The sequence below is a fragment of the Grammomys surdaster genome, unplaced genomic scaffold (genome assembly GCF_004785775.1).
Source record: "Grammomys surdaster isolate TR1022 unplaced genomic scaffold, NIH_TR_1.0 125561, whole genome shotgun sequence".
Lineage (NCBI taxonomy): Eukaryota > Metazoa > Chordata > Mammalia > Rodentia > Muridae > Grammomys > Grammomys surdaster.
Window position 1 is genome coordinate 941986 of NW_021620408.1, and position 71628 is coordinate 1013613.

The 71628-nt window shown below is 47.5% G+C and overlaps 2 protein-coding genes across 2 annotated transcripts in view; both read right to left on the minus strand.

Annotated features, from left to right (window-relative positions):
• Positions 1-24691: 24691 nt before the first annotated feature.
• On the minus strand, positions 24692-51896 carry Lbp (lipopolysaccharide binding protein). The gene is made up of 15 exons (XM_028786579.1): positions 51623-51896; positions 49164-49278; positions 48231-48359; positions 44833-44988; positions 44239-44302; positions 40319-40382; positions 37479-37570; positions 36787-36963; positions 35134-35193; positions 32410-32577; positions 31333-31400; positions 30879-30921; positions 29575-29638; positions 28729-28805; positions 24692-25087 (listed from the first exon to the last, which is right to left on the minus strand). Exons 1-15 carry the CDS (start codon positions 51744-51746, stop codon positions 25043-25045), a joined length of 1446 nt encoding a protein of 481 aa, XP_028642412.1. The 5' UTR covers positions 51747-51896; the 3' UTR covers positions 24692-25042.
• Positions 51897-70854: 18958 nt separating this feature from the next.
• LOC114638201 (bactericidal permeability-increasing protein-like) overlaps positions 70855-71628 on the minus strand; it is a 25185-nt gene continuing 24411 nt past the window's right edge. Inside the window, exon 15 of the mRNA XM_028786588.1 lies at positions 70855-71167. Within this exon, the coding sequence (XP_028642421.1) occupies positions 71129-71167 (39 nt within the window). The 3' untranslated portion in view covers positions 70855-71128. The remainder of the gene's footprint in view (positions 71168-71628) is intronic.

Consider the following 71628-nt stretch of genomic DNA (forward strand, 5'->3'; position numbering starts at 1 on the left):
GATCAAAATGTCAGTTTTGGACTTTGAAACAGGGCCATGCAACAAAATAGCAAGGTAGGATTCTTTAGGCCTGTCTATTGTTCATAATACTAATGAACACACTGGGTGATCTGTCCCAGGCAATTTTCAGATATGTGAGAGAGAAGCTTCTGTCCACTCTTCAAGTCTTTTTTTTTTTTTTTTGGTTTTTCGAGACAGGGTTTCTCTGTGTAGCCTTGGCTGTCCTGGAACTCACTCTGCAGACCAGGCTGGCCTCGAACTCAGAAATCTGCCTGCCTCTGCCTCCCAAGTGCTGGGATTGAAGGCATGCGCCACCACTACCCAGCCACTCTTCAAGTCTTAGCTGGGACTAGGAAGAACATGGACATAACTATGGGCCACAAAAAAAAGGCATGCTGCTTTTCTGACCTTGAAGGACAGGAAGTAGAACAGAGAACTATGGCAGGAGGCTAAGGAAGGTGTCTCCACTGGGGAACAGAAAGCAGAAGGCCGTGAAGGCTCAGTTTCCCTTGTCGGGACTCTGGCTCGAATGGTGCAGGTTACAGGCTGCAGGTATGTGGCTGAAGTAGGAAATCACAGACTGCTTGTCACTTAACACTTGTAAGAAGCCACCTTTTGGTGGCCCCCACCTCAACCTGTAGAATAGCCAGGACAACTGGATACTGAGTGGTGGGGCAGAGGTAAGAGTATCAGTTAGCTAGAGATGCCATAGCAAAACATTATATGCTGGTGGCTTGGGTGATGGAATTAATTTTCTCACAGCTTTGGAGCTGACAAGGTCAAGGTGCCAGCTGCTTCAGTGGCTCGTGGGTGTTTTCTACATGGTTTGTGAAAGGCCTCCTGGTTGTATCTTCATGTGATGGCGCAAGAATGGCCTCCCAGGAGCCTTTGTAACAAGGACATCTATTCTACCAGTTTGCCTCATGGAGCCTTGACTTCCCTCTCTAATCCTCCTATCCCCACAGTCTCATTGGAGGTTAAGATTAAACACACAGACTGGAAAGATGGTGACAGTATTCAATCCACAGCAAGAGGGGACCTGCAAGATTGTAAGCAGGCCCAGGAGCTGAAGAGCCAAAAGTGTCTACAGCAGAGCTGGCCAAAAGAAGCCACGGTATCAGATCTGCCTTCTGCATAGGATCTGGCACTGGCCATGGTGATCGGTTGGCACTTGACAAAGATTTATCAAAAGAATCAGTGTGTGTCATGGGTTGGGGTGGGGGGTTCCCCACTTCTCCATCCTTTAGAAGCCACCTTTTCGTTGAGTAACTGCTGTAGTGGCTCTCCTCAAAGCTGTTGTTCTTTTCCAGTGAGTGACATTTTGTTCCAAGCATCTTTAGGGTCCTGGGCAGTGAGGGCCTATTCTGGCTGGTTCTTACTTCTGCTTTTACTTTGCATGTGGAGTCCTGGTACAGGGTAGCATCAAGATGTCTTCCTACTTTTTAGGCAAGGCGGCTTGCAAAGGATTCAGCTGAGAGAATACACAGATGGGCCAGAGACCAACAGTCTTCTGTCTTGGGTGAGAGAAGGTGGTGGGTAAATGTATCACACAGTTGGGAGTGGGAAAAAAGGGAATTGAATCAGAGGGAAAGATGGGGCAGGAGGGGTTGTGTTCCTTTACATCAGGCAAGAAAGCAAGCCATGGCTGGAGCAGGTGGTAAATGGGGCCCTATTTACTCCTCTCTCTAGAGGAAAAGTGTTCCAGGCAGAGGAAACAGCACAAAGGCTCTGACAGCAGAAGCTCACACACACCTGGGGCACTTAGACTGAACCTTGAGGATCTCTGAAAAGGGATTGCTGTTTTGTGGAGGAGAAGGGGTGTGAGAAGACAGGAGGCAAAGAATATGGTAGGAAATGAGAGAAGAAAAGGAGCAGGGGGAAAGATGGCTCATGGGCTAGAGAGATGGCTCAACGGTTAAGAGCACTGACTGCTCTTCCAGAGGTCCTGAGTTCAATTCCTAGCAACCACATGGTAGCTCATAACCATCTGTAATGGGTTCTGATGTCCCCTTCTGGTGTGTCTGAAGGCAGTGACAGTATACTCATATACATAAAATAAATAAATCTTTAAAAAAAAAAAGGACCAGGTACGACAGCGTAACCCACCCAGATGTGAACTTGAGTTTGCATCAACTCCTGGATGGCATGTTTAAGCAGGATCACCAGGCTCCAGCCACTTCTGAATCTATGTGTTGGGTGGGGACAAGAGTCCTTCCTTCCAAAGAGTTATTTTATTTTTGGTTATGTGTATGTGTGTATACATCAGTGCAGGTGCCTGCAGAGGCTAGAAGACAAGCGTCAGATCCCCGGAGATGGAGTTATAGAGGGTTGTGAGCCACCTGATATCGGTGCTGGGAACCAAACTTGGGTCCTCTGCAAGAGCAGTAAGTGCTCTTAACCACCTAGCCATATTTCTAGCCCCAAGAGTTCTCATTTCTAATTCAGTTCTCACCGCTGCTCAGGGACCACACTTTAACTGACCTCACTTCACACTAGCCAGGAGATGGCTCTCCTACCTGTGAAGCCGCCTTCATGATGGACAGGCAGCCAGCTTCTTCCAGAAGAGCATGAGTCCAGCTGCCGACTCCGTCTGTTCAGACCATGACAAGATGTCTGTAAATCTCTTAGGAAACATTAGTAAGCTACTTGGATCCAGCCCTTTACTGTCCTGTCAGAGGAAAGGAGTCCATGCTTGGTAATACGGCTTTGGTCCTCTGCCAACGTCTGTGTTTTATCTTCAAGTTGGCAAAAACCTTATCCTATGGTAGCGGGAAGACAGCCCAACCAAGTTCTGTCTACCCCAACAGCACTCAGCTGACCCACCACACGGGGGGAGAGTGAGTGACCTTGTCCCCCTCTGAAACCTTTTTATTTTTGTCATGGGGGACGGGAGAGTGTGTGTTTCTCTCACATTCCTATCCCATAGCACAATCCGCACAGCATTGCCTTGTAACTGAGCATTCTAAATGGAACGGGGCGGTGGGGAGGCAGGAACAAACGTGACATGCTCCACGCTGGGCCTGTCACACAGCTCTAGCCCAGGCCAGAGTGAAGTGTGGGGAAAGAGGAATGTCAGCTGTGGTCACTGTGATTAAGAAGAGAGAGGTCAGGGCTGGAGAGATGGTTCAGCAGTTAAGAGCACTGACTGCTCTTCCAAAGGTCCTGAATTCAATCGAGAGAGAGAGAGAGAAAGAGAGAGAGAGAGAGAGGAAGAGGAGGAGAGAGGAGAGGAGAGAGGGATGGAGAGGAAGGGAGGGAGAGAAGAGAGAGGGAGAGGAGGAGAAAGACAGACAGAGAGAGAGACATTAGGGTCTAGGACAAACTTCATTCTTCTGATGCAACTCTCAACCACAGTCCTGTCCCGCCACCACAACCAAGAGGCTGGTTTGTATTCCTGGTAAGTGCTTAAACAATTTTCTGATAAACCTTAACACGATTAGAACCTCTTTAGGGAAATCAACTACCTAAACACCCAGTGATTATTAGACGCCTTGTCTTATGTTCAGTTTAATAATGGTTATTCAACCGTTCTATTTTCCCGAGAACCTTCTTTGGGCAGCTGTGGATTGGGTTCTGAGCAAACTAGAAATGTAACTTGGACACATGCTCATAATCAATTTATCTGAAAATTAAAAAAAAAAAAGAAGAAGTAAAACTGACATTTTGAGAGGACACATGAATTGTAGCTAAGATTTCAGTTACTGCTGCTTACCAGACATGTATTCACTGCTTGCTATCTCTATAGAACAAACTGAGTTATAGTAGCGATTTTGTTTCTGAGGTGCTCAGAGAGGAGTAACACACCCAAGACCACACAGCCAGTAGCAGAAAACCCCAGACTTGGAATCTAAGCATCCGGGTCCAGAGCTGGATACTGCTGTGGAGTTGCACTTCTGCCTTTGCTAAAAGAGTTACAGCAGGAGACAGAAAGTGGGCTAGTCCCTGACAGAGGGGCTGGTTTGTGCTATGCAACTAACTGTACAGGAGAGAGAAGGTCCCCCCTCAGCAGTGGGCTTGAAGAAAGGACGGGCCGTCCCAGAAGAGAATATAGGGGAAGGCCGTATGGGGACAGTGAACAGAGCATGTCACAAATGGTGACCCATGGGCTTGTGAGGAGACTGCAGATCCAGCTGACAGCCATGCGCGAGGACCCCAGTCCTTCTATAGAACCAACCTCCTGGATGTTTTATTCTCTGGATAGAAGAGCCCGTTCCAATCCCATCCCTCATTGGTAGAGTGACCTTGGGCACCCCCACCCCCCACCCCACTGGACTGAAGGTTTTCTTTCCTGTAAATGAAGGGCAATGACGGCGCTCCCTCCACAGGCCGCCAAGGATTCAAGGACACAGACCTGAAAAAGCAATTCGAACCTGCCTGGCACCTACTAAGGGCTCCAGGAACCGGAAGCTGTTTCTGCTTGAGCGTCAGGACCCAGAATGGCGTTAGAGCGCCGTTTATTTGATTTGTGTGTGTGTGTGGGGGGGGGGGGATTAGCTTGCCATCTTGTCTAATTTCAGACTTTTTGAAAAGTTGTGAAGACTAGTACAAAAAAATTCTTATACAAGGTTTGTACAAAGGGTCACGACAGCCTAGGGAGGGCTGGGCATGTAGCTCAGTGGGTAGAGTACTTGCCTCTTGTGCATAAAGCCCTGGGTTCCACTCGCAGAATCTCATAAACTGGGTGTGGGGGTGCCCACCTGTAATTCCAGTACTCAGGAGTTGGAGGCAGGATGATAAGAAGTTTGAGGCTAGCCTATCTCAAAATAAATATATGTAGAAATACATACCGGTATATATGTACTTGTCCCTGAACTATTTGTAAGTCAAATACACACCACTGGCTTTTTATCCTCCAATAATCCAGCACATCTTCCTGATCAGCAATTCTTTTATCTAGTCACCGTATGATGACTGACACCAGGAAGTTAACACTGTTGCAGTCCTATTATCTACACGGAAGGCCTTATTTAGATTTTTGTGTAGATTGCCTCATGGTATCCTCTATGAGAAAGGCATATGGAACTATTTAAACTCTATTTTTTAAAAAAAATACAAAGCTATTTAAAAAGATAATTAAAAAAAATAAAAAAAATCAGTGCCCAAAACAATCAGCTATTTTTATAGTTCTAATAAGAAAATAATTATGACAACCATGGGCCTTGAGAACCTGATTCATATCTCTCTTAATCTGGTCCGTCCAAGACTACCTGAGCTAATGGTGCCTGAAGCATTGGGGGGCTTTATGAGGGGAGCCCTACTCCCAATTATCAACATTTGCTTGGAACCATTTGAGAACCCTCCATGCCTAGTTTAGAGGGGACTGGGTGTGTGTGTGGGGGCAGTAGGGTGCCTCCCATTCCTAGCTAGAGACTATTCCTTGCATCTTGCGGGACTCCCCTCCTGGTGCTCCCTTTGGGTGCCCCTGGGTTGTAGCACCTTGTGTGTAGGGGCAGAGCCTGAGCTCCACTCCCACCCTTCCATGTTTACGTATTACATAAACAGTGGTGGTGGAGGGGTCTCCTGTTCATTTCCCCCGTCCAGAATCCTATTTTATATATTCTTAGAGCCAGTTTAAGTAATGCGTTTTATTATGAAAGGTCTTTTTTAATGTAAAGAAAACACTAGATGACACAGTGCCTTTGTTTGTCCTGTCTCTTTAACCTCCCTGAGCCACTCTGAGTCCTCAGCCTTTCTCCTTTATCTTGTGACTTGAATATTTATTGTTCAAGGTTGAATCTCAGGTGTTGGGACAAAGCTTCCAACTACGGGGTTGGGTGGTGGGTGGGAGGTGTCACATTTTTCTGCATTTTTTTTTGTTGACGACCTTAAAATAGGGTCCCAGGATGGGAAGAGGTGGGGAACACTGGACCACCTGACTCATTAGCATCCCCCAGAACCTCTGCAAGTAGCCTGGTGAATTCCAGGCTAACCATCAACCAAAACTGACCATTTTCTTCCAGATGAGACATTCCAAGCACCACCAGCAGATGACTCTGCAGCCCATGTTTCTGACAACGCTCCACAGGCTTGGAAAGCAACCCCGTCGGGCTTCTAGGAAAAGTCTGCCTGAAGCTCCCCCCCCCCCCCAGCTCCAAGGCAATCCATTTCCTCCTGTTGCTTCCCTAGAAAGGGAATTTACATCATCCATCTCTTGTCCCTTCAAAGTGACTTCTGTGGGTGCCTTGGGATTTTTGCAAGGCTCAGAACTGACTTGGGGTTCCTAGGCTAGAGCTGATCCACCCCTCAAAATGGGGCTCTTCTCTGGTATTTCATGGGGCAAGCCACCCAGGGACTAGTCCTAGTATACTGGTTAGCATTTACTGGGGACTTGTGGCAAGCCAGAGGCTGTGGCATGTTTCCCAGGCAGTACTAAATGCTGAGACTCATTTGAAGGGCCCCTGAGAAGAAGTAACCTACCCAGGGTCACACAGCCAGTTGCCACTCTGCAGCAGGAAGTTGCTTGAGTGATGAGGACAGTAATGTCCACCTTGCTTGCTGCCTTGTGCTTCAAGAGCTCTGATGAGAGTCTCTCTCTCTCTCTCTCTCTCTCTCACACACACACACACACACACACACACACACACACGCACACAGGGGTGGGGAGAAAAGACAGAGAAGAGCATAGGGATAATATGACGAGTAGCTAGTGAGGAGCAGCTGCTGTTCTGGGGATCTGCCTGTCTTTGACTCCTCAGTCATAGGTGTGCACCTCCATACTGGTCTTGTACAGAGGGTTCTGGGGATCTGAACTTAGGTTCTCTTGTTTGCCCTCTGAGCTATCTCCATCACTGTTACAGTTGAGCTATTGCTGGATCCTGTTATTTTCTCATCAAGGCTGAGAAGCAGGCTTTGCTGGGGGGGGGTGGGCAGTGGCATGCATGTAGGTCACTGGATGTCGAAGAGTCACTGTGGTCTGTGCTGGTGAAACGTGTTAGAACCTCTCTTGAACTTGCCCCTAAATATTATTGCACTGGGAGCTAACAGTAGTTCCAATGGCCGCATTCTCCCTGCAGAATCTCCATGTGTACATGCTAGGACAAGCGGCTGGCTTCTTTTTGCTGCTGGTTGCTGTTCGCTGCAGGACTGCACCATCGTGAGCTGACAGTGCTGAGGCAGGCTGCTGAGTAAGCATACCTGAGCCAAGTGTGCTTGGACTTCTTGGAAAACAAAACAAAAAACTTAAAGGATCTTGTGTTTAGGCTAGCTTTCCACGTTGTATGTCTTCTCTTTTCCTGTTTGGAACATGGTCAGGGAAGCTGCGGCCATTTTCAGGATAGTGGGCAGGCAAGCTAGGAGACTGAGTACCTGGTGTCCCACTGGCCTGGTCCTTTTTTCCTTGGACTGCCTTTCTTCAGACTCCTCCTTGTGAGAGAAAGCAAATTCCCATCTTGACTGTGATGCTCCATTTGATTGCCTCGGTCCCTGCGGTTGAGTATGACTCCCAGTTGATGCGATTATCAGTGGGGGTTGATTGTTCCTGGTTGATTGTCCCCAGAAGCTCTTCAGCCAGTGAACATAAAGCTTCCCACAACATGAAATTGCCTTTTATCATGGATGCACTTTGGCCTCCTTAAGGGGCAGGTAGAAAATAAGAATAAAAAAAAAATAGGTCCCACTAGTTTTTAGCTATTACTTTTTAAACTCCATATAGAAGTCTAACATCCATATAAAAATGCTCCTGTCCTCTTACTCAGGAGGAAGGCTGTAGAACCCAGGACCACCAGCCCAGGCATGGCACCACCCACAATGGGCTAGACCCTCCCCCACCAATCACTAATTAAGACAATGCTCTACAGGCTTCTCTACACCCTAATCTTACAGAGACATTTTCTCAATTGAGGGTCTCTCCTCTCAGATGACTTTAGCTTGTGTCAAGTTGATATAAAACTAGTCAGTATGCACACACGTCTACCCTGACTAAACACTTCATAGCATAAGTATCAAAACATCTCATGCCTTTCCCCAAATATGCACAATTTTGTTTTTAGGTATGGTTTTAAAAAATAAGTTTGAATTGAACAAACCCAAAAAGATCAGAGGATATGGGAACGCCTTTTGTGAGGGCAGGAGAACTTTAGAACTGTGTAGATCAGTTCTGGGGAAATAACCATGCTGGTAAAGGACTTCACATGCAAGCATGAGCTGCTGAGTTTGAGCCCCAGGATCCCTGTAAAGTTCCAGGCACAGAGGTGTGATCTCAGCGCCAGGCAGCTTCCTGGGGCTCCTCGCCTGCCCTAGAATCAGCCTCAGTCCCAGTAAAACAACTCTGTCTTTGAGAAAAATCTAGGGAGACACCTCCTCAGGAGTGACATCTCAGGTTAATGTCTGGCCCTCGTGCACATACATGCACCCATGTACATTTGAACATATGTAAACATGTAAAAATCGGGGGAGGGATGATTCAGCTGGAAAAAGGACTACTATACAAAGCTGACAACTTGTGTTCAATCTCTGGAACACACACAGATAAACACATACACACACACACATGCACACACACGAGCACACACATGTACAAATACAGACACACCAATAATAAAGCAATAATAAAGGTTTTTTTTTTTTATTTGTTTGAGACTTACTATACACACCAGGCTAGCCTCAGTCTCACAGTAATCCACTTCCTCTGGCTTCTAAGCACTGGAATTAAAGGCGAACCAACACACAACTAAGCTTAAACGTGAATGAATGGCAAGAAGCCAGCCTGGAGACCAGATGGGAGATCCTGACTGGGCCATGCCACACAATGCACAGATCTTAGCTGTACAGCGCTAAACATTTTCATAAGGTGGGCACACAGTTATAGCTGCTGGGATATGGAAATGTGATTGATTCTTACCCTGTAAGTTCCCCTCCTTGTCTGCTCAGTCATCGCTCGAAGGGAACTTCGTCCCAACTTCGGACCGCATAGAATGCCTTGCCTGTTTTTGAAAGTTACATAAATGGCAGCACACAGCATGAGGTCTTTTGTGTCTGGCTTTCTCTGAACATTGTATCGGAGAATCCATGCATGCCGTTGCCCTGGGAACACTTATGCCAATCTTGGAGCTCGAGGAGCAGCTGGAGGGAAATGGTGCGTGAGATGGACAGACATTGCTGCCACCAGTGCATGCTGGGAGAGAGCATAGCTAGACAGGGCAATGGGAGCAGGTGTCCATGACCAGGCCACGTAGCTGCTAGCCTATCATATTCACGCTGGAATTGCAACTCTAACACACAGAGCCAACATTCTGTGGCCAGATGGATAGCTAACATTCTCTAGATAGCAGCCATCTTTGGACCCACAAATCTTACAATTTATATCCCCAACAGTCCTTTCACTGACAATCACCCTTATCACACATTGTTTATGTTGTTGTTGTTGGTTTGTTTTTTTTTGGTTTTTTTTTTTTTTTTTGCTTTTTTGTTTTTCGAGACAGGGTTTCTCTGTGTAGCCCGGGCTGTCCTGAAACTCACTCTGTAGACCAGGCTAGCCTCGAACTCAGAAATCCTCCTGCCTCTGCCTCTGCCTCTGCCTCCCAAGTGCTGGGATTAAAGGCGTGCGCCATCACTGCCAGGCATTGTTATTTTATTATTATTATTATTATTATTATTATTATTTTAGTATTTTAAGAGAAGGCTTCACTATGGCCTAGAATTCACTATGTAGAGCAGGCTGGACTTGAACTCATAGAGGTCCACCAACACTGTCTCTGGAGTGCTGGGATTAAATTCATGTACCATAATGCCTGGCTAGTTAATTACTCTTTACGTCTTTAAATGTCCATAGACAGACAGACATCTTTCCTTCTTGCAGGTCTCCATGAATCCACAGTTCTACGACTTACATGACACCCCTGAGCCATTTGAGGGGAGTCTTTTCTACATCCCTCTTGCTCCGACATACTTATTTTACAGCTTTTCTTATCCAGAATCATCGTCCCATTTTTTAAAAACGCTACCTCCTAAATGGAAGAAAGTGAGGCTGGGCCAGCTGCCACTATCCTGTTACCACAAAGGAAGAGGCTGGACGTGGCTGAAGCATCCCCGAGGGCTCAGGGACAAAGGGAAAGAGAGAGCTTCCTGTGAGCTTCTGTCTCTAAGCTGAGCCTGAAGTTTGAGCTCATTTTGGCCTTTTCAGTTCCATGAGCTGCAGGGTCTCTGTCATGCCACAGCTGACTTTGCTGGTTGTCTGGGGCTCAGGGAACAAATCTTGTCAGATCTATTGAGTGAAGAGACCTCAGAGGTCAAAGAGAAGTGGCCGATCTCTAGAGTCCACAGAGATTGAGATCTGGTCCCGATGACAGTTTGTCCATTTGCAAGTCATCATTTTTGGGTCTCACTGGCGGATGGAGAGGTCCCAGGACAGTCAGTCAATGGGCCCAACGCTCTGTGAGAGCTTCCTTGAATGAAACCAGCCAGGAGGGGCTGGCGCATATCTTTGGTCATCGTATGTGTGGCCATCTGCGTCTGTCACTTCTGAGTCTTCTGGAAATGATGACTTCTTTAGGAAGAACCCGCTGTGCAGAATCTGGCTGCCACAGTCGGAAGGTGCCGAGAGACTGGAGCAAGGTGGACAAACCGGAGATTTCATGGGGTACAAACTGTTAGCGACTGCAGACAGGGACATGTCTGGGCAGCAGTGACACATGACGGTCACTGCCTCTAGCCAGGAAAAGAGACTCTATACTTTTTGTCCTTTTCTGTGCCCGTCTTTTTCTCTGCCTTCATGGCTCTGTCCCTATCTGTCTGCCTGTCTACATGTCCACTCTGCTCCCTCTCCAGGTCCCCAATCCCCTCCCTTTCCCTAACAAACCTCCTCATACCAGATCCGTTACATGGCGTAATTACTCAGGCATACCTTGGCATATATATTTTACAGTGTCCACCAAAGTGGATACTTTTATGTGATTCAGACAACGCTTAATAAATATTTTTAAAATATTTTATTTTAATTAATTACTTTTTTTTTTCCAAGGCAGAGTTTCTCTGTGTAACAGCCCTGGCTGTCTTGGATGGAACTTGCTTCCTAGACTAGGCTGGCCTCAAACTCACAGAGATCTGCTGACTCTACCTTCCAAGTGCTAGGATGGAAGGCACGGGCCACCACCGCCTAGCCTTATTTTTTTTTTATTCTTATTTTTTTGTTATTGATTTTAACTTATTTGTCCCCTGTGATTTTATCTGTACTGTAGGCCTCACCTAATCAGTCACCCAGGGTACAGGAGGGAGAGAAGTGAAATGACCAACACCACTCTTGCATAAGTCCAGCTGAATCAACAAGCCCACCCTGGGTCAAGGGTGACCAAGGACTAAGTATGAGCTGTAGTCACAGGTGAGGATGGGAATCTGAGCTGAATAGCCAGCCAGGCCAGTATGCAAGGTAGTGTCATGGCGAGTGACCTGCACACAGAGGCCACACTTTACAGAGACACACAGGAGCATTTACAAGACAGGCTGGGGCTGTGGTGATTTATGGTACATATTGTCAACTTGACAGGATTGAGAATTATCTAGAAAACAAGCCTCTGGGCTTGGCTGTTCTGGGTTATCTAGATTAGGTTAATTACATTGGGAAGACTCACTTTTCCTGTGGGGAGCACCATTTCATAGCCTGAGGTACCAGGCTGAACGGAAAGGAGACAGCAAGCTGAGCGCCAGCGTTCTCTCTGTTTTGATTGCAGATGCAATGTGACCAGCTTCCTCAAGCTCCTGACATCCTGGCTACTAAACCACAATGACTGTACCCTCAAACTGTGAGCCAAAAGAAACCATTCTCTCTGTCCGCTACCTTTATCAGGGTGTTTTGTCACAGCAAGACAAGTGACTAGCACAGTGGCTAGAAAAGTGTGTTCTCATGATAGAAACACCAGATGCCATGTTACTTAACAGTCGGTCAACCAATAATTAAATCAAAAGTAGAAAGGACACAAAGGCCAAACACCCAAAACATTTGACACCCCTTCTTCAGCTCTATGTGAGAACAAATGGAAGTGAAAATTGCAAGTTCAAAATCAAGTGAGAAAAAACCAAAACCACATTGCATCAAAAGTGATGTGATCCAGGGGCTGGAGAGATGGCTCAGGAGTTAAGAGCACTGGCTGCTCTTGCAGAGGACCTGGGTCCTGTTCCCAGCACACACATGGCAGCCTACAATCATCTATAACTCTAATTCCGGGGAACCAGACATCTTCTTTTAGCCTCTGCAGACACCAGGCATGCACATGTGCATAGACATGCATGCTGACAAACACTCATACACATAAAATAAAAATAAATCTCTTTTTTAAACTGATGAGATTCAGCTAAGATGGAATTGAAAGGAAAACTGTCATTGCTGAAAAAGAAGAAAACGGGTGAATGAATGACATATTCAACTCACGAAGACATAAAAAGAGCAACAAAAAAAGATATGGGAAAAGATGGAGTGAAAACAGGCAGAAACGAATGAATCCCGGTCCTTCACTGAAATAAACACGGTTAACTGAAGAGCTGCGTGCCGGGCCACAAGCCTCTAGAGGGCGCCACGAGGCAGCCTAAGGGGACCCAAAAGAATCTACTCGGACGAAGCACAATTACCACGGAGGACAGAAGAAAAAGCACAAGACACTTAATATGCATTTTAATTGCATAAATAATGCATCGGTACATGTTTACTGGAGAAAGAAGTCAAATAAAAAGAATAGAGCGAAATGTCGAGGCCCTCTTCACAGGATCTCCAGGGCTGCCATGGCAGATTGCTACAGGCTGGGTGCCTGGTGACTAGAAGCAGGGATGGAGACCTTGGAAGGCACCCACTCTTCTGAGGCCGCTCTCCTTGGCAGTCCCTCATGCTGTTGTCTCCCTGGGCATAAGCACCCTGGTCTCTGCTCACCTCCATTTCCTCTACTCGAGTTCAGTGAAATTGGACCAGGTACCCTGATTGCCGGATTTTAATTCAGTCACATTCCCAAAGGCTATGTCTCTAATCACAATCCTGTTCAGAGGTGCAGGGTGGAGGTGGGCATAAGGACCAGAGCTTGTACTTGGAAGATCACAGATTAGCTAGTGATACTGTCTTCCACCGGCATCCCCTCAACTTCTAGGATTCTTTCCAGGAGTCACGTGACTGTCCATGTTAGTGGGCCAGCACAGTCAAACCAAGGCTAGCTGGATTCAGCATCATCCCTTCCTATGTCTACCGTAGAGTGGTCAAATCCCACTAGGCAACACTGTTCTTTTAGCTGAGCAAGCATACTTTGATAGAGAACTGGAAAACCAGAGAACTTAAAACAATGCAATGCAGGCTGGAGAGATGGCTCAGCGGTTAAGATCACTAGCTGCTCTTCCAGAGGTCCCGAGTTCAAGTCCCAGCAACCACATGGCAGGTCACAACCATCTCTAACCAGATCTGATGCCCTCTTCTGACACACAGGTGTATATGCAGATAGAGCACCCATCTACATAAAATAAATAAATCGAAAAAGAAACTCAGTGCCAATTTCCTTTAAAAGTAGGGTGATTTAGTGAAAAATAAGCTTAAGAAAACAAATTACAAATTGCAAATATTGACAAGACTGACAGTGACTGGGGACCAACTGGAAACGGCTGGAATTAGCCAATGATCCATCCAAGATGGACGGTGGGTGATGTCAACACTCCTTCTGATGCTCTCAAGTTATTTCAAAGGCCCGTGAGGGATGCCAGGTGAGGCCGTGTTACTGATGAGCAAGCTGAGACCTTGACGACAGCATTTTGACTGGAGGAGGTAAGACTGTTTGTTAGAAGGATTACACAGAGATGTGTTTGTTCTGTTCTGTAAATATGAGTATATGGCGATTGAGCTCTTTAGTATAATGAGCCCTGACTAATGAGAACCAGGGTTCTCTGCTAGGAAAAAAAAAGTTAATGATGATTTAGGGGTGTAGTTTAGAAGAGCACTTGCCTAGCTCTTGTGAGTCCCTGAGTTCAAAAATAGACAAATAAGAAAGAACTAGAGTGAACTCCGTGTAGTGTTGGGTTGGAATCAGGAATGGGGGTAGAAACCATGATTTTTACTAAATAAATATATACACACACACACACATAGAGACGAACACACACACACACACAAGCACAGAGGCAGAAACATGTTTGAATGTCCTTGTTATGTCCACTCAGAAGTCCCACAGGCAGTGACATCCAGCAACACCACAGGCAGTGACGCCCAGCAAGACCACAGGCAATGACACCCAGCAACACCAGGCACATCTCCATATCTTCTGGCTAGACCTTGGCCTCTCAGGTCCAGCCAATAAAAGGTCAAGCCAATAAAAGGAGACAAAGTTGTCTGAGGAGAAGAATAACCTGGGATGTGGCAAGGAACGTGCGGGTGAGCCTGACTCAAATTATGGCGCTCCAGAGCAGGGAAGTGTGCAAAAAGCGAAGGACCAAAACCTCTGGGAGTATGCAGAGGCCATTTCTAGTGGCTAACACTGGGGCCATCTAAGTACTAAAACCAAGGCTGGATTATAACCTTGCTGTACTATCATCGGCACTCTAATCAGATATATGTTTGTGTTCATTGCCTGTCTCCCACCTACTAGAATATACATTTTGCAAAAGTGGGGCATGGAAGGCCACCTGCTCCAAGCATGTGGCACCTCATCAGTACCCACAGGAGCATCTGATCTGCGGTATACATGCAAATGTACGTAGTGACTCAATTCTCTCTTCCATTGACACACTGATCTAGGACACTCACTTTTCTGCTAAAAACAAAAATGGAACTTTCCAGACCATTGAAGACTAAACAGCGATGGCTTGAACCTCTGCCTCAGAGCATGAGGCTCACGTAGGTGGGCAGGGAGAGTCCCAAGAAAACTGAGCAACCTAGAACATTCTCCCAGGAAGTGTGCCTGGCAGACTTGGAGCCATCAGCCCGGCGATACTTTGGATGGTTTTTCTTGCAATGGGATGCTCTCTGTGCAGTCACCCAGGAGGTGGCTTTTGAGAGGACAGCTGACACACACAGCATTATTTTAATTGCAGCTGAAGCCACCTATGCATACAGAAAGGGGGCAAGGACAGCACATCCATATTTTAGGGCAACTGGGAGACGGTGCCACTCATCAGTTGGATTAAATCAACAAGGGATGGAGTGGACACGTGAAGTTTTGAGGAGCATATAACTAAATCTCAACAGACACTGACAGGCAGGGGGCTTGTGTTGCTTGCTGTGCAGTGCTTCTTGGGTTTCAATTCTTCACAGATTTTCACTTCCTTGAGAGAGACATCATAGAACATTTCTCCTAGTATCCCTGATGGTTCTGGTTGTTCTCGCTGATTTGTGCCAATTCAGCAGAGTCCTGGATGTTTCTGCTGGACCATGCTGCCACTGCCGATTTGTGTTTGGTGACATTCTTTGAACTGTTGGCTGGTATCCTGACAAAGGAGATTGGAATTGCCCCCAAAGAACTACTTCTAAACAGGTCAACATTCCCTTGTCCTATTTACCATCTTTTCTCCTCTACTTTTGGACAGTGGGCTAGAAGGAGGGTTCAAAGCACCTAGAACCCTTATTAAAGTAGGTTTTGAAAAATCTAAGCCTACAGGGGATACATTGTCATAGAGCTCTGAAGACCAGAACTTAGAAATCTAGGTGTCCATAGGTCATGCCCCTTTGAAGATGAACACTTCCTGGCTTCTGGGATTCAAGCCTCCACTGTCTCACAGTTGTGCCCAAGTCACCTGTCTGTACGTGCCTCTAAGTGGTCCCAGGATGATTAGATTAGGGTCCATCCTAGTAACTCCATTATAGCTCGGGAACTTCTCTCAAGACCCTCGAAAAAGGGTCACACTCCAAAAATTGGATCACACTCATGGAATGGATCACACGCTGGAGATTCTGGGGATCAAGACCTCAGTATATCTTTGGGGATGGGCATCACAGATAAACTTGTATCTGTAAGTAACTGCAACTCATGAAAGACTGTGGTCAACAGGGGTTTTTTCCCATTTCATCTTCTCTGTGTGTGCGTGTGCATGTGTGTGTTTGAGCCGTGCCTAGTCTTTTCTGAAATGGGACACTGTCAGGGAAACTCATCAATAAGCCAGCAATGATAAAGATCTGGCCACCTTCCAGGCCACTGGTCCCTTTGGTTCAGGGCCACCCTCTGAAAGGTCCTTTCTTATTGCCTTCAGTCTTGGGCTTCAGCCTCTGGGCTTGACATTTCACAGCCTGTAGACCTTCCAGTTATCTCCTCAAGTCCCCAGACAGTTCCGAGCCTCTGGAAAGGGTGAGCACGGAGTGGCTAATCCTTTTATGATGGTGTCTGTGCTCTGAGCAGGAGTGGTCTGTAGGGATAACAGGGGCGGCTGAGCATGTGCAGTGTGCACATTTGAGATCACTTACAGCTGGCAATAAATGGGAGGCTCGTGGCCCAGGGCAGCTCTATACCACAGGAGGATTGGAGCGTTGGGTTAAATGGGGAGACTCAAATCAACAGTACACATGAAGGGCCCAACCAGCCCTGCACTGAGACACAGAAGATACAGAAATGCCTGCTTCCTGCCCTCAAGGCAATTATAATCTATTTAGGATGTAGACATAAACCACGGAAGAAAGAGATGGCAGAGCAGTTAAGCAGCAATTCCCAGTCCTGCACCTCCATTAGCTGTCAAACGAACTGCAGCAGTAATAACAAACATTACTGGAATTGTGAACCAGGAGAGGTTACTTGGTTGTCTGTGGCATGGATAGATGCTGGCTTTCTTCCTAGCGGGGAGGGGAAGAAGGGTTAACAAACATTGCAGTGTGGAGATCTCTGAGCACCTCGGTGTTTGTGAGAGCAATAAACTCCCATTTGCTGAGCATTTACTACACAAGTCAGCAATTCCCATACCTTAATGTACTTGCCTCCAAGTCTCTGTCCATCCTTTTCTATATTCTGTATTAACTAAAGCCAACACTTTTGAATGAGACAAGTCCCAATCTCAGAGCCTAACTGTATCAGAGGTTTACTGGCGCGCACACAGCATGGCTTGGTTCTGGAGACCGGACTTGGGTGATGAAGGAAAGAAGAGAGGGCAGACAGATGGACACATGAACAGAGAGGCTGAGATCGGATGGCCCATGCTGGCTCTGATGGAGCAGCATCAACTATACAAGAATCCAGAATCTCAGAGAATTTATAATGTCCAGCAGGAGAAGGAGGAGTTGGCTAGTCTTGGTGGATAGTCTCTGTAGGAAAGTACTCTCAGGCTGTAAACATCCTGGAAGAGGAAGCTTCCATCATGACTTCTGTATACTCTGCAAACACACAGACCAGAGGAAGGCTTTGCCAATTCTGGTGGGTCTGCCGTACCTATCCTTGTCTATAAACAACACACCCTCTGCTCCCCACAGTTTATTTCTGATGGTATAATGAAGTCCAAATGGTGGTGTGTGTTGCTATAGGTGTCAACATGGGGCTGGCAAGCAGGAGGTAAGAGGGATGAAGGAGGGTCATTGGGGATGGGAGAGGTTTAAGATGGGAGGTGGAGGTCGGGGGGAGAGCAGATCTAGATTACTGGCTTTGACAGTGGGAGGATTGGCCACAGTGAGGCGTGGGCAGCCTGTGAGATATGGGACAGCTGTTCTCTGCCTTCTCCACCCCAAGAAGACAATAAGTTCACAGTATTTTAAGTTAATGAGTTTGTGGCACTTTGTGATAGCAGCAACAGGAGAACAATACATGATTTTCAAAAAGACTTTATTTTTATACACACACACACACACACACACACACACACACACACACACACTTGAAGAGGCCAGAAGAGAGTGTCAGATTCCCCAGTTACAGATAGCTGTGAGCCACTGTGTGGTTGATGGGAACCGATCCTGGACGTCTGGAAGGGCAACAAGTGCTTTTAGCCACAGAGCCATCTCTCCAGCCTCTCTACCATGGTATTTTGCAGCAGAATCGCAATCAAAGCCAGAGTTCACTGATACAGCTACACTTGCCCACCAGCCAGTCTGCTCCAGGAGTCCTCTGTTTCCTCTACTTTCCAAGGCTGGAGTTACCTGACATTTAGGGAACGCCTCCTTCCATGCCAGGGTTTTCTCACTCAGCACCTGAGTGACTCTGTCTTGTTGCCTGTGGTTATAGTTCATTTATGTTCATTGCTATCTGATATACCATTGTGTGAATATTTTATAACGTGTCCGCCCGTTGGTGATGGGTGTTTGGATTGTTTCCAGCATGGGGTTGTTATAAGAAGTGCCTGATGGATTGGTGTGCTTACTTTTCTATCGTAGTGACAAAACACCCAAAACAGACAATTTATGAAAGGAAGCATTTAACTGGGAGCTTGATTACAGTTTTGGAGGGCGAGTCCATGACTGACATGGTGGGGAGCATGGCAGCGGGCAGGCAGGCATGGCGCTGGACTGGTAGCTGAGAGCTTACATGTTAAGACACGAGGCAGATAGAGAAAGCAGTAACTGGGAATGGTGGCTCAGCATGTATTTTAACTCGGGAGGCAGAGGCAGGAAGAACTCTGTGAGTTCAGGGCTAGCCTGGAGTACAAAAGAAGTTCCAGTATAGCCAGGGCTATTACACAGAGAAACCTTGCCTCAAAAAACAAAAGACAAAAAACAAACAAACAAACAAATAAAAAAGACCCAACAAAACAACCACCACCACCACCACAACAAAAAACAACTAAAACCAAACAAAACCCTCCAAAACAAAACAAAAACAAACCTCAAACCAAAGCCAACCAACCAAACTATCAACCAAAAAAAAAAAAAAACCAAAAAAACAAAAAACAAACAAAAAACCATCAAAGTCCACCTCCAGTGACACACCCCAGTGACACACCTCCTCCAACAAGACCATACAAGGCCAAACCTTCTAATCCTTCTCAAACAGTTCCACCAACTATAGACTACACAGCCATGTGAGCCTCCAGGAGCCATTCTCATTTAGACCACCACACAAACCTGTAGGCACGTGGCTTTTGTTGAACATGAGCAGGCATTTCTGTTGAGCGTGCCTTGAGGAGTGGACTTGGGGTCATGGGAGTGTGTACATGTTCAGTCTCAGAAGCTGCATCCAAACTGTCACCTGACACTTGTGCCCATTTCCTCTTTGCTATGGATTGAGTATCTGTGCCCCCAATTCATATGTGTATGGTTTCTTAAAATGGGGCCTTTACACGATAAGTAGGTCAGGAGGATGGAGCCCTCACCATGGAGTTAGTGCTCCTACAAGAAGAGACAGAGAGACTGACTTCCTGTCTCTTTGCTTTCTATCATGTAAGCATGCAATAAAAAGAGAGCCAACTTTCAACCGGGCAGACACCCTCACGGGGCACTGGATCTGTTAGCACCTTAATCTCTCTGCCATCCTTTCCAACTGTGAGGATTATTTGCTTAGTTCTTAAGCCGCCCAGTCTAGTAATTTTTTCGTGCAGCCCCCAATGGCTGGACCAGCTCCCACTAGCAGTGCATGGCTTCCCAGTCACTCCGTTTGTTGGAGCCTTTTCTTAACAGTTATTTTGTGTTGACTCTTAGCAGGCTGCTTTTAGAGCCTTGATTTCCCTAGGAAGCGTACAGGGGGTGGGTGGGTGAGGCGGAGGGTAGCATTGAAAGAAAGCCAGCCTTGAATGGGTCTGGACGATGCAGGTGCTTTAGAGATGAGAGGTGAGCAGGCAAGAGCATCCCTCTGCAGCAGCTCACCCGTGCCTAGGGTTTCTGCTGCAGAGGTGATGCTTATGGCCCCACGAGATCACTCAAGATGAGGCATATCTTCTCCAAGGAAACCAGAGAAGGGAGCCTTGGATTCTTTAGTGGCCCCAGGTGGGAAGTCGTTTTCTTCTGGCTCATAAGGTAGCCATCTGTTCCGCTGTGTTTTACTACCTCCATTCCTCAGAGGGCCAGGAGAGACAGACCCAGGTGGGCATGCTGCAGGGGACAGATGCTCTGGGCTTCTGCAGGAACCCACAATGCTTCCCCCTTCCCAACACACTGACCAGGTGCACCTTCCAAATACAGTGAGCAAAAAGAGATGCCAAAGCCACAGTCAGGGGACAGCTGAACAGCTCAAGGATCTCCCTTCCGCTGGGCTAGAAACTGGGCCTGGAACAGTGTGACAGCTAACTGTGGTTAGCAACTTGACAAGCCTGGAATGAGGGATTGCTTCCTTCAGACTGGCCTGTGATCATATCTATGGGGAATTTCCTTGATTGCTAGTTGATGGAGGAGGGTCCAGCCCAACGTGGGCAGAATCAGTCTGAAACAGTCCAGGCTATGTAACATGGATCGCTGGAAGTCAGTCTGGGAGCAAACCTCTGAGTAGCATTTTCCTGTGGTCTTTGCTTTATACCCCTGCCCTCAGTCCCTGCCTTGTTTCCTCTATAAGCTAAAACAAACCCTTTTATTTGCTTTTGGTTATGGTATTCATCCCAACACCAGAAAGCTAACTAAGACAGACAGCTTTCAGAGTCTTACCTGCTGGCCCCCTTTGGGAGAAGGCAGAGAAGAAGAAGGCCAAGACTTGTCTCAGGGAAATGCACATTGCAGGCAGAGGAGAGACTTTCAGAGTAGAAGATAAAGTAGATGGCTCCTGGGAGGTGGCAGGTGAGAAGACAGTGGAGGGGTCTGGACACAGCTTAGGGGACATGGCTTCTGTTTTGTTTTGTTTTTGGCAGGACCTCATCTAGGCTGGTTTCAAACTCCCTATGTAGCTCAGGGTTATCTAGAACCTCCAACCCCCTACCTCCACCTCTCACGGGCTGGGATTATAGGTATGCATGACCATGCCCAGTTTTATGTGGTGCTGGAGATTAAACTGAAGGCTCATGCATGCTAGATAGGTAGGTGTTCTACCAACGGAGCTCCAGACCTAACCTGTGGCCATTGTTATCTTTGGAAGACTTGTGTTGGAGGAGTTTCTCTGAAGGATTTGTGTTCTCCTTCCAGAGTTCAGATGCTTCTCACTAACACTGAAGAACATATGGGCACACAGAGAGAACTCTGTTTTCAAGGCAGGTGCACCAGCTTGGACCCTAAGTTATAGTCCCTTCTGAAGAGCAATAGAAGCCCTGTTAATGCAAATTCCCTGTTCTGTAGCTCAGCACAGCTCCAGCCAGTCAATTACCAACACCCTCGATGGGAGGAAGGTTGACTGTAGACTTCTCTGGTCTCCATTTCCTCAGGGGACTCTTGGCTTTTGACTTCTTAATACTTGGTTGAAAAAAAGGTTGAAGGCTTAACTTTTTTTTTTAAACATGTAGACCCATGTGTGATGACTCATGTCTGTAACTGTACCACTTTACGAGGCTGAGGCAGGAGGATCAGTGATATTGCTGGGAGCTGTAAACCAGCCTAGGCAAAAGACAAAGGAAAAAGTGAATGTAGCCAGGCAGTGGCACACGCCTTTAATCCCAGTGGTGGCCTTAGTCCTCTATGCTTGCTGAAGGTGAGCTTCTGCCGTGTGATCAAAAGTCCCCATCACAGGTTCCACTGTCAGTGTGCATGGCCCAGTCCAGTCCTCACAGGTTAACAGAAACTCTTATCAGGCAAAATATCATCCCAAGGGCTTAAAAATGACCTCCTAGGGTCCAAGAATTGCTGTGATGGCCTGGGCAGGGGCTTCCCTATACATGGTCAGACTTCTGTATCTAAGAGTTCCACACCCATGGTTTTAACCAATTTATGATTGAGAACACCAATACAGCATGACTATTTGCCAATGGTGTTCGCCTTGTACTAGGTATAAACAGTCTAGAGATGGTTTTAAGAATATAGAATGATGTGTGTAGGCCATATGCAAACACTATGTTATTTCATATATGGAATCTTCACAGCTGCCAAGTTTGGTACCCATGGGGGGGACATTCCTGGAAACCATCCTCCAGGGATACTGAGAGGTGACTATAGGCATCTGCCACTTCTGTGATGGTTGATTCTTAACATCAAGTCACCTGGATTCAGAATCACCTAGGAGATTGATGAGGGTATTTCCACAGAGCACCGACTGAGCTGGGAGACCATCACTGGGTATGGGCAACACCACTCCATGTGCTGGGGGGCCATGATGGGGAAAAAGGGAGAGAACATGAAAATGAACTGAGTATTGTGAGGGTTTTGTTATTTGTTTGTTTTTTGTTGTTTGTTTGTTTGTCAACTTGATACAAGCTGGAGTCATCAGGGAAGAGCAAGCTTCAACTGAGGAACTGTCTCCACCAGATCGGCCTGTGGAGCATTTTCTTGACTGATGACTGATATGGGCTGTCCCATGCCTGGGCAGCTGATGCTGCGGTGGATAGAAACTTATTAGTTCAGCAAGCTATGTGGAGCAAGCCAGTAAGCAGCATTCTTCCCTGGTCTCTGCTTTGGTTCCTGACTCCTAGCTCTTACCTTAGGCTCCTGCCCTGACTTCCCTTTGAGATGGACTGTGATGGGAACATGTAAGCCAAACAAAGCTTCTTCTATTCCTGTTAGTCATGGTAGTTTATCCCAGCAGTAGGGAGCAAACTGAGAACCAGTTTTCTCCTTGATCCTGTGTCTGGGCCCCAAGACATAAACTGCTTAGCTCTGCCATATATAGATAGACTGACAGGTATGACAGTGTCCATGAGCCAAACTGAACATTTCCTCTATTTTAAGCAGTTCTGCTACTTACTTGGTCCTAGTGACAATGAAAGGGACATAGACTTTTATAGTGGGTGACTCTGCTGAGGGCTGTTCTATGGGCTCAGTTTCCTCAGGGGCTTGAAGTGCAGTCACTGTGAAGGCTTGCTCACACCCTTCAGAATAGCCCTCGCTTCTCCCTCTTGCTCTCCACCCACCTCTATACCTCCTGGGAACATCTTTCAAATATATAACGCTCCCTTTGTCCTGGGCTCTGCTTCTGGGAAGCCCAGTGCAGCACAGGTGACAACCATATCTGCCATTTGCAGGACTTGGCTGTGCCCGGGGCACTTATGGGAACTTGACATGAGCCTCAAGGTGTGTTGCCACATTGCCAGGGAATGAACTATTCCCAGCCTCATTTGACAGATGAGGACACAGAGGCTCAGAGATACTTGGCCCAAGGCCCAGGGTAGGCCAGTTGCTATCCAGACTGACTCTTCTTTGAAGACCCAAGGTAGTGCTTTCAGAAGAGAGGGTTAGAGCTGGGACTGTGCTGCCTTGTCCTTTACAGCAAGGGAACACTAAGTCTTTGTTGTGGTTATGAGGACAGGGAGCATGGATAGGCCAACTTTCTATTCTGTAAGGCCACATTTATACATCACATGGTAGAACTAGCTCATATACACTGTTAAGTGTGTGTTTGTTCTGAGTTAGCCCCAGCCCGGGTGGCATTTGGAGGGATGCTCGATTGATTCTAGCAGACGCTAACCAATCTCAGCATCCTTGAGAGTGTCTGAACCCTCTGCTCTCTCTCCATGAAGCCCCTACAGCAGGAGCCGACAAAAAAGGGATTGTGGCTAAGGTCTAGCCTTGGAGACCACAGTTGAGGCTGAACAGCCAAGACTGGCTGAGGCTAGACCTGTGGGGAGGGTGTAGTTAAAAGGTTCAGCCAGAGACATAATTAGGGAGAAGTTGAGGAGATAAGAGAGATGCATGACACTGTGAATCTCTGGCATTCAGATGACCACCTGACCAGAGGGGTGACACTCAGCTCTGAGATGACTGGCTGCCTTTGTTCCCTATCCTACATGACCTGCCAGCAGGATGGTAGTACCTGCCACCTTCTTGGGTCACCAGCCCCCCTGAATAAAGAAAGTACAACTTGAAGACTCAGTTCCTGTGCCTGCTTAATGGTACTACTGGTAGCAGGCAACAGGAACTCCAGAATTCCGGTTATACTTGTACAGATTTGACCTAGTGTTGTGACCATACAGCCCGAGGATATGACTGCTGTCACCATTCTCTTCATAGACAAGTAGTGCAGGGAGGGAGGGACCTGCCCTGGGCCACAGGAAGAAACCTGCATCCCTCCCACTCTTCACGGGGATGGTAAGGAGTAGGGAGGAGGAGAAGCCATGCATCACAAGCCACCAGCTTGTGACAGCACATCCTCCAGTCTCAGAGCCCATCTCTGTCATACACGGAGTAAATGGGTCTATTCCCCATGAGTTATCTGCTAGCCGGCAGCGCTATCCATCTGCTCATTAACACAATTAACAAAAAACAACTCCAGTGAGCCTTCTGACTCCCAGCCTGGGGGCCTGACTACATAACACGGAAATGACTCGTTATTAAGTCTGATCAAAAGCTTATTGTTCGGTAGTTAGAAATCACGGTCTCCTTGAAGGCATGTGGCTCGTGAATAATAGTCCGATGAGCTTTTGACTTGGGTCCAACCAAAACCTTCCTTGGATTCATCTCTTCCTCACTTACACAGGCCTCCAGGAGGACAGCCTTGGGAGGCTGCCATATTGCTTTCGTTCTGAATCTGTTGTCTGCAGCAAGCAACAAGCAAGGAAGAGATACCTGTGGGAACAAGGCTAGGAGCCTAGACAGAACAAGGGCTTTAGTGATAAGCACTAAGTTCATCACTTCCCCAAGTGTTTTGTGTGTGTGTGTGTGTGTGTGTGTGTGTTTATGGAGTCCTTCACTCCCTTGTTGAGACCCTCACAGCAGGGGCCAACAGGAGAGAAAAGGAGGCCAAGGTCTAGCCTTAGAGATTGCATCTCCAGCACAGCATCTAAGACTGACTTGGACCACATAGATGGGGGAGCAAGAAAGAGGTTCGGGTGAGATGATTCTATAAATATTTATTGAGGACCTACTAAGTGCCAGCACTCCACCAGAGATGAAGGTCAGATGGTGAATTCAAAACCGCAGTGCCTGCTCTTAAAGTGATTCCAGATCAGGGGTGGGAGAGGGCCCTTCCTGGAGAGGTCACTGAGGGCAGGGGCCATTCCTGGAGGACAGTCAAGTCCAGGTCAAGGGTGCATCTGGTGAAGAGGACTGTGGACAGGGTCCACCAGAGCCAGGAACAGAAACATCTTTGTATTTTGAGACTCTCCAGAGATGTGCTGCACATCTGGAATTACAAATGGCAGGTCCAGCTGTGGCCTCTGAGACCCATCTTTCTTCTTGTCCTCAGACTCTCATGTACTGGACATTGGCACCCAAGTATAGGAAGTCCTAGGGGAAGAAAAAAACCAGAGTCCTCTAAGCTAGGCTTAGTGATGTACACCTACAGTCCCAGCCCCCCCGGAGACTGAGGCAGGAGGACCACAAATTTGAAGCCAGACCTTTAAAGAGAGAGAGAGGAGAGGAGGATGGAGAAGGGCTGGGGAGGGAAAGACAGACAGATGGACAGAGAATATGAATCATTTACTCCAAAAAGATACCAGTGGTGAAGAACACAAGCTCTAGTAGAAGCAAGAGCAGGAGGGTCAGTGTGCATTTCCCATCCTATGTGTCATTCCCAAGCTGCGGCTTCCTGGCAGGCCCTCATAAATGTCCTTTTTAGCACCTACATTTTGCCTCCTTGGCAGAGGACATGAATCCATTAGTTTCCAGGCCTCACATTCTTTCTGTTCTTAAGTTTCCACTATCTAGAGGGGTGAAACTCTAAGCCAGCTTGGATTCTTTCCACAGTGATGCAGCACTGTCTCTGGTGGTCAAAAGGCCATCGTTAACCTCAAAATTCTAATGAACAGGATAATATATGATAAGTCTTACAATCACTTCCCAGGTGGCAGATGCTGAACCAAAACCTTCCATACTTGGCCCCTGACTTTCATAAAAACTCTAGGAAGTTTGGGCCATATTCTATGTACAGAGGAAAGACCCAGGGGCCAGCTGTGTGAATGGTCACCTAGCCTCATTCTGAGTAGCGATCAGATGGATGTTGGCCACAGGCCACAGCATCTCCAATGGGGTCCATACATCTGCCAGCCCTTTGTCTCACCTTGGACATGCTGCTCAGAAAAAAAACTAAGACTCGGGGTGCAGATGGACCAGAGAATGGGTCATCACGACAGTAATCAGCAGAGTGAAAAAGTAGATAGCAGAGTGAAAAAGAAGTACACTTCTTGCTGTATTGATGGAATCAAACACTGTCCTCCTGTCAAATGGGACTGGATCCAATTATCTATCACTGGGCAGAAGAAGCTAGATACGAGAAGGAGCAGGTCATGCAAGGAGTGATGATATGTGTATATGTATATATATACACACACACACACATATATACATGTGTATGTATACATAAATATACACACACATATATACATATATATAAAGCATTAAAATATTAACACTTATATTAATATATATCTTATATTAACATACTGTATTATATATACATATATAATATACCTATATGTGTATATATAAAGTATTAATATATATAATAAGGAAAAGAAACAAATTTTGATACTAGGAGGACAGTTGTCAGATATGAGGACATTGAAGTGGCTTCCAGGTAGCTGTGTCTCCTGATGGCCAACCTCTGTGGTTAGGTTGCTCTCTCTATGTCAGAACCTGAGGCCTCAAGGCATCCTCCCAGACATACATGATAATAAAGGGTCTACATCACATACTGACCCAAGATGATTCCATTATCATTGCACTGTGGCTTTGCCTCCCAGCTTTGTGGGGATCTTGGGAAGAAAAGCCCTAGAAAGGAGATCTGGTCCACCATGATTTGGGAGGGAGAAAGGTGATCCTATGAATTACACCATCCGTCTCATATTGATGAAAACATTCAAGCCCACAAAGAAGACTCCGCTGGCAGCTGGACACCTTGTGAAAGCCCACTCCAGTCGCTTTGGGATGAATGTACATATGTACACACATATGTATGCATATAGTGTATGTGTGTGTGTGGGGGGGGAAGAGAGGGGGGAGAGGAGGAGAGGGGGAGAGGGGGAGAGGGGGAGAGAGAGAGAGAGAGAGGGAGAGAGAGAGAGAGAGAGAGAGAGAGAGAGAGAGAGAGAGAGAGAGGGGCAGACCCCTCTTGGTGCATGCCTGGAGATCAGAGAACAACTTGTAGGGATAGATAGAAGTCAACTGTCTCCTACCATGAGGGCTCTGGGGAACCAACTCGGGTCATTAGGCCTGGGGCAAATGCCTTCACCCTGACCATGGGTTGGTTGTATGTATGGTTGTATGTATGTATATATGTATGTACACACACACGCACGCACGCACGCACGTGAGACCCCTGACCCATCCCACCCTTGCTAAATAAACTTCTCTTTGAACTGTCTCTGTCTCTTGAATAAATTCAAACAGATCAGAACTGAGAGACCCTGTAACAATCTGAGAGCTAATACTGTACATGTCTGAAACAAGCAAAAAGATAAAAAATAAAAATAAATAAATAAATAAATAAATAAGAAAACCTCAGAGAAAGAAAAAACAAATCAAGCCTAACCCCAGAGTCCTGGAGACAAGTCCAAAGCCCAGCTGTGCTTGTGGGTGGTAATGGCCTTCAGACAATTAAAAAAGGGTGTATAGGGTTATAGCGCTTCTTTAGAACGGTGTGCTCTAAGCTGCATTTGGAATACAGCTCTTCAACTTAAGAATTGAGAGGCAGAGCCGGGCAGTGGTGGCACATGCCTTTAATCCCAGCACTTGGGAGGCAGAGGCAGGTAGATTTCTGAGTTCAAGGCCAGCCTGGTCTACAGAGTGAGTTCCAGGACAGCCAGGGCTACACAGAGAAACCCTATCTTGGAAAAAAAAGAGGCAGACTGAGGCAGTAGCCTAGTGCTAGAGTGTTTCCCAGAGAATGTGAAAGCTAGCACAGCATAAAATTAAACGAACAAACAAACAAACAAACAAACAAACCTAGGGAATCTTTAGAACCTACCAATGGCCTTTAGAACATGACCTGTTGGCAGGGCTGGGATTTTCATAAAGAGCCTTTTAAAGCCCCAGGCTGTGTCAAATTCCTCCTGCCCAATTGTAAGACAGCGTCTGTGTGTCTGCATATGTAATTAATGTATTCATTACGTCTGGCACCTAGGAAGTGACTGTAAGATTTATTATACACTATCATGTTTACTAGAATTTTGAGATCAACCATGACCATTTGACCTTTAAAGACTGTGGTGGATCCCTGTGGAAGCTTGAACTTGGCCCAGTTCCCACCGCATGAACCAATGGAAGCTCAAGAACATTCAGAAGGCAAAGCCCAGGAGTTCACGATTCTGTGTCCTTTGTCAAGGAGAGACAATTTAGATGGTACAAAGGACATTTATGAGGTCGCCAGGGAGCTGCAGCTTGTATGCGTGTGTGTGTGTGTGTGTGTGTGTGTGTGTGTGTGTGTGTGTGTGTATCTGAGTCCAGATACTGAGCTGAGAGGTGTCAGATCCTCTTGAGCTGAAGGTACATCACAGGCAGCTGTGAGCCACCCATCATGAGGCCTGGAAACAGTCTAAGGTCCTCTGAAGGAGCAATACTTGTCCTCAGCCACTGAGCCATCTCCCACCCAACACCAACCCTGCTCCATCCTCATCCCTGCTCCATCCCCATCCCTGCTCCATCCCCATCTCTGCTCCATCCCCATCCCTGCTCCATCCCCATCCCTGCTCCATCCCCATCCCTGCTCCATCCTCATCCCTGCTCCATCCTCATCCCTGCTCCATCTGCATGTCCCTTCTAAAAGACGTTCAGAAGGCTTCCTGGAATGTTTTCATTCCAGGTACAGCCTGTCCTCATTGCAGTCTCAGGGCTGCAGGACTGAATTGGGACCTATGAGTAGTGGCTTCCAGATCTCACAGGCTGCCCAGCCCCCACCCTTCCACCTCCACAGCCCCACCCGACCCACTGACCTTGTGGATCTGGAAGTCGAGGTCATGGAGCCGAATACGCCTTGGCAGTGGGAGGGGGAAGCCCTTGGCCAGCTCATCTGTGGGTTGACAACATCGTTGAGGACATGTTTTGATGGAGTGACAGGGATAGATAGATTTTTTTTTTTTTAACCAAAGGCTCAGTGCTCTACATGTGCTCGATGGACTGTGTTCCCACTCAGTGATTACCTAAGACTGTGAACTAGGTGTTATCGCTATTCCCATTTTACAGATACGGAAATGGAGGCACAAAGTGGCCAAGTAACTTGTCCTAGTTTCCAAAGCCAGAACACGGCAGATTTGAACCCTAAATGGCTGAGAGGGCACCTAAGCAACTACACGTGGTCTGATGGAGGAAGAGGCAGGTACTGAAGAGCATAAGAGTGTAATGTAATGAGGACCAGTGGGCGGCTTTCTGGCCTCTACCACTTGCTTCCTGTTGTAGCCTGATGATCACATCACAAAATGGGGCTTGGGTCTTACATTTTATTTTACTACGGAGTCAGCCAGTTGACCGGAAAATGTATATTCAAGGTGGTTGCCTTGTCTTACTATGACCTAATCTTGGTGGGCACTTCCGAAAGTCTCTCCTTCCCCATGAGGAATTTCCTGTGCATCAAAGACTTGTCTCAACCCCAAGTCCCTGTGGAGGCCCGGGGGGAACATGAGGCTGCTTTCAGTATTCCATCCCACAGTGGCCATCAAAGCTCTGAGACATGATGGCCCACTCAGCTCTCAGGAGACCCTGGTTTCCAACTCTGGTGCCAACGCCTGCTCCCCAGGAGTGGGATCAACTGCAGACCTGGAAAGGCCCAGAGCCATTCTTACCATTGACATCAGGGTAGAGGCTTTTGGAAAGGTAGTAGTTGAGGAATGCCTGGAACAGGTTCACCTGCGGGAGAAGAGAAGTGGGGCTGGTGACCATGCAGCCATTTTGTGCTCCAATGAGGAGTCTACCTCAGCCCACGTGGTAATGGTGGCGTCGACTACAAATCTTTACTCTTCTAATCCCAGCACTCAGGAGGCAGAGGCAGGTAGATCTCTGTGAGTTCAAGGCCAGCCTGGTCTTCAAAGTGAGTTCCAGGACAGCCAAGGCTACATAGTGAGACCTGGTCACAAAACAAAACAAAACAAAACAAAACAAAACAAAACAAAACAAAACAAAACAAAACCAACTACTAACCTTAACCTTAACTTACTTAGCTTAATGAGAGCTAGCTTAAGGATTTTTCCCCCAGAAATATTAAACTACAGGAGACACTGGGGTTTTCTACCAGTGGAAAGCAACTGTCTGTTAATAAACCCAACATGGATGGAATTGGACCTGGGAGATGGTGAGAGGCTGTTGATGCACAGACCTAAGCACCTGGATCCAGCTCTACCTGAAGTGCCCACCCTTAGTTTTTTATGGTGGTAATTGTCTTGTGTGTGTGTGTGTGCATGCAGGTGTGTGTGCATGTTTGTATGGATAAATACAGGTGTATGGGTGCATGTGCACAGGTGTGTGCACGTGTGTATATGTGTGTATGCCTGCATGCATGTGTGTGCCCATGTGTGTCTGCGTGTGTGTGTGTATGTGTGTTTGCATTATGAAAGACACAGTTCCGCTTCAGATGTCACGTCTCAGGAGCCATCCACCTTATTTTCTGAGACAGGGCCTCTTACTGTTGGGGCTCACTGATTAGGCTAGGCTGGCTGACTAGAGGGCTCCAGGGGTCCACTGGATCCCCCCCTAGCACTGGAATTACCATGCTTGGCTTTTTACTTGTGTGTTGGGGATTTGAACTCAGGTCCTCATACAGGGTAAGCACTTTGCCAACTGAGCCACCTCTTAAGCCTCGCCTTTTGTTTTTAGTTAGGAGACCCTGTGAACTTCACCTCTTTGCTCAAGACAATTGGAGGAAGATTTCTTTTCCTTGCAGTTAAAATAATTCTGCCCAATAGCCAATCTTGTATTGGGATATAATTACCCCTCGACCCTGTCTTGCCTTTCTGAGAGGTTCCACGGGGCTCAGGGCAGAGACCCGCTGTCTTTATTCCCGTTTCTACACTAGGCACTATGGCAACTGATTCAGAAACATCATCAATTAACTGGGATCTTAATCATGTTATAACTAAGGACAGTAACTCACATTGAACATGCCGACTTTGGATTCGATCAGTCTCACTTGTGCCCTGTAGTAAAGCAGAATCACAGGGTGAAGTATCCCAGCAGCGGAGGCTAAGTGGGTCCCCAGAGAGGGCAGGAGAAACAGAGATACAACAGTGGGGACTGAGGAAGTCTCAAAGCATTGTCTTTAGCTTTTTGGTAACCCAATACTTCTGAGATCTAAAATTCATAGACTAAGAAAAAGCACTGTTAGCCATTCAGACATTTGAAACTTGTGGGGGCAGGATAGCAAAAAGAACTAAGCCAACCAGAATACATACTACTTATATTTCCTTCTCAAATGGCAAGCCCTCAACATTGAAAGTGGTGTCACATCCCACCCATATCCCAGTCACAGAGTGCAGATGGAGCCTGGCTGGGAGCCCATGCACAGCCCTCCCCCTGCTGAGAAGCCCATCCCTGTAGAGGATACTTACTTGTCTGGATGCAGCATGCCGGTGATCTTGCTGTTGTTGAAAGTTAATGAGGCAAATATATTAGTGACCTGGAAGAGGCAGGAGAAAGAAACAGGCTTTAGTGATGGTGGTCCTGATGCTGGGGATGGGGTGGGGACTGGCAGCCTCCGAAATTTGTCCACTGGACTGCAGTTTCCCACAGCATTCAGTGTGTTGATCAGTGAGTGACTAAACTTGCAAATGATTAGGTTTACTTGAAATCACTGAGGATCAGAGCAGATAAGCTCTGAATGGTGTACCAAGAGAAGACCTGTTGTTTGCAACCTGACTCAGCTCTCAGCGGTCATGGCCGGCTACTCCAGGACCCAGCTCAGCTCTAGTAAGGATAATAGTGAATTCTATTTTATTTAAAAAAACAATTTGACATCATCAATAACACTCTGAAAGGCTGACACACCCTCTCTGAGGAACTGCCCTTCAGAAGTTTGGCCTTGTTGAGTTTGAAGCCTAAAACAAGACAGCAAATTCTTCTTCCAGTGCGCAGAGTCCCTGAAATCTGTGCCCATTAGCCAGGGGCCATTAAGAAAGAAAAACACTTTTAATATTTAATTTAGAAGGACTTTAGTTCAGGGGAATGATTATGTGGGTGAAGGGACCTTAAGAAAGCCACATCATCATTTCTCCGCAGTCCCCCACCACCAAAAAAAGAAAAAAAAGTGTAGGCATGCTACTCAGGACTTAGTGAAGGCAGGAGTCCAGCCAGTATCCTGACAATGTTGCCATTGGCTGATAAAGCTGGACGTCAGAGTGCAAGGGAGCTTGGGAGATGTAGTTTTCAAGGATCAGTTACATTGTAGAGGCAACAGGGCAGATGCTCCCTCCACAGCCCCGATTTAGAGGGAGACATGAGCAGTAAATACCATGATGAGAATTTATAGAGTGCCACAAACTTAAAAATGCAAATGGTAAGGCAGATCAGCTGTAAGAGGAGTCCAGAAAGCCCTCTCTGGAGTTGTAATTTATCGGTTGAGAGCTGAGGCGAGCAGAAGAAAAGCCCTCGTGAAGAAGAACAGCATTTGGGAAGGCTCTGAGCCTTACCACGCCAAGCCGGAAGACAGGTTCCCGAGCAAAGTTGGGCAGGATCACAAAGCCTTCAATCTCCATCTGTGGGGACAAGGATAGATTCCCAGGACTGACATTCAGAAGCGGGGCTGAGACTACTGTTCCACGGAGCTCCAAGTTCATGTCGGGGTACTTTCTGGTTATCTGGGGGTAGAATGTGGAGATCGATCATGTCAGAAGAAGGAAACAGGGCTATAGAGTCCAGAACAGTGCTTCTCAACCTGTGAGTCGCGACCCCCCGAAAAACCTCTACCTCCAAAAATATTTATATTACAATTCATAACAACAGCAACATTACAGTTATGAAGTAGCGACAAAAATAATTTTATGGCTAGGGGTCACTACAACCTGAAGACCTGTATTGCAGGGTTGCAGTGTTAAGAAGGAGATACAGGGGCTGGAGAGATGACTCAGTGGTTAAGGGTAATAGCTGTTCTTCCAGAGGTCCTGAGTTCAATTCCCAGCGACCACATGGTGGCTCACAACCATCATAATGTGATCTGATGTCCTTTTCTGGCACACAGGTATGTATACAGATACAGGATTCATATACATTAAATAAATAAATATTTGAACAACAACAAGAACAACAAGAAGGAGATCCACTGCTCTAGAGAGGAAACATAAAGGGGACACTTTGGGGCTGGTTGTATTTTCTACAAAGTCTGTTGTACCCTGTGCCTTGCTAACATATGGAACATCTCCCATGCAGACACCCCACCTTCATTTTCCCCAGCCAGTAGGGAGGGAGACCCATAGCATCTGTGCTAGTTCTCAGAAACTGAACCTAACCAGATCTCAACACTGCAAGGGGGCTCGGTATTTTATTTAATTATGGTGGCTATGGAATTCAATTTGGGACAAGCCCAGGGAGGGCACAGTTGGTGGAAGACTATACTCCCATAAGCCTTTGGTTCTAAGACTATACTCCCATGAGCCTTTGGTTCCAAGACTATACTCCCATGAGCCTTTGGTTCCAAGACTACACTCCCATGAGCCTTTGGTTTTATAACCACAGACCCCTCTGATACCTCCAGGGGAGTTTGGGGGCTGGAGGAGGTGGGGTGCATGTCTCTGAGAACGCAGCAGGTGGTCCCTTTGCTGGATGACTGCAAGAAGAAGGTAGGGCAGTCCAGAGCTAAGGGATGAGGGAGCCTGAGTGTGACCAAGGATACCTCAGAACTAGCTGGGACATCTCTGTGATTCTGAGGAGGCACAGGGCCTGACAGTGCAGGACATTCAATTCCCTTCTGAAAACTTAATTCGTTTTAAAATTGATTTATTTTATTGTATGTCTACAAGTGTTTTTGCTTGCACATATCTATGCACACCACATGCATGCCTGATGCCCACAGAGGTCAGAAGCGGGCATCCGATCCCCTGGAATGGAGTTGTGGATGATTGTGAACCACCATGTGGGTGCTGGGAATGGAACCCAGTCTTCTGTTTAGAGCAACAAGTGCTCTTCTCTGCTCAGCCATCTCTCCAGCCCAGACTTTTAAATTCTTTCTCATCATTTTAATTCCTCTCTACACAATACTCTAGCCTTCTACAAGGCATGGTTAGGAGAGTTGAGAGAGGAGTGCTATCTGGGGAACCAACTGAAATAACATACACATAGGTCTGATAGTGGCAGAACTAACACTGGTGTCACCAAAGGCTGCAAACAACCCACATATCCTTATCTGGGGACTGTACCTGCACAAGGGCAGGTTGTCTTGCTGTGACCACAAAAAGGGAGGAAGCTACTTATCTTACAGTATAGAAGGTTTTCCACAGACAGGAAGAAGGGAACGTGCAGAGAATGCATGTCTGCACAAAAGAACCAGGAGGTGGGGGATGTACACAGCCTCCTGTAGACACTATAGAAGAGGAGGAGGTGGGGGGGGGATGCAGGGAGCCTTTCCATGCAAAGTGGGTGCCAGGGGCGAGCTGGGGCCGGGAGGCTTTCCCTCTGTCACAGTTTATATCTTTGCAATTGTGAGATACAAGAATTCCTTTTCCATTCAGAAAAATGTCAGTACTGGCCTAAAGTGGTGTACATCAGTAGTTCTAAGCTCCTGGAATGCTGAGACAGAAAGAGCTGCAAGTTCAAGGCCAGCCTGGGCTACATAGAAGACCCTGTATTAGAAAAACTGAGGGCTGCCGGGCAGTGGTGGCGCACACCTTTAATCCCAGCACTTGGGAGGCAGAGGCAGGCGGATTTCTGAGTTCGAGAGTTCGAGGCTAGCCTGGTCTACAGAGTGAGTTCCAGGACAGCCAGGGCTACACAGAGAAACCCTGTCTCGAAAAAAACCAAAAAACCGAAAAAACAAAACAAAACAAAAAAAGAAAAACTGAGGGTTGAACTGTAACTCAGTAGAGAACTTTTGTGGCATATGTGCACCCTGGGTTCCCACCTCCTGCACCTCAAATGTAAGAGCCCCTTAAAGCAAGCTGAGCGTGCCTGCTTTCTAGTAAACCCTCTCTGGTTGATAGGTGATATTAACTAGGTGCCCTTCCCAGCATTCCATGGACTCCTTAACACCAAAACATGAGGAACGTGAGGAAGACTGATAAGGGAAGCGCAGGCCTACGCCCCAAGTCTCTGCAGTTCCCAGGCCTTCCCTGGAGTCTCCTCACCAGCCTCTAACTCTGGGTCAAGACTTTGGCAAACTGGTGAACTCAAGTTGTATCCATAGAGGGCAGAAGGGGCTTTACCTGGGGAGTGAAGGGACGGAAGGCCTTGGTGTTCAGCCGGATGTTGGAGTCAGGTGGTAACTGCAGAAAGAAGCCATGGGACATTTAGGGAGGTTTTCATTAGAGCTCTGAGGAGAATTGTGGAGATGGACGAGTTAGTCACTTCTCGTTGCTGTAACAAAATACCTGACAAAAGCAACTTGAAGAAAGGTTATTTTGGCTCACAGTTTAAAAGTACAGTCCATCAAGGCCAGAACTTGAGGCAGCTGATCACCCTGCGTCCACAGTTAGGAAGCAGAGATTGGTGCTAGTGCTCGGCCCACTCTCCCCATTCAGCCAGGACCTCAGCCTACAGAATGTTGCCGCCCACAAGTGGCTGGGTTCCCACCACAGTTAACCTAATCTGGGAAATCCTGCACAGAGATGTCCAGGGCTTTGTCTTCTTAGTGATTCTAGATCCTGTCAGGTTGATAAGCAGCACGAACCATGACATTGGGGGAAGGTCAAGACTAGCTTCTTCCTATGGGTCTAGTTGCCTTGGCTACCATGAGGCCTCTGTCTTCTAGAACATGTGAATCTACTGGGGATGAGTTGTGAACCTATGGGCATCCTTCAGAGTTCTCCCATTTGAGACAACCTTCCAGCTTATCTGTGTGACTTTGGGCTGCAATTTTTGTGCATAGAGCACCCTGTGAAGTAGGTGGGAGACACAAAAGTGGAATGGGGAGACTCCACTTCTAGAACAACATTGCCCTCTTTGCCAGGGTGATCACTCTGTGTCCCCACCATCTTGACAGACCTCAACTCTTAAGAGGAGCTATTAAAAAACAAAAAACAAAAAACCCAAAAACCTTTTGAACCCTAGAAAACCTAAAAGAGCCAAGGGGATTATAAGGTGTGATTTACTGTGAAAGCCACTCTCCTGTCTGCAAATTCCACTGGCAACTGGTACCTCAAGGTATGTATGAGGAAGACATGTTTCTTTCTTTCATCCCAAATCACTAAATTAGGTACCCTTTTCACTTTGGCTTCAGGAAGTTCCCGGACAGATTTGTGATTTAAAAAAAAATACAAATCTAGTGTCTTCCTAATTGTCATTTACTTTGTTTGTTCTTTATTTCATTTCTCTATTATATGACTTTGCCTCATCCATTAATTTTTAAAATATTAATATTTTAGTATTAATATTTTAAAATATACTATATATACTATATATAATATTATATATATGGGTGTTTTGTTTGTATGTACATTTGCATACTAGAAGAAGGCATTGGATCCCACAGGACTATGGTTATAGATAGTTGTGGGTGTTGGGAATTGAACTCAGGACCTCTGGAAGAGCAGCCAGTGCTCTTAACCACTGAGCCATCCTTCTAGCCCCCATTAAATTATTTTTAATAGACATGCAGGAGCTCAGGACGAGAGAAAAGCACAAGTTAGACTAGTCCTAGACCAGAAGGTCAGAGATGCACAGACAATTCTTTGATAGTTATTTGGGAGAAAGAACTTGGCCTTGAGTATTCTGAAACGAATAGAAATCATGCTAATATATTTTTCTGGTCTTGATATTTGCTTAGCAATAACTCACTATTCTCCTAGTGGAAGTAAAACAGAATGAATGGGAGGATGAGTCGTGCTGTCCCGGGAGAGCAGTGAAGCCCACATTCTCACCATGTCATCTGTGATGGAAAAGTTCAGGTATCCAGCCTGGTGATAAACCCGGCTCGCTATGTTGAAGGCATGATCTGAGATGGCAAAGTAGACCATTTGTTTACTGTCCTCAGGTAGGCTCATGGTTGGAGTCGGGGTAGTAACTGGGGAGCGGTGATTCCGATTAAAAATTTCACCCTGGAGAGAGAAATGGGGGCAGTCAAGACTGTTTAAAGTCTATCCTGTGGCTAGCCATTGAGCTCAGGGGTTTCCTACCTGGTTGATGAGGGGCACGGACTTGGAAATGCCATCCTAAACTGCCTCTCTGATGATGAACTCTTTTGGGCAAATTTGTGTTTCTTTCTGCATAAGGGCCCTGGAAGTGCTTGCTTTATGGAAACAACAGAATGTGTATTGGCCAGACCATCTGCCCCACCCAGTTCAGATACCCTCCCTCATCAGGGTGCACAAGGTGCTGGAGGCAGCATCGGGGAGGGCAAGTGGGAGTTTTGAGGCTGAGTGTGATATAGAGACACTCTGTATGACTTCCACTGCTGGGAGCACTACCCGCTCACTACCTACCACTCCATAACTCTGGGTCCCGTGCACAAGAACCCCTAAAAATGAGGATAGACCTGAAGTTAGGGAACAGGTGACCCAAGAATGGGTACTGGCCTGTGTCCTGTGGCTAACTCCCACTCCTGTACCCTCACCTTAAACAGCACATCCAGCACATGGGCCTTCGCTTGGGGAGCCGCCACCAAACTGTAGTCAATGCCCAGGACATTGTCGATCTCTGCAGTGACTGTGAGTTAGAGTAGGAACAGAGTGAGGGGAGATGTGGGGCTAGGTATGGCCGGTAGCAAGTAAAGAAGAGTGAGTGCTTACTGCTTCTCTAAGGAGCCTCTGCCTGGGGGCTGGAAAGAGGGTTAGAGGATCAGAGTTCAATTCCCAGCACACAGGTCAGGTTGCTCATAACCACCTATAACTCCAGTTCCAGGGGGATCCGACCCCTCTAGCCTTTCAGAGCATCTGAATTCATGTGAACACACACACACAAATACACACATACACTATACATGCATATCATATACACACACATATACACACACACCATACACACACATGCACATACACACACAAATACATACACAAACACACACACACACATACTCACAATTTAAAATAATAATAAAAACAAATCATAGAAAAGACCTTCCACCCACACATCTCAGCTCCCAGGATGTGCCTCTCCAACAACGGGACAAGGTAGAATTCTCCACTCCCATGGTGGATAAGCACTGGTGGCTCAGCCTCAGCCATAAGCAGTTTCCAGAGCTGGTTGGTCGCCGGGCGATGGTGGTGCACGCCTTTAATCCCAGCACTTGGGAGGCAGAGGCAGGCAGATTTCTGAGTTTGAGAGTTCGAGACTAGCCTGGTCTACAGAGTGAGTTCCAGGACAGCCAGGGCTACACAGAGAAACCTTGTCTTGAAAAAAAATAAAGAAAAAAAACAAAAAAACAAAAACAGAGCTGGGTGGTCACAGCCAGCCAGAGGGACACGCACAAAAGACCTTCATGCTAAGCAAAATGACCAGGAAGTCTAGCTCTTCCTCCAGGGACCTGGTGGGAATATCCCTTCCACAGTCCCAGTTGAGCGAATGTTCCATGTACAGTCAGATGTGCCAGCCTCAGCCTCAGTTGAAGGGGTGTTAACAAGTGCCACCCAGGGGCCCAGGAGCCTCACTGTAGAATACTCAGAATCTTTGCCAAGTGCAAACTTCCCATATGTACCCTGGAACTTGGACTGGAAACATCACTCCTCAGATGTACTGTTGAATGTGGACAAGGAGCAAAAGCAAGGCACTCCCTGCTACCTTGTGCCCACTGCAAACAAAACAAAACAAAACAAAAACAAAACAAAAAAAACCTTTTGTCTATGGTAGTTTGAGTAAGAACGGCCCCATAGGATTATGTATTGGAATGCTTAGCCACAGGGGAGTGGCATTATTTGAAAGGATTAGAAGGATTAGAAGGTGTGGCCCTGTTGGAGGAAGTGTGACACTGGATGTGAGGTGGATGGAACTTGAGGTTTAAAACACCCACGTCAGGCCCAGGTTCTCTCTCTGTTTAGTGATTAGGATGTTGCTCTCACCTGCTCCAGGACCTGGCTGCGAGCCACTATGCTCCCTGATCCTCTGAAACTGTAAGCAGCCCCCCAATTAAACGCTTTCTTTCAGAAGAGTTGCCTTGATCTTGGTGTCTCTTTGCGGCAATAGAATAGTGACTAAAATAGTGTTCATCAGTGGAGGCTGCTAGGTACCTGAGGATGCCCTCAGGGCAATATTACACAACTGTTAAAATCGTGCTGCTGCCTCAAGTGCCCTGGAAACCTTTTGGCAGGACACACTACTGAACAGCTGAGCTTGTGACGTCATTCATAGGCCTGTAAGACTTGCAGCCACAGAGCCTACAATATTCACTGCAGTCCAGCCCAGGACAGTCTGTCACAATAACTACTCAATGGGCCTTAGCAGCACAGTGGAGATGGATGGAGGGATGGCTGTGTGCTGGCAGCTTATGCCATCAATAAGGAGAGTACATGAACATCCCCGGGACAGCGGTATGGACTGACCTCCTGTTTGAAAGATAGACTTGGAAGGTCTCTGGCATCTGGGAGAGTCTCAGAAGACAGTGAGATTTCACTGATGTACAGCGCAGAGCTGACACTTGCCCCTGAGGACCGTGACTGAAGGGGACCTTCTTGGTCTGAAGGCTGGCTATGTTTACAATTTCAGTATCTCTCTCCATCAGTATATTTGGGTTAAAAGTAGGATTTGGTTTTGAGACAATCTCATGTAACCCAGGCCGGCCTGTAGTTCACTATGTACTAAAGGCTAGCCTTGAGAATTCCTGGTCCTTCTGATTCTACCTCCCGAGTGCTGGGATTGTAAGAGTGAGACACCATGCTTAGCAATAAAAGGCCACTTGCTGACACTCCTTCACCTGAGGCCTGGACTGGCTCAGCTGACTTTGGGTGAGACCTGGAACTTTCACCCAACCAGGGTTGTGGAGGAGGGGACAGTCCAGTCCAGGGCATGCTTGGTTCAGGCTGCCAGACTTGCACTTGCTTTCTCCTCTCTCCCTCCCCCTCCCTCCCCCTCCCTCTCCCTCTCTCTGTCTGTCTCTCCCTCTCTGTCTCTTTCTCCATACACTGACTTAGAAGTTTCACCAAGTCATTCAAATGTAAAGACCGGACTAATGCCAATACAATAGCTACTGAGAGGCAAATCTTCACAATTAGGCACACACACACGTACTCATGCACAGGAGAACACACAGTCATGAGTTTATGTGTTGTTATGCTTGGACATGCAAAGAAATTATCTGAAACCATCCACCCAAGGTCAAGGGTACCTCATGGTAGAAAAGCTGGGGAGAGAAGAGGATTTTAAATCTCTACTTTCTACTCTCTTGTCTCTGAATATTTGACAGGGTTGGAATACCGGCTTATGAAGAGAAATAGAGACCCTGAGGGGTGCGTGATGCCCTACCTGGTAGAGTTTGGAGATAAGGCTGCAGGTCAGAGGTCACAGACTTCTGGATCATCTCACAGACCTGAGAAGAATAAGAAGGGGAAGGCTGTGTGAGTCTGCACCTTTGGAAGCTCTCGGTGACATTTGCTCTGCGCTTAGCTACCTATAAATATCCGTAAATGCTTAGCATATGCCAGGCACAGCCAAAGCACAAGTGATTAAAAAAAAATATCATATTAGCCCCGACATGGATTCCAACAGGGTCCGAGGAGATTGTTCAGAGCTAGCCCAAGGCTGGCCGTCTGCAAAGAGAGAAGTGCCGGTGGGAGGTGGTTTGTGAAGCCACCACTACAGGCTTCTTAGGGGAGGAAGTGGCAGGGGCTCTGAGCTGAACAGCTGGCCCCATCTTAGTAGGCGTGGGGGTCCTACAGTCGCCCCCTACTGGCTGTCACTGGATCGTGACAGCTGCTGCAGCCCCTGCCTCCAGATTATTCCTAGGAAACCCAGTGGCCATGTCTATGAACCACTTACAGACAATTTATTGCCACTAGAGGAGTTGTGAGCTTCTTAAGAGCAAGAAATATATGTTTCCAAGCCTGTTTTCTGTCCTGGCTGTGTAATAACTTGAGTTATTTATGATATAAGCCAATGAAATATGACCGAGAAGAAATGTTTCCAAAAAAACCAAAAGTAAATACTCTGAAAGGTAAGGTGCTAACTATGTGGTTCCCTCTGGACAACAGAGAAGCCAGGAGGAGGAAAAGGGTCCTAAATATAGAGATGGGGTTGGTGGGGTGGCTCAGTGGGTAAAGAAACTTGTAACCAATGCTGACACTCCGAGTTTGATACCTAGGACCCACAGAGTGGAAGGACAGAATGACCCCTGCAAATTAGCCTCCGGCCTCTATAGGACACCATGACACATGTGACCCCCTCCCACAAATAATAAGTAAATAAATATATGTGAACACTGGTCATCAGCATGGAATGGTCTGCAAGTGACTTCATCCTCAGTCAGCTGAAGAAGTGGAGTTTGCAGCAAGCCCATTTCACAGATGAGAAGGCCAAGTCCTGTGTCCACCAGGAGCCCACCTCAGAGGACAGCTCCATGCCCTGTGTCAACTTACATTTACTTACGTCTGAATGCATACATAGATATTTTCTTTGTTTATGTGTGTGCAGGAGTTTTCCACTTTAAACAGCTTTTCTTTGCTTTCTATTGTGGTTGATGAATGTATGCATGTGTACATATGTACAGATGCCTGCAGGTATACACCCCTATGCATGAAGATGAAGCCAGAGGTATGCTTTAGGTATCTTCTATCTCACTCCACCTTAGGTTTTTGGAACCACAGTCTCTCTCTGAACCTGGAACTCACTCTTCAGATGGTCTGGATGCCAGCAAGCCCCCAAGACCTGCCTATCTGTAACCCCATTGCATTTGCCTACAGATACACCATGTCACTGGCTTTTACATGGGGCTGGACATCCAAACTCAGGTCCTCTGGCTTGTACAATAAGTTCTTTTTCCACTGAGCTATCTCTACCCTGCTCTCTTCCATTTTGACAGAATCTTCCTATGTACCCCAGGCTGGCCTCAAACTTGAAATCTTCTTGCCTCAGTACTCTGGTGCTGGGATTGCAGGTGTGTGCCACCATGGCCAGCCCTAAAGCTCTTTATGATTTGTGGGTTACCACCGACTACAGTGTTCATGTGTGCAATGAAAGAGAGAGAGACATGGAAGCTGTGCCCTGGAGCTGTGGTAGCGGGTGGCTTCTCAGAAGAGGCTAGACATGTCTAATGCACACTTTAGGGCAAGCAGTTCTAGAACGCTACCAGTCAGGTAGTAGGCAGTGGGAAAGGCCATGAGGGCTGGGAAGCCAAGGGTAATAGCTCAGATTCTCCTTGCAGCTGGGAGAGAAGGTCATCTTTGAGGTGCCATGGAGCAAAAGGAAGGGGATATGTGGGATATGTGGGGGTACAGTCGGGGAGCTCAGAGAGGCTTTTAGCCCCACCTAGGGTTGTTCCTTCTCTGGAAAGACAGTATCACATCAAACCCCCAAATCCTGAGCCTGGGTACTCTACTCTTTCAGAGACCTAAATAGTTGTGGAGGGGAAACATGGTGTCCTCGGTCCCAGATGCCCAGCAGGGCCTTCCGGAGGCCTGGAAGCCTAATGCCTGTGGGGCTGCAAGGAGGGGGAAGCCCTCTGGGTTTAAATCCTGATAAGTACACACCAGCCCTGCGACCTCCGCATCTCTGTGTTCTGCTTGCTCACAAGACCAGAGGCCGAGCGCTTCTCACATGTTAGCATGTCTTCCAGAGTATGCCTTCTTAGCCCTGAAGGTTCAGAAATTGCATTCTACCCTAAGCAGGGAAGAGCAAGTCCTGTAGCTGTCACAGATGGGAACTTACAGGAAGGAGATGTCTGAAAGCTCACAGAGAGCAGGGGCCGAGCTAGATCTTCAACTCTTCCAAGGCACTCAGCTCTTCAAAGGCCTTTGGAAGAAGGAGCCCCACTGCTAGGAAGGCTCCCCCCCCTCCCCGGCTCTAACCAGGCAGCACTGCTAACGTAATACACTCTCTGAGCCTCTCCAGTCTCGCTTTCAAAGTCTGAGGTCAAGTCCAGTTTAATGTTGATGTTTATAACCCCAGGAAGATCTCAAGTTTGAGGCCAACCTGGGCTATATAGTAGGAGCCTGTCTCAAAACATCAAAATAATAATAATAATCATCCAAGATTATGCAAAAATAAAAATCTTAGCTCATTATTCCTGGCCAAAGCATAAGACTACACAACAGCAGCTGTTATTTGTAAATAAAAATAGTATATTCTGCATTAATTATATTGAGGAAAACAATAATCATACCACTGTATTTTGTGGTAATTATTTCAATGTATATTACTATAGTATTACTAATCATTACTAGGGGCAGCAGCAGGGAATATAAGTCGCTTTGGTAATATGTCATGGGTGCCTGGCTATGAGGCTGGCAAGTTCACCTAGACCGTAAGTGGAAGTGCGTTCCGATGTTCCTGCTTCAACCACCAGAGGGCGAGCAAGGCCAAACGTGTGTGTGTGTGGGGTGTGTGTGTGTGTGTGTGTGTGTGTGTGTGTGCTCATTCCTCCTTCTTCATTTTCTGCTTTTCCACAGAGTCATTGTTACAGACACCGCTCCAGAGTTCAGCATTCCACAACTGGGATTTGGGGGTAAAAGTGTGTTTACAGAAATTGAACATTTACATGGAATGTAAATGTCTCTGTTCTAGTCAAAGCTTATAAAACGTGGAGATAGGGGCTGGAGAGATAGACAGCTCAGAGGTTAAGAGAACTGGCTGCTCTCGCAGGGGTCCTGAGTTCAATTTCCTGCAACCATGCGGAGGCTCACAACCATCTGTAATATGATGCCCTTTTCTGCATGCAGATGTACATGCAGGTAGAGCACTTACATACATAAAATAAATAAATGCTATATAAAACCTGGAGATATCATATTAGTTTTTACACGGGAAACTACGACATGATGTCATTGCCTCTGCAGCCTGGACAGGGGCTCGTGATTTTGCCCACTTCCCACCAGCCAGGTTCCTGGCAGGTCCCTGGAGGCATCTGGGGAATGACTTCTTTTTGGACTTGAGGATGCAGGATGGTACGGACATGGTAGGCAAGGCCAGAAGGGGATTGATGGGGTCTCTGCCTCTCTACACCCTGTTTCACCTTGACCAGGCACCTGGCTGCTTTCTGCCTAACTGGGTGGAGCTGGATGGAGTCTAGAACCTTGAATGCTGGCCAGCGCCACCATATGTTGGCCCTATGGCCTACTCGAGTGGTTTTTCTTCTCTGAGCTGTGATCCCATATGTGTCTATGGACCCAGACAGACTGTGCAGAGACAGAGGCCCGTGGGGAGATCCACTGGTCCCCGCTGGCCTTTCTTACCTTACTCTCCAGAACTTTCTGGAGCTTGGACTCGATCTGGTTGTGGAAGAGATTCAGCAGCCACCTGGGCAAGGGACACAGCACACAGTCAGCTGTCTGCCGCTGGGTACAGGGACAGCAGGGATGGAGAAAGCCAGATGGAGAGATGGCTCAGTGGTTAAGAGCACATGCTACTCCTGCAGAGGACTCAGGTTTGGTTCTCGGCACCCACATCAGGTGGCTCACAAAACCAGTGTCCCAGCTCGCAGCCACAGTCAGTATGGCTGGCTCCAGCCTTCTGCAAGATCTGCTAAGGTCAGAGGATTTGCCATTGGAACTAGAGTCATGTTTTCTAGCCAGGGGAACTGAGATTGGGAGGCAGAGTGAACTGAACAGGGGCTTGGACAGCACCCGAAGCTTCCTCCCCTGACAAGGTCCCCCAAGTCTGTTGACTTGTTGAAGTGGCACCTCAGCTCTCCTGCCTTGAGTCTTGTCCCAACAGGGTCCTCAAAGGATGGTCTCATGTTTGTGGGGGCACTAAGCATGCTACCCAGTTCTGGACACTTACCAGAGCCCAACAAGGACCATACCCAGGGAGTCCCCGAGGTGACTCACTCCAAGTGTCCTGACATGTGCACCTCCAAATCACAAATGCGGCTGCTGCATCCAGAGGCGGTGACCGTGGGCCGCCCTGAGGGATCCATGCCCAGGAGGAGGTCCACTGAAATGGTGACACTTTTGACATCCAGGTCAAAGGAGCCATGAAGTTTCCTGGAGGAGGTCAGAGGCCTAGTTATTCATTGTAGCTAGGATCTGAAACCACTGGGGCATAAAGAGGAAGCCGGATTCTTACTCAAAATAGGTCGATGCAAGCAAAGATTTATAAGTTAATCACAAATTTAAAAATATTAATCATACATAAAACAGATTTAATCACAAAGAAAAGAGCTAGCAGAACACCTTGGGGATTGGCAGAGGTACTTCTAGAAAGATCTGGACTCTTCAAAGTCAGGAAGGAAGTGGTTGGTAAACTGCGAACTAGAGAAAATTTCATAATACACACAGTGAAAATTATTTTCCAAGACAGTGCAGGTAACTCCTTAACATGTGAGCAGATCCAGGGGCTCATTCTTTAATCCACACAATGAATGAATTAGTAAGGGAGAAAGCAATGGAAAGGAACCAAAGCCCCAAGCAGCTCTAATGGAAAACGCTGTGGAAAATGAACTTAACAACAATGCCGGTTTCTACCCACAAGGTTGAGAAGACACTGTAGGCACAGTAGCCTCCAGAGGACCCTAGGAGAACTTTCTGGAACAACCCAGCACACCTATCCAAGTCCCAGAACACACTATCAGGCCCAGACACTGGACTCCCAAGTGTTCTCCCTGATGCCTGTGTTGGGTAGTTCACTGAAGCATCATGGGTAACAGCAAAACAAAACAAAAAACTAAAAACTCAAAGAAAGACAAGGAACAGCCTGAGCGGAGCTGGAGAGATTACAGAAGTTAAGTGTGTGTACTGCTCTTGTAGCGGACCCAAGTCCAGTCCCCAGCAGCCACATCAGAGAACTGCGAAGCGTCTGTAAGTCCAGAACCAGGGTGACGAGGTGCCTGTGACCACCACAGACACCTGCAGTAATGAATACATTCCCACCCACTCACCATATGCTCACTACTCCTCCCCCATCATTCAAAATAAAATCAACCTAAAAAAAAATAGATAGCTTGAATATGCTTTGGACTTTCATGTCCCAGGCAGCTTTTTAAAGTAACAAGGCAAAATATGGTTCACTCGTGAGACTGCCTCTATTCAGGGAATAAAATGCCATCATGCATAGCAACGGGGACAAGCTTCAAAGCCTAAGTGACAGGAACAGACATGGGGCATGGTGTGATCAAGTTCACAGCAGGGGTCCAGGACAGGAGGAGCTGTGCAGGCTGGGGTTGGGGGGACAGAGTGGGAAGTGGGGAGTAGTCATGACTGTTTTTGGAGTGACAGAAATGTTTGAGAACTGCATAGAGGCCATGATTCCACTGCCCTGTGACTGTGCTTGAAAGTCACTAATGTACATGTGTCAAATGATCAGCATCATGTTCTGTGAGTGTCATGAAAAAAATAAAAAGACTCCGTTTGGTGGTGAAACACGCCTTCAGTCCCAGCACTCAGGAGGCAGAGGCAGGCGGATCTATAAGTTCGAGGCCAGCCTGGTCTACAGAGTGAGTTCCAGTACAGCCAGGGCTATACAGAGAGACCCTGTCTCAAAACAACAAAACCCCCAAAAAACCCAAAACCAAACAACCAAATAAATGAACAATAAATATAAAAGCAATTTTGAAAGATGATAGAACAGAACTTCATATGATCGTGGAGAAAGGTGGTTAAGGGAGAATTGGAGACAAAAGCTAGAGGAAGGGGTGTAGCCCAATGCCCCTGGTGAAATAGAGTACACACAGTTGCCACACACATGTGTGCTTTCAACAGACACGGGGTGTGAGTTACACATGCCACTTACAAATGCCTAGTGACCACACTGAAACAATAGAGAAAGAGGCAAAACTAATTTTTGCAGATTTATTTTTATTTATGTGTATGTGTGTTTGGGTGCCTGTGGGGGCCAGAAGAGGACATCGGATCCCCTGAAGCTGGAGTTACAGTGAACTGTGAGCTGCCTGACATGAAGCCAGGAAAGAGCTCAGGTCCTCTTCGAGAGCAGCCAGTGCTCTTAACGGCTGGGCTCATTCCCTAGCCACCCACATAAGTGTAGTAAGGGACGTGCCATTTCAGTGTGTAAACTTCAGTGGCCCATGTAAGAATTATTACGATTTGTGCCTCCTCCACTTTTACACCAAATCTGTAAACCTGGCCATTTCACACTTCTGGTGGCGCTTTGCAAAAACACATGACTGGAAACTGCCACGGAAGACACTGCAGGTCTCAAGAGAAGATGTGACCAGACCACCAGGCTGAGACTGGCCAGCTCTTCCGTCCTGGGCTGAATTGTGTGTCAAGTGCACGTGTTAAAGCCCCACCCCTGTACCTCTTGGTAGTGACTCCACACGGAGACAGCCCCTTTGGAGAGATTAATAGGGGCAAGGAAGACAGGTCCTCATAGGACAGTGGTTCTCAACTGTCCTAATGCTGTGACCCCTTAACACAGTTCCGCATGTTACGTCAACCCCCAGCCATAACATTATCTTCCTTGCTACTCCATAACTGTAATTCTGCGATTTATTACGAATCATGACGTACATATCTGTGTTTCCAGATGGTCTTAGGTGACCCTTATGAAAGAAAGGGTCACTGGCTTCCCCCCAAAGGAGTCGCAACCCAAAGGTTGAGAACCACAGTCATAGGAAGTCAAGATGCAGGAAAAGAGAGACCGGAGCTGCCAAGAGCACTTATGGGAATGTGGCAAGCACAGGCCCTGTGCAAGCTGAGGAGAGAGGCCTGCTGACCTTCACCTTCTGACCTCTACAGCCCTTAAATCACCCACGTGTGTTTCTTCAGAGGGCTACCTCATTTAGAAGCTGGAATGCTGGTGGCTCCGAGCAGCCCGTGCTGCAGGGCAGAGGATGGAGGGTGAGCAGGCCGAGCTAGGGTAGCTGATGAGTGTTTCCCACAGTCCCAGCATTCCTGCACCATGAGCTCTAACTGTCCCTAAGCTTACAGCTCCCGTTCAGGGCCTCTCTCTCTCTCTGAGGGAGAGCACAGGCCACTTCCCAAGGACAGCTCATGGGAGGTCCTAGCCTTAGGATCTAGATCTGTGTGTAGGAAACAAACCGGGAACAGGCCATGTGGTCTGTCGTTAAGTTCACTCAGCCCTCAGGGAAGCAGGCCTGTCCCCTTAGAAGATGTGGGAACTAGAGAGAAAGAGACTCGGGACTTGGACTGTGATCCCCACTGTGGCCTGGGTTACACCTGTCTGTCCATCATGTGGTCTTTCTGATGACCCAGGAAGAAGGAACAAAGGCCCAGGTCATGGGCCCAAGGGTAGATGAAACTTAACTTACAGGAAGGATTTGCGCACCTTCCATTTGCCTCGGACGCCGATGGTAGAGTCAGAGATGGCCAGACTCAGGCCCTGGCCTGGGAGTGGCTTCAGGGAGGAGCCACGCAGCTCACAGTTCTGGATCTCCAGGCTGCAGGGAAACAGGAGGGAGGTATCAGGCTGGGGCCCGACACAGCTACCCCAGGAACCACGCTTCCTCTGTCATAGCCTTGTCTGGAACAGCACCAGGCTCCCTGACTTTCAGCGTTCTTCCTAAGCCTGGCATGCCTCAGACAACCCTCCTCATGTCACTGGGGCCCTGCAGCAGGTTGGTGCTGGGCTCGCCACTTTTCACAATAGGGGGACTACATTCTGAGAACAGGGTTCAGTGGCTTGCAGGTACGCAGGATTGGTCCCTGTGAGCCTCGGTGGCCTGTGACAGTATCCTGGGGAGGGCCCATAGATACACTGTGTCAGATCCTTCCCACAGCTCTGTGCTTCTCATGCCTAAGAAGGGGGCCAGATTTAAGAAAGCCTGAGATAGCCCTCAGAGGAGACTAAGAGGAGGCAGGGCTGGGTCCATGGGAAACCATAGGTCCCAGCCTTGAAGACTCAGTTTAGGTACCCCCTCCTCTGAGAAGCCTTCCCTGACTACTTCATCCACAAAAGGCAATGTTAGTGTTCAGGACACCTTATTTTAAGTTCTAAGTCTGTCTTCTCTTCCAGGTAACATGAAGTAGCCAGGTCCTGAATTAGCCCTCTAAGGGAGAGAGCAACAGCACCTCCATTATACAGATGAGGAAACTGAGACTCAGGCTACACACTCATTAATACTGCTCTGTGTTGACCACAGGGACCCAGCTGGGGACCCTCCAAAAAAGCCTCCCTGAACCCCCCACTGCCTGACCCAAGAGGTTTCCAGGACACAGTCCTGGGCTTTGCCCTCTCCAATCACCTATGAAACTCGTAGTGCCCACGGCCCACGGCCTTGATCTTGAAGTCTCCGCTGAAGTCAGACAGTGTGATCTTGTACAACTCTCTCTGCAGAGTCAACAGCCCCTCCTTGGCCGCTGCAGACAAGGAAAAGCTAAGGTCAGCCTGGCTACCACGCCTCCTGCCCTATGGTCCAAATTCTTCAGTTGTTCCCACCATCCCTTGCTGGAGAAGCAAGCTTCCTCATTGCTGGCATTCACAGCACAGGCTGCGGAGCCTATTCATGCCCGGAAGTCAGGACATCGTCCAGGGTTGTCAGGGTGTAGGCCCATTTTACAGGTGAGAACAGAGAGGCCTTTACCAACAACATGACCAGACAAAGCATGCAGAGTGCCTGGGGTGTGGCCCTCTCTTTCATCCTCCCCAGTACTAGGTCTTTGTAGAGAACACACTGGGAGGATTTCAGAGCTAGAATCCTGCAGTGACAGTTTTCTAACCAAGTGGCTTTGAACAAGTCCCCAGGGGTACTGGCCAGTTCTGTGTGTCAACATGACACAAGCTGGAGTTATCACAGAGAAAAGAGCTTCCCTTGAGGAAAGGTCTCCATGAGATCCAGCTGTAAGGCATTTTCTCAATTAGTGATCAAATAGGGAGGGTCCCTCGTGAGTGGTATCATCCCTGGGCTGGTAGTCCTGGGTTCTATAAGAAAGCAAGCTGAGCAAGCCAAGGGAAGCAAGTCAGTAAGTAACATCCCTCCATGGCCTCCGCATCAGCTCATGTATCCTGACCTGCTTGAGTTCCTGTCCTGACTTCCTATGGTGATGAACAGCAATGTGAAAATATAAGCTGAATAAAGACTTTCCTCTCCAACTTGCTTCTTAGTCATGATGTTTGTGCAGGAGTAGAAACCCTGAGTAAGACACCAGGCATCACTTTCTCTTATACATCAAGAAACAATAAATCCTTCCTCATGGGCGTAATGGAGCCCAGAGCCGGCCGGTCAAACCAGCGGCAACCTAGAACAGAACAGGCACTCACAGCTTGTGGCTGGCATACAGTAGGTGCTCAGTAAGTGCCCAGAACAACAAAGGAGGGTTAATGTTACTAAAAGTGTGGAAAGAATCACAAACCAACTTCAGAGCACTGGGTGCACACACACGGCACATGTGTCCAGGGAAAGGGGCAGAGGACAAATGCTCCTGACTCGGGGTCCCCAAACAAAGGCAGTTAGTGGCCCCACTCTGTGTTCTGACTGGAGTCTGCCCCCAGCCAGGCAGTGCACACAGGTCACTAGTGACATCCATTTTCACCCTTTTCAATGAGACCTCTTCTTTAGGCTGTATACAGCAGGATCCCTCCAATGGAACGTCATCCTTTGTCCCCGGCTAGTTCTCATTGCCGGTTTACTTTACCTCCCCCTGGAAGCCCTCCCTGATTTTCTCTTCTGTCCATAGCCTGTTTTAGATCCCACCATCCTCACTCAGCTGAAGGAAAGTTATGACTATTAGATAAGGCATGGCGGCTCTACTGAAGTGATAGATCCGAGCTGAACCAACATCCCGGCTCCCTCACCCCTTGGATGCGATAATACTGTCTCTCACTACCTCGTCAACTACCTTTTCTCAGCCTGTGAAGTTGGATCAACCCTGGTGGTCCAGAAATGGAACCCAGGCTACTTTAGTAGGCTGAGGCAGGAGAATCACAAGTTCCAGGCCTGCTCAACATATAGAGTGAGTTCAAAGCTAGCCTAGGTAACTTAGTTAAAAAAAAAAAAAAAAAAAACAACGAAAAAGAGAAGGTGCAGCTGTAGCCATAACTCTGTGGTGGAGTACCTGCCTGGAGGGTTCAAGACCCTGAGTTCAATTAAAATTTAAAAAGGAAGAGTGGGGGTGGAGGGAGAGGGAGAGAGAGAGGGGGAGAGGGAGAAGGAGAGGGAGAAGGAGGGGGGGGAGGCTGGGAGAAACATGCATAAACGCACCTAAGGAGTGCTCACCATGAAGGTACCGATCAATAAGTTTTAATGTTTGGTAAGTCACATGGCCGCCACTCACATGCCAAGGGGCACATCTCATCCTCACCCCTAGCCTCGCTTGGTCCCTCCTAGTCTCTAACTGCCTCCACTTTTGATTTGTGGTTTTAGGTCTTGTTTTCAAATTCCACCAAGACTCTCCCAAAGGATTGGTCCCAAGCGCTGGGTGGGGCTGTTTACCAAGCACTTTCCGCTGTCTGCCTTCTCTTCCCAGCCTATCTGCCCACTGCGAGCTGCCTTTCTCCGTTACCTCCTGCTTCGGCTGCTGGAACCCAAACCTTCCTCCCAGTCCAGAAAACACAAGCTATGTCCTGAGGTCACACATCTGGTGAGTGACCAGCCAGAATCACAGCTATTGCCACATACCCATATAGCAGAGGGACAATGTCCTCCACATCCAGGCTGTGCCTGGTATCCCGCCTCCTAGGCCAGCCTACATTATGGCTTCTTACCGTACTCCAGGCCCTTGTCGGTGATCCTGGCAACCAGGGCGGGGTTGGCACCCCGAGACCCTGGTATAGACAGGAGCATCAGCCCCAGCAATGCCGAGAGCAGAGGTCCAGTCCCAGCCTTCATCCTGGATGCTCTGTGGGTGAATGAGGACAGGGCTGGCTCTGGTGTGCTTAACTAGCCAAAGCACAGGGCTAGGGGCGGTTCTTGAGGGCGGGCGGGCTCCTGGAAGCGGGAAAGAGAGGCCCGCAGACTGGAACCTGCTTGCGACACCACCAGGGTCATTGTTATTACTACTGCTCAGGTTAGGAGGGTGGGCCTGGTTCCAAGGGGATAAGTCACGCCCATTTTCCCCTGCAGGGAGGAGGGGGGAAACCCCACACTCCCTGGAGGTTCTGCCTTGCCTCCGTCAATCTTTTTGACCCTCTACTAGGAAGGCCTGGGGTCACAGACAGGAAACAGAGGTTCACTCAGGGTGACAACCCAGCCCATGAAAGCAGGAAGGAAAAGTAGGTTTGGCTTCCCCTGCTCTCCGTATTAAAACTGTTTGTTTAACTAGGCACTTCTCCTCCCAACTTTGCAATGGGATAACTGTCTGGACAGCAACTTGGCAAATCTTCCCAGCACCATGCCAAACCAAACACCACCCCAAAGCTCTCAAAACAGCCTTATGCCCCATGACCCCAGCAATATTCCTTCAGGAACTTGCTGTGCATAACAGTTCGTGTTCTAATGTGTCACCCCGCTGTGTGACCCAGGCAGAGGTGTGAGCACCCGTTAAGGCGTCAGGGAAGGGGGACTGGTCACACAGATTGTAACATGGTCTTTCCGAGCGAGATTGCAATGGTGCCCGTCCTCTGAGAGCTGGGCTTGGGAGTGTCATCCTTCCGTTCCCTCTTTCTCCTTTACCTTTTGTGAGGATCACATGTCCTCCCTGTTTCCCTGCATTCTAGAAAATTCTTCAGTTTGTTTCTTTGTTTTTGGAGATGAGGGAGGAGGGTCTTCCTATGTAGCCCAGGTTGGTCTTGAACTCTTGATCCTCTTCAAGCCCTTTCCACTTCCCCAGTGCCAGGATTCTAAATGCAGCTTACGATAAAGATGCTAACTGCTAAGTACCCTAAGATTTACAGAATAGAGAGCATCGGGGACCCTCACACTACACCAGAGCATGCAGTGCCTGCCCTCTTCAGCCTTTTGTTCTAAGTAAAAAAAAAAAAACTAACACAATCCACCTGAACAGCCCGGATGGCTGACATGGAAAAGTCCTACGTATGTAAAAGGAATGCAGGAGTCCGAGGCTCTGTGGAATATTACTAAGGCATGTACAAAGCACCACACATGTGAGGCCAAAACTGCAACACTCCACAGCCAGAGTAAGAGGAAAATGACTCACACCCAGGGCCATGAAGCTCTTGAGCAATGGGTAGCCTTCCCATCCACAGTCTAGTCTTTTCTCTCCTTGTGAATCCTCTTTGTGTTGTGAAGCTTTGAGGATAGAGCTCTCGGACTACCCAGGTTGCCAGCCTTTGAATAAACCTGACTTCCCACCTACAGCTCTCGTCTCCAAGGTCCAGCTTCCAAGAGGCGTGAGGGCAGCACCTGGGTCTGGTTTAGTGACAAAACTGAAGAAATAGACAGGAACTGTCATTACTAATGACACTACTGCAGGGTTCTATGCCTTTGATCAAAATCAAAATTGTCAAGAAGTTGTGAAGGATTGTCTCTGCTTAGGTGAGTAGGATTGTGGGTATTTGGGGCTTAAGGTATAACTGTGTGGTAGAATGCTCACTTAACACACAAAGGACATTTGCCTCTGTAGTTTACTGGGTACTGAGATGTGGTTGTGGAGGTTTTTATGTTTGTAGTAAGTAGAGATAATAAAATTCCATAGCAGAAAACAAAATTTATAGTAAGATGGTCCTGTGTTTTCAGCTTTTGCCCATCATTTCCAGTAATTTTAAACTTTGTTCCATCCTTGGCTCCAGGAACCCTTCCCTGACCACTCCCATGTTTCCCTGAGATCTCAGAATCCCTTGCATGTCTTTCCCAGAATGACATTAACCACACTCTGCTTTGTGGTAACAGTGGTCACTGAGAAACATGATTGCAGATTCTCTGGTACTCTTCATCAAAACTAGAGACTGAGGCTGGAGGGATGGCTCAGTGATGAAGAGCACTCATTGGCTGCTCTTCCAGAGGACCAGGGTTCAATTCCCAGCACCCGCATGGCACCTCACAGTCATCTGTTCACACCAGTCCCAGGGGGATCCAGTACCTTCTGCTGGCCTCCTCAGACACTGCACACAGGGTGTACACAAGAGATACATACAGGAAAAATAACCATTCGTATAAAAAAACAATTAAAAAAAATTAAAGATGGAGCCGGTTCACTTCCCATGGACTTGGGGATGCCTCAGTAACTTCGTAAGACTGGATGTGGAGGGAACAATGGTGTGACACATGGGAAGGACTGAAGGCACTGGGGCTATGTGTGCATGTGTAGCACAGGCAACCCCACAGGACTCCATGTACCATGTAGTCCTTATCACTGGGGCAGAGGGTTGTGGAGGCCTTTGTCCCTGGGCCAGGCCCCAACCCTGGCTATTTCCAGATATATCTTTTACCGTTTGGCCGCTGCTAAGCATTGATGAGGGTTAGAAGGAAGCTGTGTTTATTGAGGTTTTTATATACCAGATCCTTGTTGGTTAAGTCCACACTCCTTCTTGTACCTGCTCAGCCCTCTAGGATGTGTGCTTTAATCTCTGGTGGATAACTGAGGTAGCTCATGGCCACCAGCATATACTGGTCAAGGAAGACCTGTTTGAGGAGGTGGTATAGGGACAGGCACTAGGATAAGAAGAATTGTCCCAGCAACAGGTACAGAGGCTTGAGAGAAGAACAGAGCTCACACAAATGTTCCAAGGTCCCCAGGGAGCCTCTGCTTCCCCTGAACCAGGTCATTGTGACATGTTCCTGCTATGTTCAGCTCCTTCCTCATTTCCTTGGGCTGCCTCTTCCCTTCAGACTTCAGTTCCCTCTGTGAAAGGCTGGCATTGAATGGGAGGCTCTCCTGGGCTTTGCAGCTTAAAGGGCAGAGAGGGACAGTTTGGAGACTGGAGACTTGGTGGGGATGGGAATTTGTTTTTCCTATTTCAGGTGGTTTGAGGGTGTTCCCAGCCAGAAGCTGTTTGCAGGAATGGGAAATTCCCACAGCAATGACCTTTGGACCTCAGAGCTGCCAGTCAGTGTGCTATTGCTCCAGGTCTGGACTTCCTACCCTACCCACTGATGGCCTTTCTGGCTTAGGTCCCTGCTAATGCCCCAAGATTCATCAGAGACATCAGGGAGCACATGGTCCTGATGCTGATGCTGGCGAGACCTTAGAATCTAAGCTCTATAAAACTCCCCTGCTTTACAACTTCATTGACCTCCTCCTGTGAGACAGGTGAATCCTGCTGAGAGCTGTCTCTCAATAAACATGCTTTTATAGTCTTCATTTGACTTGTGTCTTAGTTAGGGCTTCATTTCTGTGAAGAGACACCATGACCAAGGCAACTCTTATAAAATAAAACATTTAATTGAGACTAGCTTATAGTTTCAGAGGTTCAGTCCATTATCACGGCAGGAAGTATGGCAACGGGCAAGCAGACATGGTGCTGGAGGAGCTGAGAGCTTTATATCTTGATCTGAAGGCATTCAGAAGGAGACTGTCTTCTGCAAGCAGCCAAGAGAGGGACTCTCTTCCTCACTGGGTGGACCCTTAGCACTAGGAGATCTCAAAGCCTGCCTGTATAGTGACACACTTCCTCCAACAAGGACACACCTATTCCAACAAGGACATACCTCCTAATAGTGCCACTTCCCATGGGCCAAGCATATTCAAACCATCACATTCCACTCCCTGGCCCCATAGGTTTGTTCAAACACATGAATCTGTACCTAGATTCATCTGTACCTAGATGGGGCTGTACCTAGGCATAGCATAATGCAAAATACATTTAGTTCAAATTCAAAAGTCCCCATAATCTATCACAGTCATACTTCTGAGATTCATGCTATCTCTTAACTGTTATCCCCTATAAAATAAAAATAAAAAAGCAGATCACATACTGCCAAAATCATAGGACATGGATTACCATTCCAAAATGTTATAGTGAGGAAATGTTGGACCAAAGCAAGAGAGAAAACCAGCTGGGCAGACTTCAAACTCTGCATCTCCATGTCTGATATCAGACAGTCTTTAGATCTCCAACTCCTTTTATCTTTGTTGACTGCAACTCAGTTCTTTCTTTTGGGCTGGTTCCACTCCTTGTTAGCAGCTTTCCTTGGCAGGTATACCATAGATCTGTCATCTCTAACATCTTGGTGTCTCCAACTTCAACCGTACAGCTTCTTGTCCCAATGTCTTGGATCCACACATGATCTTCTGGGCTCCTCCAAAAGCTTGGATCACTTCTCTTGATCTGCCCTCTGTTGCACTCTAGGCTCTGGCTAACTCCACTCCACTGCTGCTGCTGTTCTTGGTGATCACCCCATGGTACTGGAATCTCCAATATGCAGGGGTCTTACACTGCAACTAGGCTTCAGCAATAGCCTCTCATAGGTTCTCTTCATGGTGCCAAGATTCAACTCTTTTGCATGACCCCTTCAGTCCTGGGTCATGTAACTGAGGCTGTACCTTCACTCATGGCCTTTCCTGGCCTCTCACAGTACCAGGCCTTAGCTGCTCTCCATGACCCCTTCATGTCTTTAAAACCAGTGCCACCTGACTGCCAGCACAATATCTATCTCTAGAACACAGCTTCTTTGTGCTCTCAGAAAACACTTCCCAGAAGATTTCACCTCAGAGACGCTGGTCTCTTCTTCTGCTAATTTCTTAGCTCCAGCTAGCCAGCATCAATTTTCTCAGTAACCCATTCTATTCTTGACTCTAAAGTCAGAGCTACATCACCCAAACTTCTGAGTTCTGCTGCTAGCTCAGGCAAGAACATGCCCCCCTGTTTTATTACATCATCACCAGCTTTCTGTTTTCAGTGCTTCAATGCTTAAGCTTTGCCATTCTGAACCTTTCTCTGTAAGCTAACCTTGAACTCAGAGATCTGCATGTCTCTTCTCTCCTGACTGCTGGGATTAGAGGTGTGTACCACCATGCCTGGACCTGAGCCTTTCTTTACTTTTTTCACAAGATCTTTATAAGTTCTGGATTGTAGTCCATTCCAGATATAGTTAAGTTGACAACTGAGAATAGCCATCACAATCCATCAGTTGTCAATGTGACACATAGTCATATCTCCTTACATTCAAATAAAACCAAAACCAGGTAATAATAATGCCTAACATGACATAACCATCCCTCGTTCAACTGCAAACACATAAACAATAATCTTATCTGGGTGGTATCTTGTCCCAAGTCCCTTAATTCCACTTCATATCCTTGAACACAGGACTTAGCTCCATTTCACTTCCTGGTGCCTCTTTAATCTTTGAAGCATATATTTTGTATTTTTCCTTTCTCAGCTTGCTACACTTGATCAAAATTCTCTTCATAAGAGTGAATCACAGGGCAGAGTCTATGCTAGGCTTTTTTGAGATCTCATTTCTCAATGCAATTAATCTGAATCTCTTTACTTGAGCCTCAGCCAGACTCCCCAGAAGAGAGCAAAAAAACCATCTACATCATACTAAAATTCCTCTCCTCAAAAACCTCTCGCCAAGCCAGGCTCCCAGAGTTCAAATCACTCTCAGCACCAATGCCTTCCATATTCCTACTAGGATGGCCCATTAAGCCCCACTTAAAGCATTCCACTGCTTTCCAAATCCAAAGCCCCAAATCCACATTCCAAACAAAAACATGGTCTGGCCCATCACAGCGACACCCCACTCCTAGTACCAACTTCTGTCTTAGTGAGGATTTCATTGCTGTGAAGAAACAACGTGACCAAGGCAACTCAACTCTTATAAAAGAAAACATTTGATTGGGGTTCGGAGGTTCAGCCCATTATTGTCATGGTGGGAAACATGGAAGCATGCAAGCAGACATGGAACTGGAGTTGCTGAGAGTTTTACATCTTGATGTGAAGGAATCCAGAAGGAGACTGTCTTCTGCAAGCAGGAGAGGACTCTTTTCTACACTGGGTGAAGCTTGGGCACTAGGAGACCTCAAAGCTTGCCTACACAGTTTCTCCAACAAGGCTGCACCTCCTAATTGTGCCACTTCCCATGGGCCAAGTTTATTCAAACCACTCAGCTTGAATTGGCTTATTGCCTCAGTGTCAAGAACCTGGGAGGAGTTGAGTCCCCAGCCTGGTGGGCCGAGTCCCCAGCCTGGTGGGGATCACTCCTCTTTCTCTCTGCCTGACACAATTTTTTACTCATGGTTAGTCAACTTTTCCAGCTGCTGCCCAAGAGGTACCAGGTGCCTCTTTTGGGTTTCAGATCCCTGGGATCCCCTGCCAAGCCACAGCTGTGCCAGGGCAAGTCTGTTCTTTCCAGAACAAAGACAAATCTTTGTTCCAGGGAGCCTTTGGATTCTTAGAAGTCCTTTCCAGGGCTACTCCCTAACCCCTACTGTTCAACCCCAGGCTATCACATGGAACGCTGTGTCATAGTCTTCCAGTTACTGACACAGGTTTGGAAATGGGTAATACTGAGTCTAAACCCAATCCACGGTCACCCCTGGGGTGCCTGCTACAAAACGTATCCAAGTTGGAGCTGTCTTAGATCATACATCCAAAGAGCTTAGTTTTTCTTTATTCTGTGTCTTGGCCACAATACACCTTGGACAATGAGTCTAACTGGTCACCAGGGGGTACTCTTGACTTTAACATTCATGATTTTGAAATTTTCTGTTGGTATATGAATAAATGGTTTGAACTCCCTTATATCCAGGTTTTGGGGAAACTGCACTCCTGCTCCTCCCTCTGCACCCAGTGCTTGATGACTTAAACCTTGTTGGCCAGGCTTGTAGCATCCTCAGGCACCCTTCCATCCAGGACTCAGGCCTGAGCCACCCTCCGCCTTGACTGAGGTACCTGAGTGACGGGCACACCCACCGCTTCCCTGAGCCCCAGCTACTCCTCCCTCTCCTACATCATCACATGCTCTGCCTAGTGACCAACCTTCTTCCTTGTATCTATTCCTTCCTCCTTCTCCACCTACCCCTCCCCTTCCTATGCCATCACATGCTCTGCCTGTGGCCGGAGTTGAAGGAATTGTTCACCTTCACATTCCTTCCTACCACCAAGACCTCTCCCAGACTGAAAAATGGCTGGGCTCCTTCTCTGCCAACCCATCCACCTATATTAAGGAGTTTTGCTACCTTTGCTATGACTTAAACATGGCATGGCCTTTATGTCACCCAGGCCTCCACTTCCACTCCCAAGAAGTATGCATGGGTTCAGGCAGCAACCAGAGAGTACGCAGACCAAACCTACAAAATGGACCATACAGTCCCTGTGGATGACATGGCGGTGCTGGCTACAGAACCTAATTGGGATTATCAACTGGATCAAAATGGCCTCCAGAGAGGGGACCTCATGATCTGCTGCCTCCCTCAAGGCATGAAAATGGTCTCAAACAAAGTTGCTAACTTTGATAAGCTTTGTGAAATTAAATCTGGCCATTATTCTAAATTGATTACAATAGACCCTAATCCAATACACAGGCCATGACCCAGCCTCCCTAGAGGGAGCCACAGTCCCAACCACCTATTTGATTCCCCAGTTATCACAAGATATTCTGGCCGGGAGTGGGGGGGGAACGCTGAGGATGGTCATCAAACCCCCACACAGGAGTTGGTAAAGATGGCTTTTAAGGTCTTTAATGCCCGTGAGGAGACACCTGCATCTTCCTGATAGGCTTAGCTACTACAGCAGAAGGCTACATACCAGACTCAAGCCTTGGCAGATGCCCTGAGGCCAAGTATAATCCTACAGAGGAAATAGGGGAGACCTGTTAGTCCCAATCCCAGCGGTGTCCAGCCAAAGTCAACTCCTCCAGGGGGCTGCTTCATATGCAGCCAAGAAAGCCCACTGGTCTTGTGCCTGTGCCAAACCTTGACAGCCTTTGAGGCCATGTCCTTTCTGCCAGTGGCCCAGCCACTGGAGGTCAGAGTACCCCAATGTGGGCTTGTCCTCTGTGCCACACCATGGAGGTCCAGCCCTACCAGCACAGACACCTCGGACCCTCTCAGCCTTAGAGGCCCTTGGTCTGGTGGAGGATTGACAGCCTCCAGACTCGGGAACTCCCATCTCCCTCACCTAGCTCCAGGTAGCAGGTAAGTCCATCACCTTCCTGGTGAACACAGGGAGTACTTTGTCTGTCTTTCCCACTCAGGTCCCACGGTCCGGACCCATCACCAATTTCTATTATGGAAGTGGATACAACCCCCTTCTCTCCACTCAAGACGCTGCCTCTTCCTTCCATTCTTACAGGACAATTCTCACGTTCTTTTCTGGTCATGCCTGTCTGCCCAGTGCCTTTACTCGGCCTCAATATCCTCAGCTGCTTTGAGGCCACCCTCTCCTTGGCCCCCAAAATGACTGTCTTCCCCCAGTTGCCTCACAGATCTCTACCCCAGATTGCCCTGTCCCTACTCTACCTGATCCTGTCAGTCCCCAAGTATGGGCTATCTCTACCCTGGTAATTGCTACCCACTACCCGGTCCAACTCACCTTAAGGATCCCTCCTCCCTCTTTTCCCGACCCAGGTCTACTATTTCTGAAACCTGTCACTGCAGCCTCAAGCCCATCATTACCTGCCTCCTATCCTAAGGACCCCTACTCCCTACTGACTTGCCTTGCGACACTCCCATTCTCCCAGTATTGCAAGCTGTCTGGTGCTTAGTTCAGGACTTTGGCCTCATGACTGAGGCCGTCACCGCATCCATCCCATGGTTATCAGCCCCACACCCTCCTCTCACATTCATCGTTCAACTTCCCATTTCACCATCCTGGTCCTAAAAGTCACCTACACCCTGACCCACATTTTCTCTTTGCCTTCACCTTGGAGGACCCTGATACATGGGCCGTGGGACAGCTTACATGGTAAGCTCTCCCTCAGGGCTTTGAGGATAGCTACATTTCTTTAGCCATGCCTTATCCAGGACCTCTCCTGGTCTGACCTTAACCCTAGTAAACTTATGTAACATAGATGACCCCATACTTTCCAGCCCCACCCTGTCTGTCCCAGATGGCCACCTCTCTACTTCTAAACTTTCTTGGCTCCCTGGGGTACCATGTCTTCCTCTCTAAAGCTCATCTATGCTCTCCAACTATAGTATACTTGAACACTCAACTTAGCCAGTGCTCGAAGACCTTTGGCCAAGCGTGGGCTCCGAGGGACCTGCAACCTCCAACTACAGCAGACCAGATTCCTTCATTTTGGAGCCTCCTGGGCCTACCTCTCACAAACTCACAACTCACCCTTTTTGTGGATGGAAGTTTTCTCAAAGACAACTCAGGAACCCGCCAGGTGGCATATGCGATGGTCACCTCAGCTCAAACAACTGAGGTGAACTGTCTCCCAGTGGGAAACTCTTCAAAAAGGCTGAATGAATTGCTCTAGCCAAGGCACTCCATATTACCAAAGGACAACATGATAACATCTACACTGATTCAAAGAATGTCTTTCTAATAGCTCATAGCCACTCCGTCCTATGGAAGGAAAGAGGTTTCTTCACCACCAAGGGCATTCCTGTTGTCAGTGGTCCCCTTACAGCAAAACTCTTGGAAGCCCTACAAATCCCTGCAAGAGGAGGCCATAATTCACTGCTGGGGCTCCAGACCCCCACAGACCTAGTAGCGATGGTTAATGGCAGGGCTGATTCAGTGGCCCTAGCTCATCCAGACCCACAGGGTACATCCTCTTCCTGATATCCTCCTACAAACCCCAGCCAGAGGCCAGAAACAGATTCCTTGGCAAAGAGAACACACAAGCCAAAGATGGGTGGTTTTACCTAAATAACCGCCTTATTCTTCCCCAGAAACAGTGCCTTCCACCATCTCTGACATCTGCCAGAACCTACGAATTGATCCTAGGCCCTATTCCAGTTTCTAGAGCCCCTTTTCTATCCCACTGACCTTAGAATCTATATTTTACAGGCCCAAGCTTTCTGTCAGGTGTGTGCCAAGACCAACCTTCAGGGGGATCTCCAGATTTGTCAGACACTGCACCAGCTCAGAGGACATGAACCAGGCGAAGACCGGCGAATTGACTTCACATACACGCCCATCCACAAAAAACTCCACCATCTCCTAACCTTTACTGTTACAATGGATTGAGGCATTCCCCCCTCCAGGGAAACAGTGGGCATGGTGGCCCAGAAGCTCCCTGAACACATTGTTCCTCGGTTTGGCATGTCATGGACCTTCCAAACAGACAAAAGTTCAGCCTTCATTTCCAAGGTCATCGAGGTCAGCTCTGAAGCCTTGAACATCTCTTGGAAATTTCATATTTTGTATTGATCCCATCATTGGGAAAGGTAGAAAGCCGACAGCCTTATCAAACAACTCACCAGGCTCCCCCTCAAGCTCAGATTGTACCCCCTCCTCCCTTTTTTGTTTTTTTTTTTGTTTTGTTTGTTTGTTTTTGGTTTTTCGAGACAGGGTTTCTCTGTGTAGCCCTGGCTGTCCTGGAACTCACTCTGTAGACCAGGCTAGCCTCGAACTCTCGAACTCGGAAATCCTCCTGCCTCTGCCTCCCAAGTGCTGGGATTAAAGGCGTGCACCACCACCACCTGGCACCCCCCCTTCCTCCCTTTTGCCTGAGCCGCTCCAAGCTCTCCTCCAAGCCTCAGCCCTTTTGAGTTCCTTTACTGAAGACCATTCCTCCTTAAAGCTCACCTCCTGACCCAGGCTCCCCCATTGGCTGGCTACTTCCCCTGCCTCTCTCTCTCCCATGTTTCTCTCTCAGCTCCCACCCTGACAACTGTCTCCCTACTCCCACATCAGTGGACTCAGCCACTGCTGGCCCTCTCCACCTTTTCCCCAGGCACCATGCACTTCTCAAACAATTATCTTCTAAGTCTTTAGAGCTCTGATGAATGGGACCCTACACTGTGATCCTCACCAGCCCTTTGACTGACAAACTCCAGGGGCACCAGTGTTGGCACCATCTATCTAGGCTCAAGAAGTCCTCAGCCCAAGACGGACTGGTTCACCCAAGAGCTGGGACCCACCCTGCTCAGGTTTTGGAGAGCTCCCCAAGGGCAGGTCTGAATGGTCAGGCCTGGCTGTGTTCACTCTCAGCAAGTTCATCTTTGCCTCTTTCTCTTCCTGAGTTAGTTCATTCTTTGTTGTCCCTGTGCCAGGCACTGAGACACCCCTGCCAGGTTGCCTTTTTGCTTATAGTCATCTTAGTCCTCACCTGGCTTAGGCAAGGCTGTGCCAGCTCCAACATACTGCTGGTGCTTCTATGTTCAGGATACTTGGACCAATGGAGTTGGTGAAACCCACAATGACTTTGTGGACCAGTCCAGTTGTCTCCCTAAGGGATGCCAAGATGTTCTCCATCCCAGTACCCCGCTTTAAATGCACAGAGGGATACAATTACCCTACACTTTGCTTTACCTATGACCAGACAGACAAGGCCTGTTGCACTCGATAGGTCAAGGAACATAGGGTTTAATGCATGGGGCTCTTGTAAAAGAAATCTTGCTGGGAGCCTCCCATCCCAGAGAAGGTAGTGGTGGGGGCACAGAGTAGGACTCTGGTGATGGCTTTAAAGTCTGAGGGTCTCAGGGCTTTCTAGCTTTCTAACTGTACTGGAGTGCTGATGATAACTTCTAAAAAGTCAAAAAAACTTCTTGCTCCTTCTGAGGGTAAGAGACTGCTGGCTTAGGTGGCTAACACCTGTATCCTAACAGCAGAGGATTAGGCAATGTGGCCTTTCTTCTATCTCAGCAGGAACTGCTGGGCTCTAACTTTCACCTGCTAGTCTGAAGTCACAGGAAGAAGAGGACACTTAAAAAAGTAATTATAATGTCTATTACTAAGTTGTTAGAAGTTTCCTGTGAAAGGTATCTAAGGGGAAAAGCAGAAGGATTCTAAGTGGGGAAAGGAAAAAAAAATTCTATTCTATCTGGGGAAAGGGAAACATTCTATTTTATATACTGCTCTAAGTGGGGAAAGGCAAAAAATTCTATCCTATCTCCTCAGCTCTTTGTCCTCAGTACTTATGCGTCTTTCAGATACATGATCACATGTTACAAAGTTCATCACAAGTTCACACAAAAAATCAAATCATACACTGAAATAGAAGTTAACAACAGAGAATGTTTACATGTATAGCCATTAGGAGTAATTATCTGGCTAAACATCCATCACCTGTCTAGCTCCACAGGTTCACTGAAGGTTTAAAACTATAACTAAGTTATTAGTGAAGTTTTTTGTTGTTGTTGTTGTTTATTTCGAGACAGGGTTTCTCTGTGTAGCCCTGGCTGTCCTGGAACTCACGCTGTAGACCAGGCTAGCCTCGAACTCAGAAATCCGTCTGCTTCTGCCTCCCCAGTGCTGGGATTAAAGGCGTGTGCCACCACTGCCCAGCTGTGAAGTTTTTTATAGATAATCCTAGTCAATATTTTATCTTCTGTCCTAGCACCTATAATAAATTGTTAGTTCCCTTTTTATAACCTTTGGTTAATTGTTTTACAACCTCTTGGAATGTGCTCTGAGTAGGAGAAAGTCTGGTTACTATCTAAGGGCAATTAACTGATGACACTTGGGAGACTGGCAGAGTTCTCATTGCAGTTTTGACTATCAGAAAAGGATCTAATAGCAGTCTTGTTATAAAAGAGGTTAATAATCATTGATATTATTTTCGGAATTCTTATAGGATCATCATTAAGACCTAATAAGTCATCTATTTGTCTATATAGCATCACTACAAGATAGTACATCTTCATGGAACTGCAGAGATCTGCTCCAAAGAGTATGCTGTTACTTAGTGATTGTTATATCTGTTTAATAATAATAGGAAAAGCATATTAATAGCAGGAATTTTCCTAAAATGAGTCTCTTACAGCCTTGCTGAATAAGGCTGTACCCATTGCAGATTATATAATAATCCAAGGCAGGCCGTTTCAGGATGATCACCTGCTAGTTATTAGCTTGTCCCATTATGTCTCCTGATACCTCCTAAGATGATGCGAACAAAAAAACTGCTGGTGGCCAACACGGTCAAGGACGGGCCACCAGACTAGTTCGAAATTCCCCAGGACACTATGACACTGCATTGAAATCCAAGATCCCTGGAATGACTGATGGGCACAGGGAGAAATAGGCTAGGTTTATCAAATGGACATATCTTCATACCCATGTGAACAAACAGAAATCTGGAGGGCTTACATCCAGACCCTGCCCCTGACCTCCAGAACCTCTCAAACTTCACCAAGGCCATATAACAGCAGGAGAACTCCCTGCAGTCACACCTGGGTGGCTCCTCTTGATTTCAGGTAAAAAAAAAAAAACAAACTACTTTCTCCTGGCTGGGCCTTGTCCAGGAGGGAGCAATCCAACCTTAGCAGCTGCATTCTCTGTGCTGTTCTGGGTCACTATGCTCTGATCACAGTGCCCTTACTTAGTCCCTGTATGATGCCAAGGGCTGACCCCCCAACTAAGGGCAGCCCATACAAGATGTACCTGTCTTCCAGGACTCTCTGGACACTCAGTTCCTTTTCTGCTACTTAGGATCCTGCTCACTTTGCAATACCACTAACACGATTTTGGTATCTGTCTGTCAGGGGTGTTCAATTGGTGCAATGGCTCTATGTCAAAAAACTCGTCCCCTGGTGATCCCTCCCCTCTGTGTAGCCTGGTGATGCTGAGACCAGACCTAACGCTTTAGGGGAAGGCTGGAATAGTCACGCTTTCCTTTTGTACCGTCCCCATTGGATCACTGACAGGCATTGCTACTGAGTCCCCCACAATAGCAAGCCGTGAGATCAGAGGGGTATCCGATTGTCTCCAAAAGGCCATCAACAACTCAGCAGCCTCACTGGCCTCCTTCCAGCATCAGATCACTTCCAAGACCCAGGTGGCCATTCAGAACCCAAGAGCTCTGGATCTCCTCGAGGCAGACGTAGGAGGCACCTGCATGTTCTTCAGAGAAGAATGCTGTTAGTATATCAATGAATCTGGCCTGGTGGAAACTGATGTGAATCACTCCACCAATTGTCTGAAGAACTCCGTCAATGCAACCAGGGCACACCTCCGCTCTGCTCTCAGGCTTCACTCTTCACGTGGCTAGCCCCGTTCACAGGGCCGGTGGTAACAAGCTATTTTTTCTCCTAGCAGCTTGCCTCCTCTGCTTTCTCCAAGAACAGATTTGTGAAGTTTCCCAAGTAATGGTCAGCCAAATGCTCTGCAGCTGTGCTACAGCACAAGCCCACTGACTCCCATCTCGCCCCCCCCCAATGCTGTCTCTCCTCAGCAGGAAATAGCCAGATCTGAATCAGCGCTCCTATACCCAAAGAGTATTTGGGGTGTTTGGTTGAAAACCCCGCTCACCTCTACACAAGCTGTGAAACCCACCCACTTGCATGCTCTGGGCTAACACTTTGTCACCCCTCACCTGATGACTAAAGATGTTGAACATTTCTTTAGGTGCTTCTCAGCCATTCGATATTCCTCAGTTGAAAGTTCTTTGTTTAGCTCTGTACCCCATTTTTAATAGGGTTGTTTGATTGTCTGGAGTCTAATTTCTTGAGTTCTTTGTATATTTTGGATATTAGCCCTCTTTCAGATGTAGGATTGGTAAAGATCTTTTCCCAATCTGTTGGTTGCTGTTTTGTTCTATTAACAGTGTCCTTTGCCTTACAGAAGCTTTGTAATTTTATGAAGTCCCATTTGTCAATTCTTGATCTTAGAGCATAAGCCATCGGTGTCATGTTCAGTAACTTTTCCCCTGTGCCCAAGTATTCGAGGGTCTTCCCCACCTTCTCTTCTATTAGTTTCATTGTATCTGGTTTTATGTGGAGGTCCTTTATCCACTTAGACTTGAGCTTTGTACAAGGAGATAAGAATGGATCAATTTTTCACTCTTCTACATGTTGTCCTCCAGATCAACCAGCACCATTTGTTGAAAATGCTGTCCTTTTTCCATTGGATGGCTTTAGCTTCTTTGTCAAAGATCAAGTGACCATATGTGTGTGGGTTCATTTCTGGGTCTTCAATTCTATTCCATTGATCTTCCTGCCTGTCTCTGTGCCAATACCATGTAGTTTTTATCACTATTGCTCTGTAGTACAGCTTGAGGTCAGGGATGGTGATTCCCCCAGAAGATCTTTTATCGTTGAGAATAGTTTTCAATATCCTGGGTTTTTTGTTATTCCAAATGAATTTGAGAATTGCTCTTTCTAACTCTGTGAAGAATTGAGTTGGAATTTTGATGGGGATTGCATTGAATCTGTAGATTGCTTTTGGCAAGATGGCCATTTTTATTATATTAATCCTGCCAATCCATGAGCATGGGAGATCTTTCCATCTTTTGAGATCTTCTTCGATTTCTTTCTTCAGGGACTTGAAGTTCTTGTTGTACAGATCTGTCACTTGCTTGGATAGATTCACACCAAGGTCTTTTATATTATTTGTGACTATTGTGAAGGGTGTCGTTTCCCTAATTTCTTTCTCAGCCTGTTTATCCTTTAAATAGAGGAAGGCTACTAATTTGTTTGAGTTAATTTGATATCCAGCCACTTTGCTGAAGTTGTTTGTCAGGTTTAGGAGTTCTCTGGTGGCAACCCACCCAAGAGTGCCCACCCAGGGGCTCAGTTTTTGACCACATATGGGCATAATCCCAGCTCCTAGCTGACACTTCATCACTTCTTGCCTAAGCTCTATATAACTCCCTTGCTTTCCCCGGGTGTGCGACTTCACTGACTTCTACCTGTAAGATAGATGAACCCTCCCAAGAACTGCCTGTCAATAAACCTGCCTTTATATTCTTGATTCGGCTTAAATTGGCTTGAATTGGATACACAGCCCTCGTGGTGGGAGGGAAGCCATCATCCCTGCAGCAGGCAGCACCTCAATCTCCTGCAATGGCCTCCTGCAAATTTCCCAGCAATAACAGGTTGTTTAACATTTGTCCACACAGAGGTCATTCTTTGAATTCAGAGAGCCCTTACGTTTTAGGGGGCAGGAATTGAACCTGGAGCAGGAGGAGGATCACACTGTCACATGTGAGGAGCAATTCCTCAGCCAAGACACTGCTGAGACCTCTCCCTGCCCCTCCTACCCCCAACAGTGGCTTTGGGTCACTCAGATGTGGGATCAACTCCAATGTCATTTAAAGATATCTTTTTTTGGGTACCTTCTGTGACAGGCTGTGATGAGCAGAGGTCCTGGCAGTGAGCTGAAAACTCAGCTACTGGCCAGGCAGTGGTGGTGCGCACCTTTAATCCCAGCACTTGGGAGAAAGAGGCAGGTGGATTTCTGAGTTTGAGGCCATCCTGGTCTACAGAGTGAGTTCCAGGACAGCCAGGGCTACACAGAGAAACCCTGTCTGGAAAAACCAAAACAGAGAGAGAGAGAGAGAGAGAGAGAGAGAGAGAGAGAGAGAGAGAGAGAGAGAGAGAGAGAGAACGAACTCAGCTACTGGCATGGTAGTATTTTACCTCTTGTTTTCAAAGACAAAAGGAGGCTCCAGAGCCAAGTGGTATTTGTAAAGTCACTCAGCCTGCAGGGTGGAATTGGGCAGGAACACTGGGTTGGTGTTTGAAATGAGGCCCAGGAATTCCATGGCTAGGGCTTTGAACACTGAGCTGAGTCCAGGCCTCGCAACCTCTCTGGAGACTGGTGCAGACCAGGAGGTGCCCTGTCTACTGTGGGCATTGCTGAGAGGATAAAATGGAGTGAGAGTCCTGGCTGCCCTGCTCACACCACCAATGAGCAAGCTGGGGGTTGGTCTTCTGTGGCCCACCTCACCCTCTCTTCCCTCAGGACACCTCTCCACACCTGTCATAGCTCAGTAGATAGTGCCTGTTCCACAGGTGAGCGGCTGCAGGGGGAGTGTTCAGTCATCCTGGAGTGGACAATCCTTTCTGCTATCTAATTTAAAAGAATAACTTTTTGACATTATGTTCTACTGTACTGGTTTGTCATCTCTTATATGTCATCTCATGATGACATCCATGAGACAAACATCTGAAGGGAGGGGTAAATTAGCTCATGGTTTCAGAGGTGTCACTCCCCCATGACAGAGAGGATGTGGCCAAACAGAGCTGCTGATGTCATGGTGGACAGCAAGCAGAGAAAGATAACTGTAGGAAGGGCCAAAGAAACAGCCCCAAAGACATGTTTCCAGTGACCCACCTCCTCCAGGCAGGCCTCACCTAACTTCCACCCCTTCCCCACACGGTTACAGTCTATTAGGAGATTTATCTATCCCCTAGGTCAGAGCTCCCATGATCTGATCCTTTCTGAAAACACCCCGAAATGTACTTTACCCAGCTCTTAAGCGTTTATTAATCAAATTAGGTTAATAGCATTAACCCTCATACATGCCGTAACATTCACTCAAGCAAAGCGTGCTGTCTGATTCCTGTGGTCTATTACAGACCATTGCTATTTAACTTTAAAGCCTTTTCAGCCCTGGGAGGAACTTAGGGTACACTGGTTGCCACAGGAGGTCCCTGCCTGAAGAAGAAATGGCTCAGAGAGCAGCTTTGCAGATGGCCTTGTCTGAATCTTTGGGGAACATGTCTCCATGGTGCTATCTTTTCCCAACACTAGAGAGATGTTTTGGGGGAACTGTGGCTCTGCCTGTCCATTTAGGGCCAAGAAGTGACTGTTTGTTTTTCAGAGGGTAGACCAGGGTTGTCATGTGTGTTGGAAAGTGGCCAGAAAGTTACTGAATCACGAAAATGATGGGAGAGAGGGTGAGGGGGTGGAGGGCCATCTCTCTATGTGTAACAGATGTTCCTAGACTTACAGAAAATGAATTGGGTTGTGTCTTGAAAAGAAAAAAAGATTTATGTGTAAGTCTGTATGCAGGTATTGCATGCAGGTACCCACAGAGGTCTGAAGAGGGCATCTGATCGCCTGCAGCCATAGTTACTGGAGGTTGTGAGCTGCCTCATGGGTACTGTACTCTGGTCCTCTGCAAAAGCAGTGAACATCCTCAGTGCATTCTCATCTCTGCAGCCCCAGAAGTGTCCTTCTTGTGCTCAAAACCCTCCAAAGGCTTCCCATAGCTTTTGAGAGCAGAGCAGCCTCGTCTCTCACTGTGTTTCCATTACTGTTGTCCTTTTAGCCCCTCTGGATGCCCTTTGGTCCTAAGCCAGGTCCTCCACTAGCCACCAGCAAATAGAAACAGGGGCACCCTCCTGGCTGACAAATGAGAAGAATTGTTGTTTCCCAAGCCTTGGTGCCTTTTTATCAGGGCATGACCTAAACAACTGAATACAGAAAATCTACCTTATCCATGCCAAAGTCCCCAGGCAGCTCTGACACTGGAAGGAAGTGGAGGTTCATGGCCTGAGGGAAGATGTGTAGGAACCCCAACTTTGCTATAGGTGGGCCGTGACAGAATCTGAAAGACCTAACCGAGTCTCAGAGTGAGGGAGGTGGAGTGCACTGAGGCCTGAGTGAAATAATGAGATCTTCAGACCAAAGGTACTCAGCCCAGAGAGGCTGCAGGGCCACTTGATCCATGCAAAACCCATCGAACAGTCTTGGGCAGTCCCACCAGACGTCTTGAGGAAGAACATAGCCCAAAGCCCTCAATGGGATCTAGCACTAGTCCTGAAGAGCCTGGAACTGAAGTCTCCCACACCAGGGCCTGGAGATTGTGAGGTATGCTAATTACACTAAGTTAGAGCTGCGTACCCTGGCCTGTTTCTTGCTGAGGCACAGTGACATGGACCATCAGTTTTTTGTTTTTTGTTTTTTTGTTTTTGTTTTTGTTTTTTTTTTTGGGGGGGTTTGTCAGGTGTTCAATAGTGCCACCACTTGGTAGTGAGGAATATTGGCCACAGGAAGACAACAGGCTGTACAGACATGGCCCACAAACAGCCCTGTTAGACCCATCATCTCTCAAAACTGCAGGACCCTCGAAAGCCCAGCCCATCCCTTCCAATTAAGAAACCCCCAAGGACAGTCGGAACAGTGGGATTTTGCGCTAACGTAGGCATTCAGGACTCAAGAGTACACGTGCTGTAGGCCATGCTGGCTACAGCCAGTGAGTGCAGTAATGAATGGACAAAAAGCCACACCAGCACACAGAATCTACAGGCGGAAAAATGAGTGTTTTGTAAAGCCCAAAGTAATGTCGCAACTCCAGCCGGAAATGCGGATGCTGGAGGGGCTGCTCTGAAAGGGGCCCGGAGCCTGGGTACACAGACCTTCTTTCCCTCAGCTTCCACTGGCTTGGGTTATTTCTGGCATGGGGAAGCAAGCAGGGGCTGCAGGTCGGGGCCAAAGACTAAAGGATTCCTGGAGCAGGACAGCAGTGAGTGTGATAGCCCCTTGGGAGCAGCTGCAGAGCTTCCCGGCCCAGGGTCCGAGGTGATCTCAGGTACGGTATAAATCCGCTTCAAGCAACAGGAAATTCTAGAGAGAAACAAGCTCTGTTAGCTGAAATGTACCTTTGCTGCTGGGTTGGATTTCTTAAAGAAGGGAAGCTGTCTGGGAAACTCTGTCTCAGTATACAAGGTGGAGAGTGACGGGTGAAAACATGCCACCTTTGGCCTCCACATGCGCCTGCACGCACACCACACATATTTTAAAAAAGGAAACGTGAAGGCTTGGCCAAGATGGCGGTAGGGCGAGGCCTGCTTGAGAAAGGTGGGAGGCAAGGGGCTCTAGGGTGTCAGCAGTGGGCTGGTTTGTGTGGCTGCAGTGACACCTGGAGAACCTGTCATCAGCTTCCCGAGCAGGCCCGCCTTGGGGTACTCTGGGTGTCATCTCTGCCTTGCAGCAGCTAGAAAGTCCTGGTTCCAATCAAGGCTGGAAAATTACTCCCTACCCAGAGTGCCCTCCACTCTGTTTTTAAGTGAAGAAATTGATTTTTG

Excerpts from the sequence above, each read along its gene's own strand:
- Lbp (XM_028786579.1), bottom strand. The coding sequence starts at position 51,746 with ATGAAGGCTGGGACTGGACCTCTGCTCTCGGCATTGCTGGGGCTGATG. Across the intron at positions 48,360-49,163 it reads GGGCACTACGAGTTTCATAG|CCTGGAGATCCAGAACTGTG; the intron begins GTGATTGGAGAG and ends GTTTCCCTGCAG. Across the intron at positions 44,303-44,832 it reads CACATGTCAGGACACTTGGA|GTGGCTGCTGAATCTCTTCC; the intron begins GTGAGTCACCTC and ends TCCCTTGCCCAG.